A 71,738-nucleotide genomic window follows, 5' to 3' on the forward strand; every position below is an offset into this window, starting at 1 on the left:
ATTTGTGTGTGAGACAAGTAATTGTGCTCCAAATGCTTAAATAAATCATTGATGGGTGAAATTACACATGCTCACTTAAAGTGTAATGTGATTAAGAGATTATGAGATTGAAGCTAATATCTTGTCTCCCAGCTCCTGGCCCCAAATCTTGACATCAGGAATTCATCAACTACAACTGTCCTGAAATTTACAGATACAATAGGTTTCCACTGACAGCAAATAAAAGACTACCTCTAAAAATAAAAATAGGTGTGTGTGTGTGAGAGAGAGAGTGTGTGGGAGTGTGTGGGAGTGTGCACGCGCGCGCATGTATATTGTGTTGGTCGTGGTTTTGTGATGAAAAGACTTAAAAGGAGAAAGACTGAGATGATGGGGAAGGGTGTTTGCTGGTTTCATCTTTTATTTTCAAAAAGTAAATGGAGAAGGGGGAGGAGGGGGGAGCGTGGCGGGCGCTACGTCTGCGAGCTGATTACTCCTCCTCTGAAAGCCGCTCCATTTCCCGCACGGTGGGTAAGTCCTTTATCGGGGGAAGCCCCGGCCTCGCCCGCAGCCATCCCTTGCCTCGAGGCGCGCGCTGGGCCGGGGCGCGGGAGCCGTTCCGCGACTCCGTAATGACCCGGGTTCGTCGCAGCTGCGCCCTGACCCTTTGTGATGGCGCCGATAGCGCTCGGATGAAATTATGTCCTTCTCCGGGTGTGAAATTACCATGTTTATTAATTGAGCCAGACATTAGCTTTACCTTTTCTTTCTAAGCCGTGAAAATTTGTGATTCAGGGCAAATGATGCTCCGACAGACGCCGCGCTCCGCGTCCCACCCCTCCCTGCCCGCGCCCCCTCCCTCTTGGCGCTCCCCTTCCCCCACGTCCGGACCAGTTCAGGAAAAGCTTTCTAGGTTTGCGTGCCCCAGAGCCCAGAGAGAAAAAGCCAGCAGGCCTCTGAGCGTGTGAGCGCGTGTGCGTGTCAGTGCGCATGCAGGGGTGTTTTCCTCTTCGGGAAGTGTTTTCAAACAATAATGACCACCCCCGACTCGGAATTACAGCATTTTCCCCCAGAATTCTTGATCGGTAAAACCCAAATCGCTTCCAAGACAAAGGAGCATCAATCAGCGACAAAGACAGATTTAACGTATTAAATCTTTATTAAAGTGAAGTCATTCTTATTGAAATGATGTATTGGGTGTGCAGAAAGATTGGATTTTTTTTTTTTCCCCCACGAGCGTAAGATGGAGATGATGGGGCAGAGCAGCGAGCGCTGTGACTCCCTCCTGTCTGTCCCAGGATAGGATTGGGTTACTGGGACTCTCTGCCCAGGATCCTGGGCCAGGGAACATCGCCTTGGAGTAGAGGAGAGAGACCCAAATCAACTCCTCCTGTTGGTCCTCTCTTTGATTTCCTGAGAAACGAAGCGTGTCGCTGGCCACCTGGGAAATGTCCCTGCCTTGGGTCTCTGAATTAGGGAAACTGAGGAATTGCAGGCGGAGATTCAGAGGCCTAGTAAGGAGAAAGAACGCCCTGTTTTCGGACCCAGACTCAGTTCTCTCTATAGCCTAAAGAAGGTCCTTGTGCCTCAGGTCTAAAGAGGAAGGAGAGTGTGTTTGCTCCCAACGGGCTCCCGGCCCATCTCCACAACCCTTCCTTCCTCGGGGCAGAATTGGAGGCAGGAGCTGGCTGCCTTCCCGCCTGGGGTGGACTCTCAATTAAATTGGCCCTTTCGGACCTCGGGTCCTGTCAAGGGCAGGGAAGCCAGGAGGAGGAAGGAGTTCAGAACAGTGTCCTCTGCCCCAGGGATAGGCTACCCAGAGTTTTCTGCATTGCATCTGAAATGGCTCCAATTCTTATCTCCCCAGGAAAAAGGGCAGAGGAGGGATCTAAAACCATAGGAGGCTTTTCAGAAAGGCAACTTCAACTTCAACAAGACGTATTTGTGTCTCCACCTTCAGACACACCAACATCCACACCGACTGAAAATGAACTGTTGGAATCAATTTCCTTGGAATACTCAACTTTTTTTTTCTATCATATTTCAGCAATGAGCTGAACGTTTGAGCCAGTTGATTCAATTTAGTATTTGCATAACCACGAGAAGAAGGTGGCTTTGCAGACTCGATGAATAGGTCTCTTGTTTGTTGTGTGTGTGTGTGTGTGTGTGTGTGTGTGTGTGTAGTGGAGTTAGGGTTTTAAATACCTACAGGGGGTAGGGTATCTCTGGGGCTGTGTTGCTGCTGCTCCGTGTGTCAGAAATAGAGAAGTCACTGCTGGACTGAAGACAGACTATTGTTCCCTTACTCCCCCAGGTTGCCTCTCCCTTTCTCCTAGCTACCCTAGAATCCTCCACATTTGAATATCCACAAATAGGACCTTTCTTTCATTCATTCCAGGTAGTTCTGCTCTTAAAAGATAAATTTCTCTGGCAAGCTGTGTGAAATCATGCAACAGCAAGGAGAGAGAGCAATGCTGTTCTATACTTTACACGTGGAGAAAAAAGAAAAAACAAGAAGGATTTTTTAAAAATAAAGCTCATTTTCATAGAATTCCAACCAGCAGACTAATTAAATATTTCACAGCTCTAAAGTTAAAGCACTAACCTTGGAATTTTTTCCCATCAAATAATACAAATTGGCCTTCTGTAACACCATCCCCCACCCCAACCCACCCCCTCCCACACCCACCCACACACATACACACACCCAGCCACAAACTCCTACCAACTGGTTTTCTGAATGGCATTACAAAGGATTTTGTTAAAGAAAAGTCAGACTAATTGCTGCCAGAAGACCCGTCTCTTAGAGAAGTCTGGTTTTCATAAGCCAGATTCAGTAAAGGTTGTGGTTAAATCTAAGCCTAGTAGAAGGTTCTTAAGGTTTTCTCAGCAAAGGAGGGAAATACAAAGAAACACTAAGTTTAACCAAAATGCTCAGTGGCGGGGGGGGGGGGGGGGGGGGGGGTGGGGGGGGGGGTGGAGACAAGAAGATGGTGAAGTGAGTGGGAAATTTAAGAGAGTCCTCTGAACTCCTGTTTCCTTCTAGATTTCTCTCCTTAGAAAGGTTTTCTCAAACTTACTAACACCTATTGTCATGGTTTTCCTGTGTAGCTCCAGCATCTCATAATTACTCACCAATGATTTGATTTGTCTTGATGTGGCATTAATGTCTGAAGGCTGGAACTAATTCTAAAAGGGACACAGCCAAGAACTTTCCAGACCCAGGATTTCCTGAGTTACCTCTCTGCTTAGTGAGCTCAGACCTCCTGATGGAGTTGGTAGCTAAAGGCTCCTACGGAAACTGACAGGTGGATTCTCCCTCTTCTAAGCTGTGCCACTGAGATGCACAGGCTTTCTTGGGGCTTGTGTGTCAGTACCACTCCATGTATCTCCTTAGCCCTCTCCCTGGCTTTCCTGAACCAAACTAGCTGCTATTCAGCCTTGTAATAGAGAATTGAAACACAGTGATGCACATGGGGTTTACTAAGATCTTGATCTCTTTGGCTGTTTGAAGAACAAAAAGTCCTCTAAAAATGAGCTCCTCATTAATGATCTGGTTTCATTTTGAATTTTCCTGATCAGAACTTTCCTCTCTTCTCCTATTCCTAGACCTTTCACAGGTACAGTCCCAAAGCTGGTTAGAAATCCTATAGAACTCATCATTTCCTACATAATAGGCTTCTCCCAAGCTCACCTTGTTCTAGTCCATCCAAGAAGCTGGAATGACCTGATCAGATCCCATGATAAAAAGAGATGAGAAACTCACTCAGTATCCCAACCTCTGAACTTCATGGAAATCCTCTCAATCATTTTGACTTCAAAGAAACATCTTCAGCTCTAGGACTCATTGTTCCCAAGTCCCCAGTATTCCAAGGAAAGGGTTTCCCTCTTTGGTATTATTATTATTATTATTATTATTATTATTATTATTATTATATTAGGGATACAACCAGGGCCACACACATGCCAGGCAAGCACTCTACCATGAGCTCTACCCCCCAGCCCATGGAACCACTATCTTGGGTCCTTGCAATAACTAGCTATGGAGAGTGAGAAATAGAATAAGCAGCAATTATGTTTCTTGAGCCTGGTCTCCCCTACTGGCCACTAGAAGGTTCTCAAAGCCTATATCATCCCTGTCTTAGTATTTCGAGTCTTTCCCTTTTCAAGATTATTGTCTCCTAAATCTACATCACACACACACACACACACACACACACACACACACACACGCACGCACATACCAAACATGATAATGCAATTTCAGGGAAGAGAAAAGTAAGGCCAGGGGTCTTTGTGTTATTGAGTCTTTCTATTGTTTTACAATAACAAATGTATGATAAATAAATAAAAATTTAAAAATCACTCCCCATCTATGTCTCCTGAGAATCTTCATGGTTGGGGTTTTGATGGATTTCACTCATTCCTTACTCTCATAACTCATTCCTTACTGTCTTATCATCCTAACAAAGTGATTTCTTGTTGCCAAAAACTTGAAGCAACTTAGCTAAGAACTGATCTCCTTCTCCAGGAGCCAGGATGAGTCAGGACAACCTTTTCCCCAAAGTCCTCTCATTCCCCTTCCCACAGCCTAAACATGTTAGAGGACCCAGGGCAGCACGTTTCCACTCACAGACTCAAACTGTGACCTTGAAGGTTTGACTTAAAATGAACATCTGGACATGGACGTGAATAGTGAATTCGACTCATCCTCCAAGAAACCTCCGTGATTTCATCAGACTCTGGAAATAAACCAAGGCCATTGGGAATAGCATTGAAGATCCATGCAGGTAGATAGAACTCATTACTTCCAAACCCTTTCCAGTCTTCTTTTTCCATGGAGTTTCATGTCATAAGGGTCTGCCCTATTCTAAGATGGCAGAACCAAGGGACAATGTCCATTGACGTTGCCTTCCTGTCCTTAGCATCATGAAATAAACGGCTTCATGAAGAAAACTACCTAAATCACTGAAATCAGTCTCAATATAGGGTGACTTGAGATTTGAAGCAAACTGTTCCTTACCCTGATGTTCTCATTTTATAAACAAGTGGCAAAGCTGTGTTCTCATAATAGAGCTCCTCTGTTGGTGTGTGTATTTGCATAATAATTGCTACACAAAATCAAACCTCAAGCTTCCTCTTTCACATTTGGCTTCCTAATGTTTTTTTTTTTTTTTCCTCTAGCATCAAAAATACTTTTTATAGCTGCTTCTAAAGTCTCTTCTAGAGTTCATCTTTTCCTTCTGTGGTTCCGCTTTTCTTTTTCTTCTAATTAATGAAAGGCATTTTTACCTGAAGCTAAGAGTCCAGTCAAAATATTTCATCAGGACTGTGGGAGATTTCCACTTTTACCAAGAGGGTATGACCTGAAGGCAGAGATCTTCAGATTCAACTTTTATTTACACCTGTCCCTGGCAACAAAAGAGAGACTGGGTACGTACTTGTGAATCTGGGAACCATGGCTGCCTGAGGCTGAGGCCACCAATACTATCCTCCAGGCTGGGCCTTTCGCTGAGCTTGTTTGTGCCTGTCCTTTTATTCCGCTGGGCCGCCCAAACACTCCGGCAGAAGCAGTCGATTTTTGAAATTTCAACAGAAAAAAAAAAAAAAAAAAAAAAAAAACCCTGAGATGAAACATGTTTTGCTTTGAGGGTGACCTTTGACCTTTCTTTCCAATACACCTGACACCAGGGGCTCAGAAGACCTGTTTGGGTCTGGGCTGCTGATGTTGCGTTTTTTTGTTGTCGGTTCCCTCCCTCCCGCCTCTCTCTTTCTCCTCCCCTCTTCAACTCCATGAAAAGTTGTTGCAATAATCGCAGCTCCCTGCTCGGTCAGGGCCCAGGGAGGCGGGCGGAACACGCAGGGTGTTTTGTTAAATGCTCCCGTCGTTCGCAGGGGCTGGGACTTGATAAAAGGAGACAGTTTTCTGAAAAGATTTGATTGAAATGGCGTGTGCCAGGGCTGATGGGAGCCAGCGAGGGACAAAGCGCAGAGAATCCATGGACACTCGAGCAATTATGCCTCCACGCTGAAGGTGGATTAGCGCGCTGGAAAGAAGCATATGTTTGGCCCGGGGCGACACTTCCCCCCGGCTGAGCTTAGAGAATGGGAGCGCGGAGAGCGGCTGGACCCGGAATATCAACTATCTGCGAAGCCCCCCTCCCCAGCCCAGCCCAGCCAGCCTCCCTGCCCCCGCCCCGGAAAAGTCCGAGTGCATTTTTACAAAGAGCAAGGGATGGGGCTGGGGGGTGGGGGGAGAGATGGGAAGGGAGGGATCGGGAGCTCAGAGGTTCAAATGGGCCTGGGATGGCGCCACCCAAGACTTTGTCCTCCAGGGTCATCCCGATGGGACACCCATGCTTTGATGTGCAGACCCAGAGGGGGCTAAATCAAAGCTCCCCCATAGACTTTTCCATTGCTAAGGTACTTTGTTAGCTGGAGTAGGTTTTGGAAGGCAAACCGAATTGTTGCAACGAAACAAGGTCTAAATGACTTGGTAAAGACTCTAAATGGCCAATGGTCAGCGCTAGAATGGACAGAAGGCGCTGCGCGGACTAGTGGATCCCCCAGCCGCGCCTTGGATAGAGATGAAGGAAGGCCTTGGGAGATGTGTCAGACAGATATTGGATGAAATTAGTCGAGGGGGGAAATCTCCAAGAGGCGGGTAGGAGAGAAAGGGTGCACAGGCCCGGGAGTCGGATCCCCAAACCGCTGTTTAGAAATCGGGTCCAGGGATGCTGAAACTTTGCGCTGTCCTGGGAGTGGTGAAGCCAGAAAATTTCTCAGGTTCTGCCTCCAGTCATTAATTAAAGCGCCATTCCCATTTTAAAGGGGGGGGGGGACCCTGACCTGAAGCCTCAGGGCTCTCTCACTGCACCCGCAAGCAGTGGAAGATGGGTGGGGGGCGCAAGCAAGTCCCAAACCTCTCTCTCAGGCTTTTACTGCAGTTTAATTGGGTCTAACCTGGAAGCCGGTGACCACAGCCCACACTTCCCTCTGGCTGTCCTCAGTGCCGAGCCCAGTCCCTCCCCCGGTCCCCCAAGGCCTAACCCCAGGCAGGACTCCGGTCTGGTTCCACCCCTACCACCAGACATTCAAAATCAAGTTGAGGATTGCTCCTCATAAGTCGGGGCGCTCGCGGTGGAATGAGGGGTGGGGGCGAATTTAGCGAGGGTAGTACCCCTGCTGGCAGGCGGGTCGGGGATGGGCCGGGAGGTAGCAGGTCACCCGATGCGCACTGCACCTCCTCCTCCCAGGCGGTGGTCCCGGCGCCTGGAGTCGAGCTCTGGCGCTGGGGACTGGTTCCATGCTGTGGACAAAGGCACAGCTCAGACATGGGGGCTCCTAAAAAGACAAGGGACATCCTGAGATAGGATATGGTAGCTGACAAAGCCAAGGGAAAATTGATCCTTGCATTAACTTAGTGCCTGAGGGAGGGGGGTATCATTTTAAACTATACTAGCTAAATTTAGTTTGAAAAAAAAAAAATATATATATATATATATATATATATATAGAGAGAGAGAGAGAGAGAGAGAGAGTCATATGTGTGTGTGGGAGTGTGTATATATATCCCATATTCCCGGGATAGGTTAGATTTTAAAAGGGCGATGAGCAAGAGAAAAGTGGAAGAAATTTGTTCCCAGACGAAAATAGGAGCTACATTTTTTGACTTGTAAAACTTGAGAGTTATGATATCCTATAACTTCAGGCCAGAATGGATTCCCTCAGAGGCTGCATCATTATCACTTGGAGGGCTTGCCTTCAGGATTGTTACTAGAATTCAAAGGATTTGGGAGGTTATTTACTTATTTCTGTGCTGGGGGGTTGAACCACATGCTAGGCCAGCTGTCTACTCCCTGAGTTACTTCTCCAGCCCCAGGACACGATCTTTACTTCCATAAGAAATTTACTGAGTTGGGCCACTTAAAAAAAAAAAACAAAAAAAAAAATCCTGCCCTGCTGTTGAAAAGATTCCCCTCATCTAATTGGATGTCCTATGGAAATCCAAAGTCAATCTAGAAAGCTTCCCCCAAGATGGTCATACTCACTTTTAGTCAGAAAGAACTGAAAATCTCCTCTGTGGAAACATCATCTCCCTGGGTTTCCTTCCCTATAAATTCTCCAACAATACACTGAGCATTACAGTTTTGTTTGGAAATAAACCTCTCTGTGAAAGCTAAGTTGATTCTGCTGTCCTCTTCTGGCATCAAAGATGAAATAGAAACACAGTCTTATGTATTTGGATGCCCAAATTCAGCCTAGAATCAATCTCTTCCCCACCCCCAATTACAATCATTAGCGGCAGACTTTTTTTTTTTTTTTTTTTAAGCTCAGGAACTTCTCACATATATCAATTATATAGCTTTCCATTCTAACATCCTCCTGTTTCTCATCTCTGCTCATACAGGCCAAGATAAGTTTGGGCTACTGCTTTTGTAGTTGGAAATCAAGGTCTCATTTGCATGATAGAGTTGCTCAGGGTTTACAAATTATTTATCTCAGACTAATTCCTTCACACCTTCAGAAAAACAGTTGACTAATCCCGGATCATTAATGGGATCTTTGGTTCTAACTCTTGGTGAACTTAGCAAAGAATGTTTTTAGAGACAAGCTTCTAGAAGGAACCCCTGATGGGAGTCACACTTATGCAGTTTCTTGCTTGAGCTGGGTCACAGGGAGAACAGAGTCATTAAGAATAGTAATAATAATAGGAAGCTGAGATGGCATACTTGTACATCTTAGTTACTAAACCAAATTTAATATAGAAAAGAATTGTTCATTGAAATTCATGAGGACAAATATCCTTAAGCCTCCTAAGAGGGGAAGCAGAGGTGTGAGAACCAGTATTACCTATTGTTTTCTGTGCTTTCATTTTTCTGGAAAGGGGTGGTTGGCTGGTGTTGGGAGTTGAATTGGGCTTGTCTTTGAATTGTGTGGGTTGTGTTTCTCTCTCTCTCTCTCTCACTCTCTCTCTTTCTCTCTCACCTCCTCCCTCCCTCTCTCCCCTTTCCCCCCACCCCTTATCACTTTAGATTTCCTTTTCCACCACTAAGCAATAGGGAAACGTAGATACATAGATGTGTTTCTTCAAATCTCTACTTTAAATAATGAAGTACATTTAAAGAGCAAATTTCAGTACTCTTGTCTCAGGACTGCTGCCATCTCTGCACCTGTAACTCAGAGGATGAAACACTGGTTATTTATGTTGTACTTTCTGCCTCTCTGATCTCCAGCAAGTTGACCCGATTTTTATAGCCCTTTTACCCAAGCGATGACGAGATTCTTCCCCCACTTCACATCCCCTCCGCCCCATAACTGAGTGGCTTAGGAGATCTGTAACTGGGATGAAGCAGCTGTTGGCTTCATGCCGTCCTCTAACTTGATTATTCTTTGGACACGTTAGGCAAGCATTAGTGATTGATAATGACGCTAATTAACCCCTTTCCTTTCCAAACAGTAAACTGCTGCCAGCAGGATGCTACAAACAATAAATATAAAACACTGCATACATCAATATCTGTTTAAAGCACAACTTCATTTGGGCACATTTAACTGTACTGCTTTCAGTTAACAATTCGGTATTTATTCAAGCACTTCTCCAAGAGCCCAAGGGTGAGAAACAGAGGAAAAGAGGGTTAAGAAAAGGGTCCTGTGGCTTTAAGACCACAAAATGTTGTCATACCTGTCAGTTGCAACAAAGTTAAGCTCTAATGAAAACCATGCGGGTTTTTTTTTTTTTTTTTAATTTCAGGTCTATACTTTTTAAAAACTTAATGAATCCAGCTTTGTTCTTAACATACTTAAACTTAGCACAAATCTGATGACCACAAATAATTTTTTTTTCTTTGTGGGGGAAATCAACTCTCCTGCCTGACAGAATTATTGAAAATTTACTTCTGGTTGAAAAAAGAGTGGGGAGATATTGTTTTGTACAATGGTAAAATTTGGACTTGAAGAAGGACTTGGGGAAATCGGGGCAAATTGGATCTGATTGTGCAGTCTAACATAACCTGTGTTATAAAGAAATGTACATTAAACTTAGAATTTTGATAAATGAATATTCCTAGCAAGTGAATAAAATGTATTCAATTAACTAAAACCCTGTGCACTTCTGAACTGAAGTGGAATCGACTGTAATTGATTTATTTGAAACCAGAGGTTAAGGACTGAATTAGCTAAGTACAACTGGGTATTTCAAGCCACTGACTTCTCAAATGTCAAATCCCTTCTATTTTAAATATTATTTCAGCTGCAGGGCATAGCAGTTCTGATGGTAGTTCCATCAAGAACACAAATTATATTAATATTCGATTTTGGGGAGGAATGGGTCAGATTGTGGTTTTTAAAGGGTGTTGGAGAATAGAAGGGGCAAGGATGATAATCAAGCTGAAAAGAACATTGTGTTTCCAGAAAAATGGAGTGTGGTGATTAGCATAGCCTAGTGAGTATCTTGATAATTCAACTATGTATCCTAATTTGATTTAATCCAAAGAGAATCACTGTTGTTAATATATAAACACCTGGCTGGTAATCACCAAGTGCTTTAGGAAGTATACAGTGGTCACCAGAGAAAGTCAAAATCCACATTAGCTTTGGTTAATCCAGTAAAAATTATTTTTGGTAACAACCTCCCTAATCCCACCATATATATATACTTTAATTTATATACATGTATATATTCCATGTATATGGAATATATATTCTTTAAATTTTTATTAAAAAAATAAAAGAGGGACAAATTTATGATCCTAAAATCATCCAACTACAGAATAAAAGTAACTAATTCCCTGCATTTGAAAATCATTGTTTATTATGACCTTGTAATGTTCTAACCCACTATTTCCTTTCTATCTTTCTCAGGATGCAAGGATTATATTGAGTTCAGGCTTTCCAACATAACAAGCATCTGTAAATCCAGATATGAATGAATGGTATTTAATAAGATTGTTTTCGTTTTAAAATGAGTATTTATGTGTCGTTGGAGAAAGAGCAGCAATGTATGGCTGTTTATGAATGCTATTGTGCCTGAGGTTAGGATCCCCCACACAATCTGAGATGCAGCCAAGAAAAACAGCCCTGATAGACAATGCTTCACTTCACCTGCTACGATGCTGAGTGCATTTCATTTCTGTCAAGAGTATGTACAGTTAGGGTTCATTCGCCTCATTATTTTGTTACATCTACGTCACAGTTAACCAGTCTCTCTAGGAAATAATAAATAACCGCTTTAAAAAACAATTGCTGCCTTGCGTTCTGAGAATACACTTTCCATTTGAATTTTTTTTTAAAACCCACCATTGTTATGAATTCTCTGGCTTTGGAAAATAGAATTTAGACTCCACCAACTCGTTTGTTTGTCGAGATTGATTTTACCCTGCCTTCCATAAGGAGATTAGAAAGCAAAAGACTGCAAAATGGACACTCTCTAATGCTTTGCTTCCTTGGTCCTTCAGAATGTCAAACCACATGAACAGATGTTAAGTCCCCCTCCCCCGGTATATTTACCTACACACTTTTTCTATGACCTTCCTATAAACCTTCCACTTAACCAACCCCTTTCTCTTGTTAAAAAACCTCCTCACTTCCAAAGCAAAGAATTTCCAAAGCTCTGACTTCGCCATCTTTATGTACAGAAGTCCTCCCTCCTCTCAGAGCTCAGCACATAGTCCTGTTATTGTGGAAGACAGATAGGAGAGGTCTGACAGGCAGGCTCCACAGCCCTCCCCCACCCTCTACACCCCACCTCAGAGACCATTTTGTATTTCTCAAAGGTCCTAGGAGGAGCCCTGTGGTGATAGAAAGGGGGTGGGCTGGCATTAAGGGGTAAGCAGAAAAGATTCCAGGAATCAACATAATTTCTCACTCCCCTCTGCTACCTCCAGAGCTACTTAAGAACAGTCCAGGAGTAAATTCATCTCCAGGTAAAATATTAAAATAAATGGAGACAAGTTGCCCTCTCTATTCTGTGTCCCACCTCTATTTCTACCACGGCTCCTTCTCTCCCCCAAGAAAAGTAGAGCCAGGTTTAAGTTTCTGACATGTCTTAGCCACAGAGAAGCCGGAGCAAACAAATGCAGGTTGAAGTGGGTATTTCCTTATTGCTAATGAACTAATAATTTAAATTTCAGCTATCTTCAGAGACAGATTCCAAAGTAGTTATAGGTGGTGGTGGTGGTGGTGGTGGGGTCTTCTGTTCTTCCGTTCTCCATTATCCTTGCCATCCTTAATGATTGGTTCTGAAGGTTTTATATTTTGGTTTCCAAAACGCAAATGAAAACCTAAAGGATCAACATAAATAAATAAAACTTTATTTTTAATAATAAAATTAATGTTTCTGGTAAGGAAAAGATAGTATGTCATTCCTTTAGCGGTACAAACAATCTTTTATCCAAAAGAATACATTGGGTTTTATTGTATCATTTGTCTGAATACAGACTCAGTGGAATATCTAAATGATACCCTGCTCTGAACTCCAAGTTGAAAGTAAGTTTTTATTATACTTGAGGGAAACAATGGGTTCAGCTGCTTATTGCAAGGAGCAATTGCCAAGGGAGAGTTAAACTCAATTACTGTAACCATACTGAATAAAAAATACTGCCAAGAACAAAAATACGCCTGGGTAAAGACAGCCACTGAATAAAAAAAAATCGACATAAAGCGTATCAAATATTTATTTATCTGGGCAACAAAGGACTATGATACATTGACAGGCATGGAAAGTACTGCCAGCACAACTCAATACAATACAACTAGAACTGCTTCCAATATGGCCAGTGAAAATACAGAATACCAGGTGGTCCCAAATGTTTGGAGTTCTCTGAACAAAAAGAGTGAGAGAAAGAGGAAAAATCCCTAACCCTTGGTGTAAAGACAATACTCATTTATTGCTCAAATGATGCTTTTAAGGGAGGACAGTAGAATAAAATAAACTTTTTTTTTTTCCTCCCCACAAGACATAGAAGGGTTATCAAACCACTCAAGTTTAAAATTTTTGTTTCCAGGGTCCAATATCACTTTTTTTCTTTCAGTTCAATGAAAAGCTAAATGTAATACTAATTATGTATAAAATTTTATTTTACTTTTTTTTATTTGTTCAGCTGTTTCATTGTCATCTTTAACATGCTACAACAGGGCTAAACTCATGAATTCCGGGAGGGGGGTGGGAATCCCCCAAACCTTGAATTTCTAAATAAGTACCATGAACCACATGAGGAACTAATAGGGAAGATTCAAAACCCACTAAACAAGAGGTAAACGAGATCACCAGATAAATAAAAAAAAAAAAAAAAGAGCGAAAAAACAGACTCACCATATTTACAAATCCCATTAAATTACACATAAATAAATATATACAGAGACATGAACACTGATTCCCTTATATAACTGTGAATCGTGTTGCTGGAGAAAGTTCAAGTTGGTCGCTTTACCTTGAAGAGGGAAAACTTCTACAACTGAAGACATGACATGGAACTTCGTGTATTTGTGTTCAAGTTTATTCACAATACTGATAAAAATGTCACTATCCTCTTTGCCTTTTTTTTTTTTTTAAAGTATGGCTACAATCTGAACTGAAGAGTGTAAGGGAAGGTGGTGATTCAGTCCCATGAAGCTCAATATAATTTTTTTAAACTTTTTTATGTTCTTTTTTTTAGAAAAAAAAAAGTTTTTTTAAAATGTTTTTTTTTTTTTTAAGTTGTTGCTGATTTACTGTTGTTGTTTAAAAAAAAAAAAAAAAAAGTCCACAACTCGACAGAACTTTTCCTGGCTGGCTCCACGGCCCGTTCTGTTCTCTTAGGCTCCACTTGAGGGCGGGGGCGTGGTCCGAGGGGGAAGTCGAGGCACCGGGCCCAGTCGACAGCGGCTGCCCACTGGCAGTCGAGCGAGCAGTCCCGAGGACCCGGGGCACCGGAGGGCGGCGGCAGCGGCAGCGGCAGCAGCAGCAGTAGCAGCAGCAGTGAGGGTCGCCGGTCCGGAGCTGTCACCTGCCGGTGGGGGAGGGGCCGAGTGGGTGGGCGTGCGCGGGCTGGTGAGGCAGGCGGCGGGCGGGGCCGGGGCGGGAGGAGAGCCTCACTTTCTGTGCTTCTCCTCTTTGTCACTGCTTTTGGCGCTGTTGTCCGTGTGGCTGTTGGGGTTGTTGCTGAGGTACATTTTGTCCATGGCCTTGAGGGCCTCGGTGAGATAGTTCTGCAGCGCGGTGACCGCGGCGCACACCGCCGGGCTGCCGAAGCCATGGGAGATGAGGTTGAAGTGAGTCAAGCAGCTCTGGATGCCGGGCTCCAGGATGGGGTTGGGCCGCGAGTTCCCCAGGGGAGATCGGTCCTGAGCCAGCAGGTCGGTGAACTCTTTGCAGATCTGTCTGCAGCACAAGCAGAGCAGGGAGAGAGGATGAGGCTCCCCTCGGGCAGCACCAGCAGCACACAGCAGACCTTTCTCCCTGCAGTGGCCCCGCCCCCATCCACAGCACCTGGCAGGGCCCAGAGTTCTCGTGGCCACAGGCTGGGATACCAGTCACTCCCAGTGCCCACTAAACCACCTCTCCTTCCTTAAATGCACGGCCCCAGGGCTGTGAAAACGTCTGCATCCCCCTCTGTTACCCACTACCAACTCTCAGATCCAACAAACTTCTATCCCCACCTTTCCCATACCAAACATCCTAAACGTGGGAAGCCACGTCACACACAGAATAAGAGAAGTTCGACCAGAAATCAGAAATACTTCTGGGCTTCCTACCCATAGGATACAGGCATCAGCCTTCCTTTTCCAAAAATTTTACAGACCCTCTTCCTTGTTTCTCTAGAGAGAACTCAGCAGCATTCAGTGGAATAAAGTTTCCACTATTTGCCTTCAAATCAAAGCAGGTTGAATTTGGACAGAGAAGCAAAACTTTGCTCAGGATTATTTTGCTTTCAAAAATAAGTTGGCACACACACACACACACAAAAAACTGTTACTAGGTGATGATTCAAGGTAGTTTGGAGGAAAAAGAAACAGTTTCCCATTCCCCCTATTCCCATATATGCCTTAAATTAAAATTCTTTAGGGAAATTGTAAATGTGGGTGTGCTTAGGAAGCCATGGGAAGAGGAAAAGTTGAAATTTCAGAAATGGTCTTGAAAAGTCACAAATGTAGACAGAGGAGACCAGGACAAAGAAGTTCTGCTCCTGAACCTGAAAGCAGGGACTAGCAGGGGCCTTTCTGAGGTAGGGCAACCTGGCCTGGGGGGGAGTAGGGGTGGGAAGGAGGAAGAACAAGCAGCATTGGCTGGCTGGCTTCACTGAGGCCAGCTGATGTCCCCAGGCCAGAAATCCTGTCCCACCCAAGGCTCAGCTTCTCCCCTCTGGTTCCATGCCCTCCTCTGACATCCACTTTTGATAATTAAGGGCTTCCAAACAAGCCTTTTAATTTCCAGAAAACATATCAAAACAGTCATTTTCTTTTCACACACCACCTGGAGAAGTCTTTTCAGCCCAGGCACCAATGGGAATATAACTTAGGCCATTTTGAAACCTATTTGACATCTTGCCTGTAGGCTAAAACTTGTGTGTGTGTGTGTGTGTGTGTGTGTGTGTGTGTGTGTGTGAGAGAGAGAGAGAGAGAGAGAGATAGAGAGACTGACTTCTGAGGAGGGAAGAGAAAGAGAGATAAGAAATGGAATTCAGGATTAGTGTGAAAGCAAGTCAGCTTTGACTTCTCTATTTTGCAGGCCACCGCTTAATCTTTGCCCTTGAAGAACATATTGATGGGAGAGAAAAACTGATATAGGCAAGTCCACAGCCCCTTTGAGGATTTGATTCTGAGCCTTCTCAAACAGTCACAAATCCACATTCAGCTTCAAATTTCTCCTGTATCTCACCCCCATACTCATTCATTTAAATTTTTTTAAAATAAGAAGAGAGAAGAGAGGGAAAATATGGCCCCACACTAACAATCCCACCTGTGTTTCTCTTTTGCATATAGATGAGGGTTTTTAAGGCTGTATTGTAACTTCAGTATTTACAACAACAAAGCCCTGAATGTAAAAGGGAAAGAGGAGAAAATGGAGTGCAAAAGCAATTTTTCTTTCTCTCAACAATGAGACACAGAGACCCTGCAGAGGTAAATGCCTTACTTTGTAGCCAGGAGCATGTTTTTTCTTGTCACTTGCTCATTGGGATCGGAATGTTGTCGGTTGAGAAATTCAGCTACTGCTTTGGCAGGAAATTCGGTTTCGCACACGTACCCAAAGTCCCTGGCTAGGTGGACGGCTTCTCCTGGCAAGGGGTAAAAAGAAGGAGGTGAGGGCAAGGGAATGAAAAAAATTGGGATCAAAACTTTCTTAACCCCCAAATTGAAGGAAACACAAACTATTTGTTTTCTCACTTCAGTCATTTTCTTCCTTCTCTATAGAATCTGGTAGGTGCACTGATCAACAAACATAACATCTGTCCTAAAAAGCCAAGATGATTTGAAAAAGTGAATCCCTCCACCATCTCCAGTTCCAGTCTGTCTTGATGAACACTTCCCCAACTTCTCTTTTAAAATGGTTCTTATATTCCAACCTCACACCTATCAACACTTTCATAAACGATATTCATAATTACTCCTTGAGCTTTTCTGCAAGGGAACAACTGGGGGTTTACATTTTAACTTGATCACATATAATTATCTGTTCATCCAAACCGATTAACCAGGAGGATTTGAGGGTCACTCCACTGAGTCTGTCTGTGTTGTTGATTTTCGAATCTTTGGTTTTAATTTCCTGAACCAGTTGGTTTTTACTGCAGGGCTTCCTGCCATTAGCTCCAGCTCCGGAAGAACGCATGCGCCAATTAGAGCATCAAAGCCCTCTCCGCAGAGCTTGTTTCCATAAAATGGAGCGGATCACAAACAATAACAGTTCTCCAGAAACAGCCTCCCTGCTACAGCACTCAACCCCCAGACCCAGACCAGCTCTCAGGCTGCACCCTGAGCCACCACCCCCATTTCCATGGCATGTAATTCTTTGGGAGTATGAATCGTGGCTTCTCCATGTACTGCTATTATTTTCATAGAATACTACTGTAGTTGAGTTTCTGGCTCTGAACAATTGTGGGTTTTTTAAACAGTTATATTATTATCATTTTGGCACCACTAACAGATGGAAGTCATAGCAGTCCTCCTCAAATACATAGTTTTAAACATTTAAAAAGTAATTTACAAAGCTATAGCTTGGATTCAATTGCAAACTGTCTTCTCAAATACAAGATGTAAATAAGATAAAATGCCTCCTTTAAATGTGAATGCTACTTGTAAAAAAAAAATCTACCTGATAATTTAAGCAGCTTTCTTTTTTCCTATGAGCATTTATCACAAGACAGGAAGACAAAAGAGAGCTTTACATTCATTCCAACACCCAAACTTAAGCCAATTTAGTATTACCAAAAAAAAAAAAAAAAAAGTGGGAATCTAGAGGGGACAGGAATGAGAAGGGACCCTAGTGACAGTTTATCTAGAGCTGGGAGTTAGGACAGCATTGGCTTGTTTTGAGGAGTCTGGAAGGTGTGTGTGTGTGTATGTGTGTGTGTGTGTGTGTTAAAATCTTTCTTGCCATGAGAAACTTTCTTGCAATCTTGTATTTCTTTTTTTCTTTCTATATCCAAACAATCCAAAGTCTAAAATTGCTTTCTTCCCCTCCAGGAGAGAAGCACAATTAAACAAGAGATAAGGGAGCATATGTTTGGAAAACAAAAACCTACAAGGGCATATAACCCTGAGCTTTCAGGATGGTCTTAAATCAGGCTGCAGGTCAAAGATTCCCAAATTAATTCAGGAAGTAATGGTCACGCATTTCTCAAACGCAGATGTCAGAATAACTTAAGTGATTTACTGCTGAGTTCTTTAAAGGAGACAGGAACTTGGAGAATGTGCAGTTCTTAAATTTGTGCATTGTTTAGGTCAGAAATGGGTTGGGAAGGTGAAATTTTGTGGTAGAGGGGGAAAAGGAAGAAGGATAGGAATATATGCAAATAGTTTTTTGGCATGCAAGAATTTCATTCACTTCCGGCTACATTCTTTAGAAAGATGAAACTGCCCAATTGACACAAAATATACCCAAACATCTGGCCACTAAATATTATCCATTTCCGAGAGGCAGACCCTTCTAGTTAGCAACTGGATTCGCTTACCCTCCACTAGTGATGTCAGCAGGGTAACGTTGGCAGCTTTACGTCTCCCTGCTGGCAGATTTAATCCTATCTTGTCCAGTTTTTCTCTTAAAGATCTTCCTCCATTTTTAGACTTCGCCCTGTTTCATAAATATATGTGAGATAGGGATTTAGAAAACATTGGGTTGTTCTGCATCATATTAAAGTCATTTTGAAAGCTTCCTAAAATTGCTCTCAAAAATTCAGAAGTATGGCCCAGAGACATTTAAAGGAAGGGAACCTAGGAAGAGTGGTACAGAAAGATTATAGGAGATAAATGCTGGTTAAACTGTAAAGCAACTCCTGCTTTTGGCTGTTATTGCAACTCTTGTGGCAGGTTGGAAGGTTCTGATTTCCCAACTTTCTAGAGAACCACAAACAAACACAGCTCTGATCTCTAAAGTTGGAGGCACTCTTGAGTGCAACTGATTACTGTATATTTTCCCTGTTGTTACAATCACACAGATCCCAATGGGGTCTTTAAATTGTCTTTGCAAGATCTGCAGTTAGGTTGTTCAGAGTAACCAAAGTTTTCATCACTCTCACGTTTCATGCTCTGGCTTTAGCCCCAATGGGAAATTCATTTCACCAACTGTTTACATGCCATGTCACCAGCCTTACTGGAAATGTCAAAGGCTGATATCAGCCTTAAAATATTTCCCCGATTTCAGAGACAATGGAGGCGGTTCTAAATAGATGTCTAAATAGACTCCCATAATCAGAAAGTGGTTAAGATAAATTGTTTAAATAAAACAGCAAATTAATTAATTTCAGATTTTATTCCCTACTCAAGTGCTCTTTAATTGTGTGGATTAGATTATACTCCCCTAGGTAAACAGTCTCCAATATTGAAGATGGGGGAAGGGGAGGAAAAAGCAGAGGGCAGAGAAAAGATTGTGTCAGTGAAAGATTACAAAGGGAAAGCAAAGTGACTGGGAAAGAGGAAGAGATGAGATTCGCTGCTATTAGAACCTCCCCAAACACCCTTAGAGAGGATCTGGGTGGGATATACCCACCAGGGTAGAACTGTTGAGTCCACAGATAGATAAATAAATGAATAAGGTCAAAACAATGAACTTTTGGTCTTATTTAAGGAGGAGAAGGGAGAGGAGAGTAATAAACATACTAAGCAGGAAAGTTCAACATAGGACCCCACAACTCACAAATCTAAGAGGAAGCGAGCAGCAAGAAGAAACCTGCTCCAGGGAAGGTGCTTTATCTCGCCGACTCTTTACAAAAGCTTATCTGCGAAGTGAATCTATTCCCAGGGGCGAGACGAGACTCTCAGGCCACGTAGGACACATGCATTCTTTGGTAGCGACTACACATCATGCATGCGAAACGGGCCTGCTCGCTGCCTGGCACACATCGCAGTAAGTCAGAACCATCAGACGCCTCTGGCACCCGGGATCCCTGTCTGATGGGAGGTAACAGCGACCAGGGGGCGTGGCGTGCGCCCTCGAAACCCTTCCCTTCCTACAGCTAAAAGTCATTCGGTTGAAACCCTTGTCAAGGGACAGCCTAGGTACCGTCCAAGTCTCTCCACAGTGGTAGGGCAAAGCGAAGAGCCTGAGAGGAAGTTTCCCTGGGCTTGCAAGGTGTGCGCGAAAAGGGAATAGGTGGCTGCACGGCGCCCCGCGGCTGCGGCGGCCGGGACTGAGCCCATAGCGGAGCGAGCTGCGCGTGCGCGCACCGGAGCACGCAGGACCCCCGAGAGCGCGCGGCGGTGTCCGGGGCGCGCGCCAGAAGCCCCGAGAGCGCGGGATGGTGGCGGAGAGCGCAGGCGCTCGCTGCTTCGCTCCGCCCCCTCAGCTCCCACCCCCTTGGCTTTACGTTCTTCTCCCCGCCCCTTTCTTTTCCCGCGAAGGGAGGGCCCCGGTGCAAAGCACGTTTGCGCCACCGCCGTCACCCTGGCGCAGGCGCATGGCTTCCCGGGCCGCGGGGTGGGACGGGCGGGGCCGCGCGGGGCCTCACCTCCGGAGCACTCCGCCCAGCAGCGATGCGTTTAGACATTCGGGCGGTGAGAGGCGCCGCTGCACTTCCGCCACAGTGACCTTGTACTTCGAGGTGGAGCTGAGGAGTGAGAGTCGACCCGGAACTGAACAGAAAACTTCGTTGGGGTTCACCACGCCACCGAAGAGGTTGTCCTTGTTAATAGGGATGGCGGAGACGGCGTTGCTGTTGGACTTGGACAGGGACACGGGGCCTGCGGAGACAGATGGGGAGGCCGCGTGTGGGCGTCGAGGGTCCCCCGCTAAAATCTTGCCCGATCCGGGTTCTTGCCCCGGGCAGGGGCGGGTTCCCAGACTTGTGCCGCTCACCCCGCTTTCTTCCCGTCCAGCTCTGAAATTCGGAAGCTCTTTTTCCCGTTTTCTCAAACTCCCTTCCTAGTCCCTGTCCTAATCCCTCCTCGATTTCTAGGTCCTAATCCCTCCTCGATTTCTAGCCTCGGTTTCTAGGCGCCAACCAGGCCTCTGTGTCTGGCCTGACCCTTTTCCCTTCCCCTAAAGGGTGCTGACTAGAGATGGGTGGTGAAATTGCGACCCCTTGGGCTCTGAGCATCCGAGCAGAGTGGGCCCAGACAAGGTGCCCAAGAGCGGGAATGGGGGGTAGGGGGCGAAGTTACATTTGCCAACCCTGGCTGAGTTATGTGTACTTTAGAGTTTTTGCACAGCAAGGGATTTAGTGTCGGGAAGAAAATGTTTCAAGATACCTATTATTAAAACCAGGCGACAGTTTAGATGGCTAAAGCAGCCAGTAAATGAGCATTTCAGATAAGGCACCAAGCTAGAAGAGGTGCATTCTCCTCCCGTCCTTCTGATAAATGGTTCCTTTCTTATACTCCATTTCGAAAAAAGGTTTTGGAGATCCATTTCAAGCCCGGTTTTGAACTGGGGGTGGGGTGGGGGTGAAAAACAGGCCCACTGTAAAATAGTAGCAATGGGTCCTTTTGTTGAGCAAATACTTAATGGCCCTCTTGGCTTAAGCCTTAAGCGCCTTCATTGGGAGGAGGGTAGGATGTAGAGTGTGCTGCCTAGTTAAAACCATAAGCTCTTCATTGTTGCACCTACCTTTTTTAGAAAAAAATAAAAGACCAACAGAAAGTATACTTAATGGTTACGTTTCAACATCAATATAGTTTAGATGCATTCACAACCATTTTAAGTTTAGTGCATTTGTATTTTAAATTTCCACATGGAGACATATAATAGTATGCACGTGTTGTCATCACAGTGCTCCTCATGCGTTCCTTAATGGGTATATTTTAGCCCTATGGGGAGGTGGGGGGCTCTAGGTTTTGGATAGATCACTTGTGACATTAATAGCTCTGGGGAGGCTAATAGAGACAATAGGAGTTAAACGAACTCTTGAGAGATTACTAATAAAAGAGCCAATTATCATGTCGACTTGGAAAGAGCATCTCTTAAGATTTATCCCTTGCACATCTAATTTGACGTGACAAAGACTTCACAGATGCAAAAATGAAACTTTAAACTAGCTAACAATATACTGATTGGGGTTAGAAATGAGAACAGTTTTATATAGCATCGTCCTCTGGTGGTGCCTAGAATCCTGAAATGTAACATTGCCACCATAACCAAAAAAAAAAAAAAAAAAACTGCTACCAAAAGTGAATAGCATTTAATGGTGGAAACTTTATTTCTACTCACTAAACACAATTCAAATTACAAATTCATCCAAATCACTTGACACTAACAATCTTTGCTCTGAGCAAATACACTAACAGTCCTGACATCTTCAAAATGATAATTTTAAGCAAAAGCTAAATTTTTTGTTAGCCTAATTCACAAAAAGTTTTAAAACCCTTAAACAGCAAACAAGAAACTAAATTGAAGAACATGAGATCCGCCCCCCTGCTAAGCAGTGCATTTATCATCTGTCCTTATATTTACATGAAATTGTACTATTTTAGCATGGTACACTTACTTCTTAACACTCATGGCCTTAACTCCACAGAATGAATTAACTAAACTATTAAATGGTTTCAAAATTGAAATGCTGCTTCCAAATCAGTTCAACTATTGCACATTTCATGTGTTTGTCCAAATATCATTAAACTAAATTAAATGGTCAAATCATGAATCAGAAAAAAGCTAGCCTGTTGCCATTACCAAGATACTGAAAGCCGATTATTTAAACACAGCTCTTCTATGGCTATTTGCTAATTCTGAGCCTTTAGGAAATCCTATTTGAAAAAAATAAATACAGTTCTGCAAGTTCTCTTAAATAGCACTCTGCCTGTAAGGACATGCTTGGAATGCAGAAGGAAATGGCTTACCTTTCTTAATTACAGTTTGATCTGGGATGTTAATACCCGGGTCTTCTACATGCTGCAACAAAAGGATACACATGGATGTAAGTGTATAATCAAAACAAAAGGAAATGAATATTCCCTGCAAGATGGGGGGAGGGGAAGGTGTAGAATAGAAATTCCCCCTCCCATATAATGACATTTATATATAAACATCTCATCTTGGCTTATTGGAATTTGGGGCTTTGCAACTCAAGAGGTTTCACTGCATGCCCCCAGCCAATTTCTCCTCCCCCAGCAAATAATCCATGTTGGAGGGGGGTGGGGTTGGGAGGAAAACTTTCTTTAGAAATTAAATCAAGTTTTGGAGTGTCTAATCTTTCTCACAGTTCAACCTTTAGAAATGCACCTAGCTTTAGTTTGGCGCCTCAGCGGCTTGGACTTCAGTGATTCCCGTGTTCAGGTAGCAAAAGCGAGAGAAACACAATAGAACAGGAGAGTGTTGGAAACCGTTTAGGTAATGTAATAAAGAGCAAACACAGTACACCTTCACTTATGGAAAACTAGAAATAAAAAAAAAAATTAAGGCTACTGTCTAAACTGAATGTGACAGCAATATGAAAATTATCAAAAAATGAAAAAATCTTTGGAGTTGCTTTCCTGATGTCCAGCAGCAGACTTGTCAGTGCAGGGGTTTTTCCTCTTCTTTCTTTCTTTTTTTTCTTCTACAGATGGATGGGTATATGTGTGTGTGCTCCAGTCAAAACGTGATTAGAAAGTAAAATGAAATCATGTTTTCTAATGCAGAAACTGACAGGCAATATAATGTCTGGCTGTGTTTACAAATTAGCACCAGGGCTGCTGAGATAGAAGATTTCGCAATCGTTACCAAACACAGGCATTACCATTTAAAAAACTATTACTTCCTTCTCTAGTCTTTGTCCAACAATAATACTGATTCGAACATTTTCCATTCTGTCTTGGATTTATGCTCCTGTTAATTGTGCCTGATCGCAATGATTCCGGGTGGATGGTACTAAGTTGCTTTATTACAGGTTTTATTATACTCAATGCTCTCATTTGTAACTTGCCTAAAGTGCTTCTGGATTTAAGTATAATTAAATTGAGAAATGTTCAGAAATGACTACTGCTGCAGTTCTTGTGTTTTAACTATATGGGGAAATATGATCCCTTTATGCATGCACCCTAAACCCATAAAGTAAATGTAGTGTGGCATAATACTTTTATTTGTGTTATTTCTAGACCTTGTCCATACAGGGAAGACTGTTAAGTTTAAAACCCCACTGAGATATTAATGATTAAATAATTTTCACCATCGATTGGATTTTCTTAAATATTTAGCAGTCATTCCTATTAAAGGTTAACTGTTGCAGCAGTGGGAAAATTGAAAACAACCCTTTTCCTGACCCAAATTCCTTTGAAAGAATTTTTTTTCTTAAAAGGTGGGGGAGGGAAAGGGAAGAGCAGCAATTGGGTTTCCTTGGTTTTATATGATCTTTTGGTTAATTTCTCCCACTGACCAATTTCATCACAAAGAGTGATCATACAGGTATTAAGAAATTCTACCAACCACCTGAAATTTTTGCAAAGTAGAGCAATCCTAATTCACAGTAGCTCCAAAAGCTTATAACATTATTTTGTGCTTTCAATAATGCCAAAGAACAGGCAAGGAAAAGGATTCATAAACTGAGAAAAAGAACTAAAAGGATTACAACTTCCAATACTTTTAAAAATTGCTTTCATAAGTCATTGTCCCTTTTATTTTACTTCCCCCAAAATGCGCATTAAATATTTGCTTCTAAAAACATGTAAATCTGAACACACACAATTCTCATTAACCATTACACTGAATCAAGTGCCCACTTTCTTGTTTTCCATGCAAGGCTGCTAAACATAACCAACAAATTTGTGATTGACTGGGCCAAATGAGAGTTGTAATAAATTTTCTATTTTCCTATACAACTTAAATAATGTTTTAAATCTTCCAAGCAAGCAGGTAAGTTCACGTGACCATTTTCCTTACAATCTAATGCAGTAATCATTAAACTGTCAACGGACATACTGCTGCTGTATTTGATGCAGTAATTTGAAATAGCATTTTAGCAAAAATCACATCCAGATACATTTCCTCTCCAAAGAAAAGCAGCTTTAACAGAACCCTTTACAGCTTTAATAAAATTATTGACCTGCTCTAATTCCATTTCGGGAAGGATGTGAGGAAACCATAAATATATGGAGTTGAAGCAGAGATGCTGGTTTAAATTTAATTTCAAAAAGTATTTTCAAATTATCAATAGGCTGGTTTACATGGTAAATAGTAAATGTGATAATGCCATGCTTATTTAGGAATCATTTTAAACTACATTTATTGATAACTGAATTAGAACTTAAATAACGTATTACCCAATAGTCTCAAAACATTTAATTTAATATGGGGTGTAGCAGGTTCTGATAGGCATTGGGAACCTACCTAATGATTTATGAGGTCACCACTTAGCACCCCTAGGAAGAGAAGCTGCATTTTAATGTCTCTCTATTTGGATTTGCTACTTACTTTTCTTTAATCAGAATAGGGAACACGTAACTTTTGGGTTTCGCTAGTGCTTATAAAATCCGGCTAAAATGATCTTCATAGTATGTCTTCCACATTTTTCTTTTACATTGTGAGGGCCTTTGATAGGTTCTTTTGGTTAAATTTAACAGCTTTCCCAGGACAGTGAGAAATCCCCATGCCACACTCAGCGGTGGAAATTAGATCTTCTCACCATTGAAACAGTTTACTGTGGCCGAGAGGGGAAGATAGTGTCAATGGTGACGTTGTCTGATTTATTTCTGTGTTGGTGGACATGGTAATGGAGGCATTGTTTGAGGCAGCTCCAGGAACCATTGTTCTGGGGACAGTCGCAATTGCTTTTTAATTTTTTAAATTCGCTGTTTACGTCGCTTCTCAAAGCACCCCCTCCTCCCAAAAAAATATTTTATAAAGGAAATGTCATCGAGGAAAACCCGGGCCGGTGGCCCTGTGTTCCCGGAATCTTCTCTTGAGGGTAGGTGCGAAGGGAAGCGTCCCCTCCCGCGCGGCCTCTTACCGGGACGTCCTCGATGGCGTGAGGTAAGGAGTGGATCGGGAGGTCTCCGAGTCCCGAGCCAAGCCCGTGCGGGCCGTGCAGGAGGTCCTCGTGCCGCCGGTAGTCCCTGCGAGGATCCAGGCCCGACAGCTGGTGGGGCAGCCCCCGGTGCGTGTGCAGGAGCCCAGACTCCTGGCTCTGCCTCTGGCCGGGCCAGCCCGGGTGCTGCGGCTGCGGCTGGGCGTGCAGGGGGTTCAGGCTGTAGGGGTCGTTGACGTGGGAGTAAGGATCTTGCGACTGGGGGTAGATAGGCTGGTAGGGCGGGGGGAAGTAAGGGGGCTGGAAGTCGGCATTGGGGGTGTGGGACAGCGGCGGGGCGCTCGTGTAGGGAGATTGACCTACAGTGCCCAGCTGGGGCAACCGCGCCGTCCCGTTGCTGGTGCCGTCGTGACGGTCCTAGAAGAAAGAGAGTAGGAAAGAAGAAGAAATCAGGCGTCGAGTTACAATGGTCTCCACTAAATGCACAAGTCTAGGTAGGAAATCTCCCGTTCCCCTCGGCAAGCCACCGGGAAAAATATCAGCTCTACTCTGTTCATTTCGGAAAATACCCGAGAAGTGAAACAGGCCCTTCGGGGGGGAAAAAATACCGCAAAGGAATTAGACCATGTACCTACAGGGCACAAGAGACTGTCCTCAGGCGTTTCTTTCAAAAGGGGGGAAAGATAGAAAAGGGTCTCTTGTAATACAGCCCCTTCAATTGCAACGTGAAACCTCCCTTAAGCAAAATTAAAATTCCTACTAAATATTAAACAGCAGAAGCGGCCTTTTCTTGTTCCCCGGATTTGAACCTGCCTGCCACTGAGTTATTGTTTACTCTCTTCCATTTATTTGGAGGGGAAAAAAAATCATAAACCTTCAAAGACTATTACCATTTCATGACTATTTAAATAGAAACATGTTTCGCACAGGGGCTGTAACGAAAGCACACGTTTAAATTACCAGCTTAAAGAAGCTTTTAAGTGCAGGATCAGGGATCTGTCTTTTCCGCTTTCTCAGTTAGGAGCTTTTTCTCGACAAGGTCGATTTATGGTAGAAATGGAGAGAGGGGGGCGTCAAGTCAAGGTTTAAAATAGGAAGATTCAGCCTTATTTGGTTTAAAAGTGAGAGGTGCACCCCGGGGCGGAGGCCCCCGCCCCTTGCACCCCAGCCCCAAAGGGCAAAAGAAACGCCTGACTTTACGTTCCTCTATTGCAATTCGCTTGCAAAACAGGCAGAGTTGGTTCTAGGGAATGCGAACCCTCGGAGGTTCAGCTGCAGACCCTGGAGGTAGGGGGCACACCGGGCTGCGATTTTCCTGCAGACAGATTAAGCACCAAATGTTGAGAACATCTCAGGAACAAATGAAGACGCAAGGAAATAAAGATGAACAGGGCGAGAAACACGCCTTGGGAAGCAGCTGCGGGGTAGGTCCGAGTGCGCGGAGAGGTCGAGCGGGGGCGGGGGTTGGTAGCAATGCATTCGATTTAGGGATGGAAAGGGGCGAGAGAAAGGAGAGAGGGAAATGCAAATGGAAGAAGGTATCATGAAAGAAACCTGGGCAGGAAACCCGAGGTCTCGGGCAGCTTCGCGGCACCAGGTTTCTAGAATAGAATTCCTAAGGAGACGGGGATGGGGGTGGGGGTGGGACTCACCATAGCTGAAAAACTGTGAACTAACATCTGCGAAGAGTCTGGGGTAACGAGTCAGGGTGGAAAAAAAAAAAAAAAAAGCAAGCCCGGAGCACCCGGCTGCCCAGCCGCCCGAGCGCGCCCCACACAAAAGGCGCCGAGAGCCCCGCGCCACCCAAAGACTCCAGTCACGGCGCGGACGCTCCCCCGAGCGCCGGAGCCCCGCTCGGATCCATGAGAACTTGAACCACCGATTCGCGCGGCTCCTTCAGCTGGTCGAACCCACGGTCTCTATCCTGCCGTGATCAGTTACGATACAAAGTTCTTTTAAAAAAAAATGAAGAACCCCAAAAAAGGAAAAAGTGTGTATGAGTGTGAGTGTGTGTGTGTGTCCCTTAATCCGTGTCTCCCCTCTTTTCTTAGCGGCGGCTTCACTTGAGCTTCTAACAACCGCGCTGGGCAGCGTTCCTGCAGCCTCCTAATAGCAGAGATTCATGACTATTAATATTACACGAATACTTAATACGGGAAGAATGCCTGGAAATCGAGCGTGAAGCGGGGAGGCAACTCGCGCCGGAGCCGGCTCTCAATGCAGTCCATTGACGGGAGCCTCAGTGTAGCAAATCGGAGGTGGGGAGAGAGAGCGCGAGAGACAAAAAGCGGGAGAGAGAGGGAGCGGGCGAGCGCGCGGGGGGCCGCGGCGCGGCGTCTGGCGAATCACAGGGAAGGGGCAACATTTTAAAAGGTTGCAGGGCATGCAAAAGTGAAAGAGAAAGAGGGAGAGAGGGAGCCCGAGGTGCGGAGCGCAGAGAGGGAGAATGTGTCTGCGTGCGTGTGTGAGAAAGAAAGTGTGGGCGACCGAGAGGAGCGCGGAGTGGGCAGAGGGGAGGGAGGAAAGGAGGGAGAGCCCGAGAGGAGGAAGGGAGGGAAAGAGGGAGGGAGGAGGAGGAGGGGGCTGAGCCGGAGCTCGCGGAGGGGGAGGCCGTGGGGGAGGGGGAGGGGGAGGGGGAGAGGAAGCCAGCGAGGACAATCAGACCTAAAAGGCTGGGGCAGACCTCGGGTTGTAGCGGGGGTCGCGGGTAGCGGGCAGGAGCTGCCGGGGACCGCGTCCGGGCGTTCATCGGGCTCTCCGCTCCGGAGGCGCAGCCCGGCCCTCTCCGGCCACGGGCTCCTCTGCTCCGCAGCGGAGTCTGGGACTCCGGACTCGACTGCCCGCTGCCGCGCGGCTCCTCCACGGCCCAAAGCCCGGACTGAGACCCGCCCGTCCGCTTCATGGGCCCTCTCCTCGGCCTCCTCTCGAGCTTCCCTTCGGACACCGGGACCCGACTGTGCGCTCGCGGCCGCTGTCGCTCTTCGCTCTACTCTCCCCGGGCCTCGGCTCGGGGAGGGGGAGCCGGGACTCGGCCCGGGGCGCGCACAGACACGAGGCGGCCCAGCCCGGGCGCCGCTGGCACGGGCTCCGGGCTCCCGGCACAAACCCGTCCGACTGGCTGGGCCACTCCCGCCCGACCCCCCCCCTCCCCAGATGACACGGCTAGCTCTCCCCGCGCTGCCTGTCTGCCCGCCGGGTTGTCAGAACAAGCGGCACCTTGCCTCCTGCGTGTCCCTGCAGAGCCCCGGCATAATCAGACAGCCCCTAGCCGGCTCGGAAACCCGAAATCCCCGCTCCAGCGCTAGCCCACAGTCACCAAAGTTGTTGAAACAGCCTTGAGTTTAGCTGTTTTTCTCTCCCTCTCCTTTCTCATCCTTTTTGGCCTCATTCACACGCACCCCCACGTAGTCCCTCTGGGGGTGCAAGTTCATCTCCCGCCTTCCTGGTCCTGGTCCCTTCGGCGCGCGGAGCTGCCAGGGAGCCCGCACCTAGAACAGGGTTTCCGGCCTCCACGAAAGTAAAATGCCCCAGCCTCGGGCCAGAACTGAGATCAGTACAAAATGACTGTCCTAGCAGAAGATGGGGTTCCGTTTCATCCCGACCCGTCCGCCAAACGCCCCCACCCCACCCGAAAACAAAGCAACTTGTCTGACGTGGGGTCCCCGCGTCCCTCCCCATAAGCGACAGAAGTCCCAAGAGAAGCGCTGGTACCCGTGGGATGTCACCCCATGCCCCATCCACCCAGATTGGGGGGGGGGGGCAAAAAGGGGAAGCCTGAAAGATGTAAAATAGCATTCTGAAAGAAAAGGGAGGAGGGAGTGGGTAACACATCGTTCGCATATACTCAGTTTCTGATTTCAAGTGAAGGCAAGACTCCCGCCTCTATGCGGGTACACAGACATCTCTGCCTGACATTCCCAGCTCCAAATGCCAAAAGGCAAACGAAAAAAGAGAAAGAAATAGCAAAAGTTGTGGCTGCCAGGTGTTTATTCGGATGATCTCGAGCCTCGTTCGCCCACTCTCTCCCCTGGACTCATCCGTTCATTTAATGGGGTTTGTAAAGGGAGGGTGAGATTGATTCCCAGAGCCTCCCTCAGATGGATCATTCGCTCTCCGGCCTTCCTGGCTGCCCCCAAGAAGCTCTGGAGCCTTAGGTTTTAAGATGCTTTCCAAAGGGCGCGCTCTGTGGGCCCGGCGGGCTCCTGGCACCAGGGGCGGCCCACAGACGCCCCAGGATTCCCACGGTCGCTCAGCTGAACGCCAGCGGCTGCTGGGGCGGTTGCTCTCGGACCCAGAGGCCACAGCGCTCAAAGCAGCTGCATTGCCACCACCGCCACCACCACGGGGTGTATTCACCCAATAGCTCAACGGGAGAAGCTGCTCAGAACTTTTTGAAACACAGGAGAATCAGAAGTGAGCCCAACAGCTCCCAAGCTGAAACCACTAACAGGGAGGTGCAACTCATCTCAGAACGAAGTGTGAGGTCCCTTCTCCAAGTCCAAAAAGAGAACCTCAGAAAGAAAGGAAAAGAAAGAAAGAAGAAACTGGATGCACAAATAAAGAATTAATATTAAATATCAGAGAGGAATTTGAAGAGAGAAAGGGTTTTCTTTTTCCTTTCTCTTCCTGGTGATTTGGGTCCCCGGAATCTCGCTGAAACTACACGCGGAACGCACAGCACGTGCCCAGTTGCCAGGGATTGTTTAAAAAAAAACCATGCTCGTCCCACTCAGGCACAGCTCAAAGTGGTCAGAGAAGGGGAAAAGTGGGGCAGCTTTGAATAAAGAAATGAAAGAAAGGAGCGTCTACGCTCTCCTTCCCCAGCTTCTCCGCGGTCTTAGGGGAGAATCAGAGGGGCCGGCGCTGCACTGGTGAAAGTTTGTCCCACCCGCATGTCGCAGCTGGCTGCAAGGAAAGGAAGAGGAGAGGCAGGATCGAGCCCCGAGCCGATGGCCGCCGGGATGAGTGGGCCAGCACCGCGCTTACCTCGCAGTCCTCGTACTTGATATTATCCGTCAGTTTCCAAAGCATTTTCATGGATCGCTGTGAATGGATTTGCCCCTCTCCGCCTCGCACCCAAGTGGAGCTACTCTCTGGGTAAGCGCAAAGTGCCGGCTGCCGGCTGCCGGCGGTGAGCACAGGAGGAGGAGGAGGAGGGCGAGGAGGAGGAGGAGGAGGAGGAGGAGGAGGAGGAGGAGGAGGGTAAGGAGGAGGAGGGCGCGGAGGAGGAGGAGGAGGGCCAGAAGGAGAAGGGCGAGGAGGAGGAGGAGGAAAGGAGGAGGAGGAGGAGGAGAGAAGGGAAAGAGCTCCCGTGTGCGCTCGGAGATCTCCCTCTAATGGTAGAAACTTTTCCCTTTTCCAGCTCTTTACCAACAGCCTAATCGCCTCATTAGCATATCAACAATAGTCCAATTGCTCGCCAGTACCACAATCTGCCGCCGGCCGCTCCGACCCAAGTATAAAGGCCTTTGCAAGCTGCGAACTTGCTCTTAGAGTGCACGCCTGCATGCTAGCGAGAAAATCTTGCCACCTCGCTCCCCTGCCCCAAAGGCCCCTTCCCCAGACCAATACCATCCCATTTCCTTCTCTCTCTCTCTCTCCCTCTCTCTCTGCTTGCTTTCTCCCAGCAAAAAACACCTTTCACAAAGCTCCGCACTACCCAGGGTCAGAGTGACCCGGCCTGAAGACCGGCTTGAAGAAGACCCCCCACCCCCACCCCCACCCAGGCCAACACCACAATCCCCGCTGCCCTTTCAGCACCATCCAATTTTATTAGAAATCATTATCCCTTTCGCAATTAAAATAACCACCAAATCAAGACCAGCGAAGTCACTCCAGGATTTTTGCCCAGGGAGAGATCGCCTGGACTCATGGCAGTTACCCCCTCGGGCCGCAGCACCTTGGGAGTTTTATTGGCTTTATGCTTTCCCCCAGGTTGGAGATGATGCCAAACGGCTACAGTCGCTGGGCTGGGATTTGCGATCTCTTAATTGCCGCGTGTAAAATAAAAGTTGTACCCTGAAGAGGTTACTCGACAGCTCCGGGGGTTAAGTGACATTCCTCCGATTGTATGAAGCTGAGGCCAACTGAAAATTCATCTTGGTGTTCGGGCTAAGGTTTCTTGGGTTCGAAGTGTACAAGAATACAGAATTTCTATGGAGACACTCAACCGCTTCTGGAATTGAGCTGAAATACAGACCCAAGTCCGCCTGCAAATCTAGGTATCTTGTCACTTGTGCATCAAAATAAATCATTGGGAACCAACTCTTTTCTGTGCTAATCGGCTCCAGTTTTCCCAAGTTTCCCCTTTTTAATTAAAGAAGGAAGATTTGATGATACTAATATGGGGCTCACTGGCAGCACAGTGCCCATACGGCTGACAAGGAACCTGGAAGCCGGAAGACCACCCCCTGTCCAAGTTGGCCAGGTCAGTGTCTCCAGCTCCATACAGGGGCTTGCTCGCTCCATCAGGGTTTCCCACCAACACACTTCTGTTTTATTCAACTATTTTTTAAAGTGAGAAAGGAAAAGAGAAAGACCTAGTGTGGTAATTCCAAATACAGAGTATTTCCTCTGGCTGAGCTTTCTTACTTATCCTCCAAAAAAAGTTTGTCTTTCTCCAGTTTAAATACTGCAAATCCTTCAACAACAGTTGGTCTCCCCTCAAAGACCTCAGACTCATCTTAGCCTGTTTTTCAAAAATATCCAGGCCTCCCGGGTTCCACAGTGCATCCTGAATGTGGGTGGAAGCTGTTGGAAATCTAAGTACTTTCTAACAGGTGGAAGGAAGGCAGGAGGAGGGAGGTACCCACAGAGGGGCAATTCTCCCACCAGAAGACTTAAGCAAAGCCAAAGACCCCCACTCCCCTGCTACCCAAAATAAATAAATAAATAAAAATAAATAAAAGAAAGAAAAGAAAAAGTAAAAAGAAAAAAAAAAAAAAAGAAACTAAGAAGAATGCTAGAGAAGGCAAGAGAATTCAGTGCTGGGGGGATGACCTCCAGAAGCTCTGGACCCTGCCTTGAACCGGCCTTCAACCCAAGAATTGGAAGCAGTTTCTTAGTCAAATGAGCTGGAGGCTTGGACTCCACTCTGACTGGAAAGTGGTCAACTTCTAGGGCTAGACTCTGTGGCCTGTCCTCCAGCACAGTAGTTGACATCAGGAGCTGAACCTTCAGGAGCCAGAGTACTGACCCCTCGATAGCCACAGCCATAGTGCACTGTGACCAATAGGTCAAATCCTAGTCCTGAGAGCAATATTTTTATGCCCCATATACTCTCCACATTACGCTATGGGAACTCAAAGTTTCGCTTTCTTTTGCTTCTGTTTGCGGGTTGAAAAAGGCATTTAAGGCCTTTTATCCTCTCCAACTCCACCTCCACCCTCCTCCCCTGTCATCACTGCCCAGTGCCCCCGCAGATCTCTGGCTCCAAACTGGCCAGCCTGCTAAACTGTTGTTGTATTCCCGCGGAGGGTGCTATTGACGTGCAGATTGAGGCCTGCCAGCTCTGGGCCGCCTCCCTGCAGTGTGGGTGCCAATGAAAGGCCTGGGAGAGTGGCCCGGTAGCCCCTGGAGCCAGCCTAGCTGCATTTGTGAGAGCTTCATTACCACCAGTCACTTCATTGCATGTCAATGTTCCAGCAGTGCTGAGACCCAGGGTCCTGGGACAGCAGCACCAGACCTGGGTTTATGGCTCAGGGATTCAGGCCTGATCTGGGGAATCAGAGAGGGCAACAGAAAAGCTAGTATCTCTAAGAAGCCAAGAGAAACAAAGAGACAGGAGACCGGAATGACCTTAGTTTTTCTGGTTATCACTACCTAGGGTGCCAAAAGGCTGCGGCTGGTGCATTGGCCCCTGTGGGCCCCCCAAAACAAAAAAGATTCAGGCCCATGGACACTTGCCAAACTGTAAGTGTCCAGGAGCAGGCCCTGAGCTCCTTCTTTTTCCCCCTTTCAGCAGCAATCTCACAGTTTCAAATATTAGATTCACTAGAGACCCAGTCCCAGGCCAACCCTGGGCTGCAGGTGTCCTCTCACTGTCTGAGAATTGTGCAGCCAGATTTGCCCAAATTTAAAGAGAAAACCCAAAAGACTTTTAATAAAGAACTCCCCCAGTCTTCAGCCCCAGAGAAGAGCATTAGGAAGGGCCTTTTGAGCTCACAGGGTTGGGGAAAAATGGGTGTGGATTCCCAGGATTTGTGTTTGGTGTGGGATTTGCATCCTTAAACCACAAATTTCGTCTGATTTGGGGGAAGAATTGCATTGAGTGAGGTTTTACTTGGGAAGGGATATAAAAATAACCTACAAAAGTATACCAAGTAAAAGATAAAATACAAGACGCCTTCCTTTCTCCAACTCCAGGGAATGTAGTGAAGATGGAGACTTCTCTGAAACTTACTTTTAATGTCCTAAATAAAAAAACAAAAACAAAACTTGCCCCAGGAGGAGCAGGGCCTTGATTTCTTCCTTTAGGAAGGTCGAGGCTTTTGGTTCAAATTGCCCCGCAGGCTTGTGGCACACCGAATCTCACCCTAACCAGGCCTCCCTTGGCCGGGGCGAAAATAGGGCCCCGCGGTTCCGATTATGAAATCCGCGACTGGGGAGAGGCGCTACCTCGCCAACCCGACCAGGGCCGCCCTTGCTCCACGTAGGGAAAATGCCTGGAAGTTAAAAGGAGAGCGCTGGCCGAGTGCGGTGGCCGGGCCCGGGGTCTGGGGCTCTGGAAGTGCAGGATGTGGATCCCAGCCAGCCTTGTGGCGCCTGCGGCCTAGCAGGGTCAAGTCTGGCTGGCGCAGTTCTCCGAAAATTCGCGACCCGCTGTCTCATCACCCGTCATTTATCCACCAGCCCTAGCCCGGGCGGCAGGAACCCACTTCGGGAAGCAGACTGAGTGAGTAGCTAAACTTTGGACAAACTCTTTTAAGTATTTCTTAAGGGGAGAATGCTCCCCGCTGCGACCCAGCCGGGCGGAACCCTTTCCATTCTGCTCACCCAATAGGTCCTCCAAATCTGGGGACACCAAGAGAAACAGGTGCACCAGAATCCCGCAGCCCGGGGGTCTGGGGCGAGGCCGAAGGCACTGCGAGCCGGGAACCTTCCCCCACTGCGCACCGCAACCCCAGCCCAGTCCTCCCCCTCCCCGTCTGAATTAGTCATCCACCCGAGTTTCTATTGGGGATGGGGGTGGGAAGGTGGGAGAAAAGGCTGTAACCCAAACCACAAGTGACCCCGGGGGCCACCTGTGGAGCGTGCGGCGGACTTTTCCCGGCGCCGGGCCCCGAGGGCGGCGCGCTTTGCCCCCAGCGCCGCGGCCGCCGCCTGCGCTCGTCTTTCCTGTCCTCTCTCTCTCCCGGGAGCACTCCTGGGCGCTGCCAGGCGTGCCTCACCTACGACTCCCCTGCCCTGGGCCACGGCGCTTCCTCTCCGCCTCCCCCTCTCCCGGCCCCCATCCCCCGCTCCACCCCCGCCCACCTCAGCCCCAGCCAAGGCAAACCCTCGTACCTGCCAGTCCCCCATTTTGGCAAGTATGGACATCGTGGCGCGGCGCTCCTGGCGATGGGTCCCCGCCGGGCATGGGCTGGAGGGCTCGGCCGGGCCCGCTCCCTGGAATCGCTTAGGCAAATCCTCCTTTTTACCTGCTCACCAACATCTCACCTGGTCATAAAGAGCTGGGTTGCTACCTGCCGACGCATGCGCGCTGGCCCAGGAATTTACTCCGCCAGCCCCAGTCCCAGCACCTCGCGGAGCTGACCTGGGAAGTGATGGATTTATAGCCGCAGCAATCTTGCCATCAGCTCCAGCTTTTCCCAACAGCCCCAACCCGCTTTCCCGGTCAGTCCCTCGCCAGGGAACCGAAGCGGACTGACTGCTGAGGTTTGCTGGGCGCAACGCGAGTGTGAGAACGTGTTTTCGCTCCCGAGTAGAGGGGGCATCTGCGTGCTCATCCCATGGCTCCCCTGCCCGGATAACTTTTTGGGGGGTTAAGGGATTCTCCACCCTGGGTGAGAGATGGCGGGGGGGGGGGGGAATGGGCGAGAACCGGAGAAGGAGCCAGACCCGAGAGACTCGGTGGTGCACCTGGACGCTCGCGGGGGGACCCAGTCCCTCTCCCCGCCTCTTCGCCAGCCAAGGAGGTTCGGGGCACTGCCTGCCTTAACGGATCGGAGCCGGTCACCCTCAGGGCCGCTGAGGCGTTGGATTCTAGATCAAGTGTTGTTTAATAGGTGAACGCGTTCGTGACTGTTTCATCCTTGTCTTCCAGATTTAGTCTCTGCCCGCCTCAGAGAAAAGCCCCTGCAAACACACACACACACACACACACACACACACACACACTCATACATTTAACACTTCCATATAAGGCCCACCCCCTTCCCATTTTCACTATTCCCCCGCCCTTCTCTCAAGCTTCTGAGGCTGCCCAACTCTTTATCTTTTCCACCAAAAACTTTGAAAGAGGAAAATGAGAACGTTGGTGGCTCTGGGATGCACAACTGAGGTTTTTGGTTGGGGTTTACTTTCCCATGACAGATAAAAATCACTCAAGTGATTTCACGGCTGCTTCTAATTAGAGGGGAGCATTAAAAGAAGCCACAGGATTTGGGGCTCCCAAGGAGCACACCTCTGTCGGGTCGGGTCAGGAACCACACCTGGCCAGGAGGGACGCCAGGGTGAGAAGATTCGCCCGGGGCCACAGCTCCCCGAGCAGCTGTGCCAGCCCCATTCCCGCAGCGTGAGATCGGGCTGTCCTCGGCTTGGGCCTAGGGCCCAGTTACTCTCCCAGGCTACCATCTCGGGGACTTGGAGACAAACAAAGAACCGGTTTCAAATCGTCTTCTCAGACATGTCAGGCAAATATGTGTAAAAGGTCAGTTCCTCACCGCAGAGCGCAGAAGACAGGTCCTCGGCTCTCATACCTCCCCTTTCCAACCTTTCAAACTCGGAGGACCTGCCCAGAGGGTCTGGTACCCTCCTGGATTTCCCGGGGAGGGGGGTGTCCATGGAGGCCCCCGTCACTTCACCGTTTTACTCGTCCTCAATCTGCAGTATTTCCAATTCAGTGCGGATTGATTCCCTAGTTGATCGGAAACTTTCTTGGATCTGTCTTAGAACCTTGGTCAAGAAGTTTGGGGTCTGTAGGTGTTTTTGTTTGTTGTTTGGCAAGAATTTAAAATAATGATTAAATGGTGTTTTAACTCATAAGCGTTTACTCTGCAGCTTCCATGATTGTTTCACCACTCCTAAAAAAAAAAAAGAGTGGTGAAACCTATTTTTTGACTCTTAAGACTCAAGGGGAAGGGATGCCTGTAGCTCTCTACAATTCCCGCGGGGGGCGCTGCGCTCTAGTGAGCCTTGATCGAGACGGCCCCGCCTCTCGCGATAGTGAAAGGAACAAAGCTGATATTCGGCTGGGTGGGCCAGGCCCAGACCAGGAAAGGGGAACGGGCGTGTGCCCAGGCCTGGGTGGGGCGCCAGGAGTGCCGTCTCCACCCTGGATACTTTTTTGAAAGACGTTGACACGTGCGGGAAAGGGGGAAGCTAAGCTGTGGGCGGGGTTAAGCCAGTGGGCAGAGTTGCGTGATGGGTTGGGCGCCTAGGCCTTGAGGAGGGAAGCCCTAGGTTCCTGCGGCGGGTGGGAGAGGTGGAGGGAGGAGGGGTTGAGCCGAATTGAGCTTTAGAGGCAAGCCACTTAGGGTCTGCTTTCAGTTGTCATTTACGTTTACGAGCTGTGTGATCTTAGGCACGTTACTGAATTGTCTGAACCTCGGTGTCCTTATTCGTTAAGTGTGTAATTGGGGGGAATTCAACAGGAGAAGGCGAGCAAATTGTTTAGGACAATGCCTGTTGGATAATGTGAGCTCCAGAGGCTGCTGAGCCTTGTCTAGGATGGTCTACACCCAAGTGATACTCCTTCCATGAAGATTTGTATCGCCCAAGATGGGATCAAGTGAAGATGGTATCCCTTCCTCATACACATCTCCCTTGGGATATTAGTCAGTTTGCACATTCTGGGATTCCTTTCTCAAGCCCTGGGTCTGCCAGCTTTGCAACCTACCCTTGCTCCCAGAACACCGGCTTTGATCCTCAGAACTTTTCCCACCTGTAACTCCTTCCTACAGCCCCTTCCCAGGGCAAGATATGAAAGGCAGGAAGCTGGGACCTCCCCACTTCATTCTACCCCTAGACCCCTGCCCAGTATCTGGGCAGGCCTAAGGCCACTCACTGCCTTTTGGCAACCCTTCTTAGCATCCAAGCAGCCTCTAGAAGTGTGGCATTGGACCTCCATTGAACGAGAAACTTGTGCCTTTTTAAATTATTTTATTTTTTTGCTGGATTAGGAGGAGAGTAGTGGAAGTTCTCCCTCCACCCCCCCCCCCCTGTGCTGCTACCAACCAGCAGGTTCTGCGACAGGGCCTGGAAGTCTCCATCTGATCACAAATGTATTTCTGCGTGCCCCTTTGGTGTGGTAGGTCTGAGTTGTGGGAAGAGATGGGACAACTTGGTGACAGATTGCTCAGCACTCCTAATTTCAAGTAACAGAGCTCCCCCTCTCTGAGGCCTGTGCCCTGAGAGCAGCCTGTAGAAACCCTTTCTCTGGCTTAACCCTCCTCCCAGTGACCTCGAGGGGGCCCCCAAAAACAAAGCAGGATAAATCTCTTCTTCCTTAAATTTAATCTCTGCTTCAACCTCATTTTTATCCCACCCTGGAAGCTCCAGACTCTTTCTCACCCATTCATTCAAGGGTGGGTGTACTCAATAGCTCCTGCCAGAAGCTACTAAAAGGCACTTGGAAATCTGGACCCAAGTCACTTGTGTGATGGCCTCGGGATGCTTTCCCTTTTGGGGAGCCAGGAATTACTGGGCATGTTGTGATGGTTCTTTCGGGGCCTTTCCCCCTGCAGTGGCTGTCTTTCCTGCCCTTGGACCAGTTCAACTCAACTTTCCTTCTTTCTTATGCCCCTCAGGGTACTAAACTGACCCTAGGGCCGGAGCCAGGAAGGAAGGAAGAATGCAAGATTCCTCAAATGAAAAGGGGAGGAAAATTGAGCGTTTTGCCACTCTGGATCTGAGGCCTTCCCTGGAGCGATGAGGGCCCCAAAGTCCTCTGGACTCTCCAGTGGGATGATGGCAAAGGACCAGGATTACCAGTAACCGCTGGAGAAAGTGACTAAACCTCTTAGTGAAGGTACCAAGGGAGAAGGGGGCGAAGGGAGGACCAGCTACCAGGATACGCTTTCGGGGACGATCCACCATGGCGCACCGGGCTGCTCAGTTTCACCTGAGAACCAATGGGTACAGAAGGTCCGAGATGCGCAGCAAAGGAGCGGGCCCAGAGGCCAAGAAGTCCCGCGGGCTGCAGAAGCGTGTCACCGCTCGGTGCGCCCGGTCCACGCGCGGCCTCCCGGCGCTCTCGGCCCTGGGCGACAGGTGCAGCAGCTGTCTCCGCCGCCCGCTGTGCCAGGCCAGCCGCCGCGCGCTGGTGCGGAACCACTATCGGAACGAGTTTGCGCTTCTGTTTACAAAGCAATCCTGCCATCAAAAGAGGAACAGAATCACCACTTATCACACCCTGTCATAAAGTAATCTGCCCGGAGGGAACCCCTAACTGAACTGCGCAGAGTGTGGAGTCGAGGGGAGAGGGAACACAGGAATGGGGGACTCCCCCCAACGCTCCTTGAGAGTAAATCGCCAGGTCCAGTCGTGTCCCAACAGGCTGGAAGAGACAAAGGAGTGTCCCCTGGACTCTTGAAACGGGTGTGAGCAGAGTGCCCACTCTGGGCTTGGGACCCTTGGTTTTTTGGAATTGGCCCACCTGCAGCCCCCTTGGGTGGATGTTCGCTTTCCTGGTCTTCGAAGATGTTCTAAAGACCCTTCCAAAAACATCAGCTGAAAGTGGGAGGGGGAAAAAAACCCAACTGACTTCTTTGAGAATGGGAGGTGCCTTTTGATGTGTCTTCAAGAGAAGGTAATTCCTGACCGGTGGAAGAGGATTTTGCTCCCTCCAATCCACCTGTCCTCCTCCTCACCCCTGTGCTTGTTCCTGGAGTGGTGGAGGGTAAGGTAGTCCAAGTAGTGCTCATGAAATGTGGAAATGGATGAGAGGCAGAATTCCTGGGAAATTATAAGCTATTCCTGTCCAGCCTCGGAGCCTTGGGTTGCCCCCCCTCTTCCTGGTCCTGCCTCATCTAGAGGGAGGTGAGAAACCCTGCAGAAAACCAAAGCCATACAAACTGGAGTGCCCTGGTGTGTTCTCCTGGTTTTCCTTTTCCAGAATCAAGAGAAAGGGCCTCTCCCTTCAGATGTCTCTGTGACATTGGCACTTTGCTGGCCTTGGTACCAGCAATTCATAGCTTAATATAAACAGATTTTGTGTTTGTGTTTCAGTGACATTGGACAGTCACCCTACCTCCTACCCCCAGGTCTTGTGGCTCACCTCTGGGCACTCCAGTCACCAACATGAATGCAGCACATCAGCATTTGCTGAGTTTGTACTCAAGTGCATGTGATCCAGCTTTGACTTGGGACTCTTGATCCTTATAACTTCAGCCTTGAAAAGTGTGTCATCATAAGCCTTGAGAGATCACTTGGCTCCTAAAGGGATATTCTAAGCCCAGGGAGAGTGAAAGAGCAGGGAGCAAGACATGGCAGGCATATTCTCAATGTCATTATCATTTACACTTATTGAAGGCCTGAGAAAGGTTGTTTCATCCTTTATAATTCCTCATGAAAGTACAGTGTCAATGTTATGCTTGTGTCATTGTGCAAAATAATCTGTAAGGTGTGGAACAGTACTTTCCAAAAACTGGGGACTTAGATTGGAAGGGGGCAGAATTTCCACAAGCATAATGGAAGAGGACCTCAGATCCTTCTTCTCCCCAGCTCCCCCCCACCCCCAAAAAAAGTCATCTGGGGGCAATTAATAACCTAAACATTTGCTTTCAATCTTTGCTGTATATTAGCATCATCTGAAGAGTTTAAAAATACGAATCCCTGAGCATCTTTTGGAACCAATTAGGCCAAAATTTTGGGGGTTAGATCCAAGCAAAAATATTTAAAAACATCCTGCATGATGCCAGTGGGTGGCTCAATTTGAGAGACAATGGATAAGGTCAGTACTTCTCAAAGTAAGGTCCTGGGATCAGCAAGATCAGCATCACCTGGCAACTTGTTAGATTGCAGATTCTCAGGTGGCCACATTATAACACCATTGAAATTTCTGGGAGTGGAGCCCTAGCAATTAATATTTTAACCTGCCTTCCCAGCCGTGCTGGTGCACTATCAAATTTGGGAACCATTGAGGGAAATGTGTGCCTCTATCTGAGCCAGACTTTTAAAACTCAGTTTCTTTTCATCTTTGACCTTATAAAAAACTGAGGACCCCAGATTTATATTATAAATATGGCAAATCTCTCAAACAAAATTGCTCTGCATTGGGACTAGCCAATTTAACAAGTCCAACATCAATGGTAAACTCAGCCATTCCCGACATTTCTTGGTAGCCTAGGTGTTTTTCCTGAGATGAAGGTTTAAAAACACAACAAAGAGTGTCCACGTCTAAGAAACAGGAGACTTTGGGTGACAATAAAGTTTATTGGGGATCAGTTGTCACTTTTATTCCCTACCGGGCTTCTTTTTCTTCCAGAATCTCCCCTCTTCTGCCTCTTCTCTCTCCATTTCCAACTTCTCCAGCACTTGGCTTCTCCATCTCACTGGCTCAGCCCACGAGCTTGGCACCTGTTTCCTGAATGTGAAACCCCCAAACACAGTGAATTCTCCAGTAACCGACCTCTTCCTGCTAAATGAGGGGAAGAGGAATTTCGGCTCTCTGCTCCATTCTCTCTCCAAACTTGCAGGGGTACGTCTGGTGACCACGCGTGCAAACAGTCGCAGAGCCCTCGCAGACTTTCCCCTACAGGAGCAAGTTTTCTATATTTGTACTTAAGGCCCCTGGGGTGGGTTGGTTGGAGCAGCTGGATGTCTGCAGCCTCAGCTTTACGCACCAACCGCAAGGTGAGCGGACCAAATCCTCTGGCTTCGCGAGCAGCTCGCGGTAGGGGCCATTGCCCCACCGGCCAAGAAATCCTCAGGAGGATGCGGCTGGCACTGTCATGCTTCGGAAGGGTCACCATTCGGGGTACAAATATCTTTGCCTGGAATGACAATATCTACGCAAACAGGTGGACGTCGCTTCCCAGCCGCACAGAGGGGACGAAAGGGGGCTGTTGGGAACCCGAGCTCAGGCCCCCCAGTGTCTCAGCTGCCCCTTTGCTTTACCCATCCCGCCAGCGGTGGCCAGAGGGTATCTCTAAGGCCAGCCCTAGGGCTCCCTGCGGCAGGAGTAGGGGGCAGCCCCTCGGATCGACTGTCCCCGCTGCGCGCTCTGGCGCCAAATCCCTGCTGGCCAGGAGGCGGGGAGCTGATTTGGCTCATTCCCATTCAGAATTTAGAGACTGGTGGAGACAGAGAGTCTCCTAAATTGAAGCAAGTCTCCTGAAAGTCTGGGAAGGAAGCCTCAAACTTTCTGCCCTGCAAAGCCCGGGCTGTCGCCAGGGCTGCGTCCTGGTTGCTTCTGGGCAGGCCTGAAACGTTCGCCCAGTTGTCCTCTGCAGGCGGGATTCAGGATCCTAGGCTGCCGTCAAGGCTTCGTTTACTTTCAGTTTGTCTGCACTGACTAAGGGCGGAACAGGCCGAAAATGCGTGGTCTGGGGTTTTCTTAATCTAGAGGTTGGGGGTGGGGCCTTCTCCTTCTAAAGCACATCCTGAGGATGTGCTCCAGGGGACCCGCAGACTCCAGATTCCATGGCTTTCTCAGGAGACCACAGACTTCAAAAGAGCAAACTTTGGTTGCCATTCAAACCTTTCAGACTTTTACGTTTTAATCTCTGGTTCCTTCTTAACAGTAGAGCCTTATTTTTGCACGTGTTGCTTGAAAAGCTAGATCTGCCGTAAAAGTGCTATGCCTGTAGGTATTTTTGAGGCTGTACAAGATTATTCACCAAAGATCACAAAATGACAAGCCAGCTACTTTTGGATTTCCAATCTCAGATTCAAAACTCAAAGACATATTATCTTCCCTCCCCAAAATCTGCGTATCATGGTATCATGTTCTTTAGGTCCTTGCATTTCTTTTTTTCTTTTTCTTTTCTCTCCTCTCCCTCCCCCTCCTCTATCTCCTGCTTCTTTGCAAAATAAAACAATATCTAACATGGCTCTGGAACCCTGGGGAGAGGCATTGTTCAAGTGGCACTCTTGTTTATTTCAATATGGCAAATTGCATTCAAAATTTAACTTGACAATTTAACAAGGCCAGATCAAGTATATGAAGTTTTGAAAGAAACTGACAGAGCCCATATCACTTCACTCTTTCCCAGCTCAAAATGTGCTCTTTCTGCAGTTCACAATGTAAATTGTATAACCTTTCTAATTAGATAATTTCAGCCATGATGTTATGCATATAAGAATTATGTAGTTTTCCTTTGAAGTGGGGTTCTCAGAATGATAAAAAGGAAGTTTTCTCTCTGGTAGTGATTGAAAACAAACACCCAAACCTGACAATTTATACACACAGTCCCCTTTCTGACTCAACTTGTCCCTTTGAGAATTACTATTTAAAATACCAAAGTTATAGGATACTGAGTTAACTGTGGTCCTCAGCCTAAATATTTGATTTCTAATTCTGAAAAACTGGTTTTCATTTGTTTCAGGAACTTTTAAAGGAAAAGTTGTCTAAGATACATAGTTGAACAAGGACTCGGGCAACATCATTTGACTTTTTTTACTCTCTATTTAAAAATTTTAAAACTATGGTTGGGATGAAACTCTCAAGTGTACGGAATAAATAATAAATGCCATAAATTGTAAAAATAGGTGTTTTCTCTTTTAATTATTAGAGCACTCAAGCAACTATTATATAAAATTCGGGTTAAGTCCCACATGTAAAAAATACATATCTCATTTACATATTTTTATTGTATTCAAATATTTATACCAAAAAGGTTATTTACATGATGTTTAAGGTCTCCCCCCCCCCTCCCCGGCACCTTTTACTTTTACTACTAGAAAGAGAAGCAAACAAATCAAAATCTCTTCAAACAATGAAACTTCTCTGGCCTTGGCGAGTTCTGGTGTGTTCCAACTCCAACACTAGATAGAAAAAATCTGACTTGTGATGTTTGAAATTAAACAGTACCTGGCTTAGCCTTCCAAAGAAGGAATTCAGTATGTTTTCCATGGTTTTATCCTGTGGAAGAAATTACCAGAATAACAGAATGTTGGGATCTTAGCGCACTCATCACATCCCTCCTTACAGGTGTATGCATACTGAGCTGAGTTCAGGTGCATATACTGAGCCCAGTACAAGTGTATTGCCTGAATCCAGAGCCCCTCGGCTTGTTGGGGGTTGTGTTAATTGGCTTTCCATCACTGTGACAAAGTAATGAGATAATCAACATATAAGAAGGAGTCATTTTGACTTACAGTTGCAGAGGTTTTAGTCTATGGTTACTTGTCTGGTTCCTTTGAGCCCCTGGTGAGGCAGCGCATCATGTTGGGGAGAATGTGGGGAAGAAAACCATTCACCTCCTGGTGCCTGGGAAGCAAAATTCAGAGGAGGGGACCAGAGCCCCAATATTCCTTTCAAGGGGCTGCTCCCAATGATCTCACTTTGCCCCACCTTCTAAAGCTTCCACCACTTCCCAAAAGCACCACAGGCTGGGTCCAACCCTTCAGCACATAAGCCTGTGGGGACATTTCAGATCTAAACCATAACAGCGGCCAAGGGGTGACGACCAGCTGACCAGGCTGGTAGCCCTCCCTTTACCACACCTACCACTGAACTAGTCAACGATGCTGCATCCTGGATTAAAGACTTGATAAAAAAAAATAAATAAAGACTTTTACTCAAGAATGTTAGTGAACATCATCACCCAATCTGTTTTAAAGAGGTTGGAATTAAATACGGACAGTATGCATGTGTTGTTGATTGCAGACAGGAAAAGTGCAATGTTGATAGAAATCATCTCCATAGCCTCAACTCCAGACAAAGCTAGAGAAATGGCTCTTCAGTCTTGTGCTCACATTTACTTGGTGACTGTTACCCATGAATGAGCTCAACTTCCCCCGAAAGCTACAAGAAAATCAGAAAACTTGGGTGCAACAGTTTACACCTATATCCCAGCTCCTCAGGAGGCTGAGGCAGGAGGATTGCAAGTTCAAGGCCAGCTTCGACAACTAGCGAGATCCTTAGCAACTTAGCAAAAATCTGTCTCAAAAAAGGCTGTCTCTACATAAAATTTTGTTTTGAAAAAGGGTCTGGGGATGAGGGTAAGTGCCCCCTGGGTTCAATTCCAGGTACCAAAAAAAAAAAAAAAAAAAAAAATTAATCCCCAGTAAAACACACACACATACATACATACATACATACACACACACACACACACACACACACACACACCAGCTCCTAGCTTGAACATACCTACACTTATCTGTGTCTTTATTGGGTCTTGAACAGTTTGGAAACATGACTAATATTATGTGACACTAAAGTTCTAGTACAAGGATTTCACTTTCTGTATTCTGCATGACATTTTCATCTTTTACTGCATTTGTAAAGTTTCTTAGAGTAAATTTTCCCTTTTCAAATTAACAGGTGATGGGAAGGCAGAAACAATTCTGTGGGAATTACTATTTAATTGGGGTGTTTTAAGAAGTGATAAAGAAACTTGATAAAAACAGGAACAACATTAAATGAGCTATAAAGTTTTGTTTTGTATTGTTTTGTTTTAAGTAGAAGTATCTACCCAAAGAAAACATTTTGTTCATCAGTAATCATTACAATAGGGATGAGGAGGTGGCTCAGTGGTAGAGAGTTTGTCTAGGTGTGTAATACCTCAGGTTGTACACACACACACACACACACACACACACACACATACCCCATTACAATAAAATGGATGTGATAAAAACTAACTAAAAGAAATCTCCACTAAATTTGACTACACTTATTCCTATGACACCACATCTCATTGATTTCTATAAGGAAGAGGTGACTCAAACATTTAGGAGGAGGTACACTTTTTATTTGTAAGGAGACATTTTCACAATCTCTTTGCAAAAGTACATTTGGAAGCAAAATGGAATCATGGCGGCTAACATTTTCTCTGAAATTCCCAATTCCATGATGAAGCATATGGATCATAAGTGATCTCCATCTTATCAAATAAGTAAACTGAGAACAAACAACAAACAAACCCCAAATGTCCCTTTCCCAAACATTCCACAAGTCTCTACATCTATGTAACTGGTACGAATTAGAACTGTAGTTTTTTTTTTTCCTAAACATTTGCTGCCCCCATGTGTCCCTTTAGGAAACTGAGTGTCGAAAATAATTCATGCTCATTTAGCACGTATTCAGATTTAGATAGCAATAAACGCAATCGGAGAAACACTCAAACGATTATAGAAACGACTGTAGAAACAGCCCAGGAAAAGGAGCAGAGAGAGAGAGGGGTGAGAGTGCCTGACTTTTGTCACAGACAAAGGTCTGTGGGCTCATCCCTAGTAATTACATAACCTCTCAAAGTCCAGAGCTCTTCGAGCTTGAAATGGGTGGGATCTGGTGGAATGGGAAAGTAAGCCAGATTTTCTCTAAGGTCCCATCTTGCTCTAATATCTAGCCATTCTCATGGAGGACAGCAGAAAGGATGTAGGAAAATCCAGTTGTCCCATTTTTTAGCTAAGTTGTCAACTTGGAACCATGCCAAAAGCTCATGAATGAATTTTTTTGTTTCATCATTGGAATCCATGACCTTGGTTCTTTGTCATCTTGACAAACTTGCTTCTCAACATCTGAGTAGCTCTGAGCCTGAGAAAACAAGAAGGAATTCATTCTCTTTAATGTCCATTGATTACATGGTCCACTACTTGTGATTTTAAAAGGAGAATCATCTTCTGTGTTTATAGTGTGTATCAGTAACAGGTACCACCTGCCCTACTTCCTTGGTGACAGAACCCAGAGATTGTTCAGTTATCAGGCAACCACATGCCTAAGGAGACTCTGCGTCTCTTCCTTGCCCAAAGGGATTATTGGGTGAATTCATATTTTTTGTTTGTTTTCAGCACTGAGGATCGAATCCAGCAGCACTTTGCCACTTGGCTCCATTCCAACCATCTTTGGTTTTTGTTTTTAATTTTGAGGTAGGGTCTAACAAAATTGCTTAAGGCTGGCCTCAAACTTGTGATCCTCCCGTCTTAGCCTCCTGAGTCCCTGGGATTACAGGTGTGTGCTACCATGCCCAGTTAATATGGACAATTTTATTTATTTAATTTCCATCACCTCCCATGGGATTAAACTTGATCACCATTGCCTTGAATATGTAAAGCATTAACATCTTACTATCCTCAGCCAGATTCTCTCTTCTCAACATGTAGCTTTAGTGACCAATGTCTGAAAACTCCTGCAGTTGAATTTTTTTCTATTTTGTTTATTTTCTTCTTCTTATTATTTTTTTACTTATTTTGCAGTGCTGGGGATCGAACTGGGGTCTTGCACATGCTAGGCAAATACTTTACAGCTGAGCCTCATCCCTAGCTCCTAAAGGAGTGCTTTTGAGGTCTTTTTTCTTACTTTTACCTTTATCTTGTTGTTTTCACCATTAAAATACTCATTGCTACTTGATGTCCTATAAAGCCCTTCAACCCTTCCCACTTGTGTTTTATTCTTTGCACACCTGAAAGGTTGATGTAATAGATATGTATCTGATGTGCACTATTCCCAGTCATATTTTTGAACCCTACTTTGGATATCATACGTTAGTGCTGAGTGTTCACATACCAGCACACCATGACTGAAAAAAATCAACAAGGTAAATGGCTGTATCCTTAGTTGCTTGGGGCAGCCTGACTCCAGACTTTGGCATTCTTGGGTTTCCCAAGCATACAGGCACACTGGTAAAACATGGGTCTTACTATGTGAATTACATGCACATGTACCCAGAGTTAAACATGGCCCGCTTCTGAGAAAGCTCTGACTATTATCCTGATCACCATCTATTATGACATGGAACTGAAACGTTGAAAGCCCCAAAGGCAGGAAATGCACCATTTCAGGCTCACCTGGATGGATTTTCAGTTTCTCCATTACCAGATGGCCTAATATTTAACTGAATAGAAAACAGATTTAGAGGGCAGAAAAGAGTCGTGTGTCCTTATCTCAATGATGGGCCTGGGATGCAACCTCTCTCTGGGTACCAAGAAGCCGTGACATTGGGGGGCATTTTTACCAACAATAGCTGGAAGTATCTGATGGCAAGGAAGCACACAGATGCGCATCCTTAGAGCCATTGCAGAGGGACACGCATGTTTGTTTTTAGAGCCACAGTTCAAATTGGCAAAAAAGAAAAGCACCAGGAACTATCTGCAGTCCCTTCTCCTTTCCCATGGTTGTGTCTTTCTGCAACAATTCCCAAATGTCCGTCCCTATTCCCATGTTTTGCCCATTCTTTCTTTCTTTATGTGTGTGTTGGGGGGGAGTACCAGGGATTGAACTCTGGGGCACTCGACTACTGAGCCACATCCCTAGCCCTATTTCGTATTTTTAAAAATTCATATATGACAATGTAATGCATGACAATTCTTTTTTTAAAAAATTGTATTAGTTATTGATGGACCTTTATTTATTTGTTTATATGGTGCTGAGAATCGAACCCAGTGCCTCACACATGCTAGGCAAAGGCTCTACCACTGAGCCACAACCCCAGCCCATACAATTCTTATTACGCATATAGAGCATAATTTTTCATATCTCTGGTTGTATACAAAGTATCTTCACACCAATTCGTGTCTTCATACCTGTACTTTGGATAATAATGATCATCACATTCCACCATCATTTAACCTCTTTTTGTGGTTTATTAGAGACAGAGCCTCACTGAGTTGCTTGGCACCTCGATAAATTGCTGAGGCTGGCTTTGAACTTGAGATCCTCCTGCCTCATCCTCCTCAGCCTCTGGGATCACAGGCTTGCGCCACTGTGCCCGGCCCATTCTTTCTGGATCAGTTTAAATATAATTTAGCTTCCGACAGACTGCAGCAGTGTGGGTGGAGAAACACACAGTGTTTGGGGATGTTGAGGGTTCTCTGAGGTCTAGAAATGGAAGAACCAGATTCTAATATCAGCTAGCCATGAGGTGGCTGCCTGTCCTGAGACAGGTTCCTTCTTGTCCCCGAGTCACATCTCTTGACCTGGAATACAAGAGTGTCCACTGCAATGGTTGCTGAGGCCCTTTCCAGGTCGAAGAGAACTTTAAGTCAGATGCTGCACATCTGTCAGCTGACTCCCTGTGATAACCCAGCCTGGCGACAAGAATTCTAACAGTGATCCATGTAACTAAGAAAACTGTTCAGGATGGAAGACGTCACCAAGTGCGTTCACTTCACCACCTTCTGATGGAACTCAGGCAAACATTTCAGTACATTTACAAGCAATCCGATTGTAGATTCCTCCCTAGTGGGCAAAACATTTCCACTGATTTCTATCTCACTCCAGATCCTACCTTATAAAATCCAAATAACCTCTGCTTGCCATAGAGATGATGTGACACCTCATGGCAATATTGGCTTCCTGAAAGAGAGCCACGTGAACCCGTGCCAATCATGATTCAGAAAGATCATAGAAATTCCACCATTTCCTTCAGGGAAACTGAGTCCTACAATGAATTTTTGTATAATAGTCTTTATAGCCAAGTTTCCTTTTTTTAAAAATCCAGGATTAGCATTACCATGTTATTCATTCTCTAAGCCTATAATCATGCTACATTTGCATACTTAAATACACAAAATTCAGATACAAAATACATTTATTTTAGCCACAGACACCTGGGCCTGGAAAATCAGGAGAAGCTGGCCAGGTTCTTTCTTTGTCATTCGCTCAGAGTGATGATAGACAACTGCCAAATTTTAATCTGTCCTATTTTCCAATGTCTCTAAAGAGTCGGTTGTTTTTCTATATAGCTTATTGCAGTACTTAAGAATCCTCAATGTCTGATTTTGAAAGTTTCATTTAATCTTTCATGCCCGGGTTTATATCTAATTTCTCTTGTTCGGTCTGTCTGTGGGAGAGGCAGACAGCTGGTGGAAACTGCTCTTTGCTCAGTGACTTCTTATTCTCAGTCATTGTCTCCTGGTGAGGGAACATGAGGTAGTTCTTTCAATTAGTCTTTCAATCATTCAGAAAATACTCCTATTTTCATAACAGTGCTATGAACTGTTGCAGCTTCTGCATCCAGAACTGTGAAAACTAAAGACAAAAAAATCTGCCCTGTTGGACTTCATATTCTAGGGGAGAGAAAGCAGACAATAAAGAAAATAAATAAGGAACATATATAAGATGTGCCAAGAGGCAGTGGTACACACACCTGTCATCCCAGCTACTTGGGAAGCTGAGGCAGGAGGACGGCATGTCCAAGGTCAGCCGGGGCAACTCAGCAAGACCAAACCTGTCTCAAAATAAAAAATAAATAAGTAAAAAGGACTGGAGAGAACCCCTGGGTTTAATCCCTAGTACCACAAAAGAAAGGAATAGATAGTCTGTTAGGTAACAGCATGGACCAAAAGGAAACAGAAATGAAGAGAGGAAGAGTTGGGAAGCATTGAGACTGTGGGTGGTTTGCAATTTAGAAAGGGATACCCTAGTGATCAGGGAAGTTTTCCAGACACACCAAGGCAAAAGTAGTGACAGCTGAGACTAAGAGAAATTGTGACAGGTGAGGGGCTGAGGGGATTCAGGTGTTCCCAGTGAAGAGCTTTGTGAGCTGTTATAAAGACTTTAGCTTGCTAGGTGCGGTAGCATACTCCTGTAATCCCAGTGGCACAGGAGGCTGAGGCAGGAGGATCACAAGTTCACAACCAGCCTCAGCAACTGAATGAGAAGTCTCAAAATAAAATATAAAAAAATAAAAAAGGGCCGGGGATGGGTTTTGGCCACATAGACGTCAGTGGGTGCAGAAGACAGAGAACCAGCAGAGAGACTAGAGTCAGAGCCCAACGTTCTTAGCCAAACTCCCCACATAATTCCTAGGTACCCAGGGCTGTCGCGGGCCCCTTGGACCCTTGGTGCTTGCTCTGGTGGGTAAGACAGGTACCATCATTCCCACACAGGATGCTCAAGTCTTTAAGTGACCATGTTAGCGAAGCCTCTCCCAACAGCTTGGGGTCCCCCCACCCAGAACGAGTGGCTTCAACCACAGGGGTTTATTTCTCACAGCTCTGAAGGCTGGAAGTTCAAGATCAAGATGCCGGCAAGGGGGCTGGTGTCCGTGAGGCCTCTCTTCCTGACTTGTGGACAGCTATTTTCTTGCCGAGCCCTGACCTGGGCTTTTCTCTGCGTGTACCAAGGGGTAAGGGGAGAGAGAGAGAGAGAAACGGAGAGACAGACAGAGACAGAGAGAAAGCTACACCCCAATCCTTTTTCCTCTTGTTGTAAGAACACTGACCCAAGGCTGGGGCTGTAGCTCAGGGGCTGAGAACTTGCCTAGCAAGACAAGGTCTTGGGTTCCATCCCCAGCACTGAGAACAACCCCCCCCACTAGCCCCATCAGATGAGAACCCCAGCTCTTATGACGCCATTTAACTCGGCTTCCCCGTAGGTCCTGTCTTTGAGTACATTTCATCTTGGGGAGTTAGTGTCTCAGCCTATGGCTTTGGAGAAAAGACAATGATTCGGTCCATTGCAAAGCCCCGAGCATTCATTGGTTAGTGCTCAACACTTAATTCATCCCTCAATTATTTCATTATTGTTTATGCAGTGTTTTTTAGAGCATAGCATGTACTAAAACTCGAAACCTTCTCACTCAGAAATTTAAAAATATGTATTTAACTCGTGGAACAAGATCGAATTGGTATCTAAGAAAAAAGTTGGCCAATACTGCCATCTACTGGAATCTCGTTCTAAGTTCACTTGTCGGACATCCTGGGTCTGTTCTGGAGCTGAGCTGCGGCTGTGATCATTTTTCACTTTGAAGTGAGTGTAAAATTAGATGATCTTGTTTTCAATTTAATCCCTCAATAAGTATTCTGAAAACACCCAGATTACCCAAAGCTTCTAAAGTGACAGATTGGGTTTTACTACTTCTGGGATTAATTTTAAAGTTGACAAATGTAAGTTGTAGGCAGGGAGTTAATAGACGGGGCGGGCGGGGGTGGGGGGGGCACAGACATGAGGACTCAGCCTCTGGAAGCAACTTAGAGCCTCATTGGAGTTCTCCCCCCACCCCCCGGCCCCCCCTCCCCGGCATAAAATGCTTGTTTGGCTGGCTCACATAACCATGAACAAAAGGGCTCATATGAAATCTTCGGAACTTAATCTAGCACATGTTCACCTGCTGATTATGAGGGCCAAGTTCTGACACGGGAGAGTTGATTTAGGGGGCCACAGGATGATGGAGAGGGCCCTCCACCTGAGAGAAATGCAGGCGACTTCCTAATGGGGTACCTCAATAATGCTGTTGTTAAGAGAAAAAAAAAAAAAAATAGGCACTTCTTACTCTGTGGGGCAGAGTGCACGTGATGCAGCTTCTATGTGAAATCCAACTAAATAAGCCTGTGCATACTCTTGGGCTGGGCGTGGAGCTCAGGGGCATAGCAGGTCTGAGGCCCTGCATGCAATCCCCAGCACCACCAGGGGGAAAACCAAACATGTGGGAGGGGGATTATTTTTGGCAGCAAATAACAGAAACCTTATTGCAGTAATTAAAGCTGTTTCTTTTACTCATTGAAAAAAAAAAAAAAATCCTCATATACCCTGGCCTTGGTTTGTAAAGGGATTCCATGATCCTATGGATCCAGCTTCTTTTTGTTTGTTTGTTGGAAAACTTTTCCATTTTTACTTTGTTTTGGAAAGTTATCTCTATTGAGTATAAAAATTTTAGGTTAACTGTATTTTTTTTTTTCTCAATGCATGGACAATATTCTGTTCTCTAGATTTCATTGTTGCTACTGAAATATTACTTGTCAGTGTTGCTTATTTGAAAATAATCTGCTCTTTGTGGTTGCTTTTTTTTTTTTTTTCCTTGAGGATTGAACCCATCTTGGCTTGTCCTGTCCTCTGCCATCGAGTGGCCATTTCATGGTCCAATGGCTCCAGTCTTCAAGTCCACACTAGAGCTAGCAAAAGATTTTTCCAGCTAGACTTTAAGAAGTGTAACATACACTCAGGTTTCTATTTTAGTATCTAGAACTTGGTTACATAGCCCCCACTATGAAAGAAAGGCTGTAAGACAGTTTTTTTGTTTTGTTTTTTAGTTGGACAGCTAAGTAGGCTGCTCCCCAAAATTTGGAGTGCTGTTACAGAAAAAGTGGGGTAGTGGATGTTGGGACAAGCAACTTGTAATCATGGTATGATAACCTCTGTGGCAGGTGAATAAAAAAACGTATATGAGGTATTTGGAAAAAGTTGAAATATCTAGAAGCAATAAGTACCTAGTCATGGTACATGTCTTTGGAAAGAAAAGACAGATAACTGGGGGAAAGGGGAGGAACAGAGCATTTTTGCAACTTAAACTTTTGTGGTTCTAAGTCTTATATTATGGCCATGTGTTTTCTATAGAAAAAGTTATAGTGCAAAAGCTAACATTGGACTTTGCAATTTCATACCTGGATCTGCTCTCTAGCTGAAATTTTCTCCCAACTCCCTGCTTTATTGAGGTAAAATTGGCATAAAAATTGCATATATTTAAAGTATAAAATGCAATGTTCTGATAGACATTGTGAAGTGGTGATCATGACCAAGCTGATTATCATGTCTATCATCTCACACAGTGTGTAGTGGTAATATTGATGATCTACTCTCTTTAGCAAGGTTTCTAGAGGGAATAAAGTAGCCAAGAGAAGTGAAATACCTCTAATAGAAGAAAAGACAGAGGGAAATATGAATTCTAGGATTGTGTTTTGTTTTTGTCTTTGCAGTATTGGGGCTGGGACCCAGGGCCTCCTGCCCCCTGGGCAATGCTTGACCACTGGGAAGACAAGTCGGAAGTTCCCTCATTCACCCTTGACTTTATTATGTGGCTGGAGCACGTGCTTCCTTAAACCTCCCTAAAACACTGTGTGCTAAGGCGTTGTACCCAGGGTGGTACTGCAGGGAAGTGGTGGAGCCTTAAAAGTAGGGGCTGAGGGGAGGTTTTCTGGTCACTGAGAGTGTGCTCTTGAGGAGGAAATGGTACCCTAGCCCCTTCCTCTTTCTCTCTTTCACTTCCCAGCCATGGAATGTATGCCTTGCCTTCACCACACTCTGCCACCCACCAATGTGCTGCCTTGCCATAGGCCCAAAAGCACATGGGCTAACTGATCATGAACGGAAACCTTCAACATCGGGAGTTAAAGTAAAACTTTTTTCTTTATAACTTGATTGTCTCAGGTATTTGTTATAGTAACAGAAAGCTGACTAATACAGATGAGATTTGATTAAATAAAATATTTGTTCTTTAGAGTCACTTTCCTTTATTGTATGCCTGCAATCTGCCCAGTTATGCTAATAAATGTACAAATAAAAAATGCACATTTGAACATTGGCATTAAATATCCTAGACCAGATGCTCAAATCTGGTGAACATATTTGAATGCTTAACTTTTTTTTTTTTTTTTCCTCCAAGAGGAAGACTGGAGGTTGAGATGTGTGCCAGGTGTATCAGCTCAGGGCCATGTGGGAGGTGGCACTTGTGAGTTTTGCAGCCTCCAGGGCTGCACCTGACCAGGCTGGTTACTCCCACCCATTGCTGATGCCTGAAATTCCTTCAACATGAAAAAAATCTTCTCATTCTGCAATTTAGAAATAAACATTATAATCTCCAGGGAGGCCCGTGCCAGCCAGGCCATAATGACAAGCCACAGAGTGCCCAAGGGGTAGGGTGGTGCCATTTAGCACTCACTGCTCCCACTGCAAAGGAAAGAGTGTGGCACCTGGGAGGTGGCTTCTAGAATGTTCTCCCAGAGGAGTGGGACCCTCCAGACTGTTAGGACACCACTGGCAACTTAAGGCCCTGAGCTTAAAGGACACTTTCTTGGCCAGGCACAATGGTACTATAATCTCAGATAGTTGGGAGGCTGAGATAGGAGGATCACAAATTCAAGGCCATTCTGGGCAACCTAGAGACTCTGTCTCAAAATTAAAATAAACTTTAAAAGAAGCCGATAAGCTGGGGAGGTAACTGGGGGATAGAGTGCCCCCTGGATTTGATCCCCAGTACCAACAACAACAACAAAAAGACACTTTTTACGGAAAACTTCTGTGACTTCCAGCCAAGAAGCAAGAGGCTTAGCTGAGGAGAGAATTCTCACAGAACTGCATTGCAGTCCCAGAGATAACAGCCACTGTCATTCAGCATTAAGGTGCAGAGTTTTTAAATGACGTAGGGTCAGTAACAAAGGCACTATTCACAGTGGGCAGAGGCCCTGAGACCTGCCATTGGGCCTCTTTAATTTTTTTCTCTTACACTACTTTAGTTTAGAAAATATTCACCCCCAATATAGGGAATGTTGAGACACTTAGAATTGGTATAACTATGTATTAATATTTTTCTTCAACTGAATGTATACCATAATTTAGTGTTTTATCAGTTTCAAAACAGATCTTGCAGAGGCTCTAGCCATTCCTCACAAAACTCAACACACCTACCTCAAGGCCCAGCGAATCCACTTCTAGCTTATATGAACTACTCAGCTAATATGAAAGCATATGTCTTCAAAAAGGGGAAATGTTGTAAGGTTTATTCATAATAGCCAACAACTGAAAACCGTCAATAAGAAAATGGATACATCGACTGTGGTGCGTTCATACAGTAAGCAAAAGCAATAAAAAGTCACACTATTGATATATTCAACAAACAACCAACTAGAAACAAACTATGCTGAATGAAAGAAGCGTTACTCAGAAGAGTACTGGGTTTGTTTGTTTATTTATTTTCAGGTCAGTTAGCCCTCCACGTCTGTAGGTTCTCCATCTTAGGAACAAAAATAAACAGGAAAAAAATTTTTCATCTGCACTGAACATGCACAGATGTTTTTCCTAGTCATTATTCCCTAAACAATACAGCATATCAACCACTGATGAAGCATGGATATCATCTTAGGTATTATAAGTGATCTAGAGGTGATTTTAATTACATAGACTATATGCAAACACTGCTTCCTTTCATAGGAGGGACTTCAGCATCTGGGAATCTAGTATAGGGGAGGTCAGGAATCAATTCCCCCAAGGATACTGAGGGATGACTTGGGTGTGTGTGTGTGTGTGTGTGTGTGTGTGTGTACGTGCACACGCGCGTGCATGTGTGTATAATTCTAGAACAAGAAAAGCTAGTCCATGGTGTGACCAGTGGAATCCAGAGTAATGGTTGTCTATGAATATGGAAGGGTGGGAGCAGGAATCGGTTGTAAAAGGGGGCCTTCTAGAACTTTCTGGGGGTTATCTTTACTGCATTTTGACAGAGGTTTGCTTAGCACAGATCTAGAGCATTCCTTGCAGGTCCTCAAATGGCACACTTAGGAACTTTTCAGTAAACAAATACTGAATTCTAATAAAATATATCTACGTGACACTATATGGAGAGAGGAATACTGCTGCCCATGATAGACTTTGAAGGGCATCCAAAATAAAATAAGAAAAATGGATTGATGAGTGGATAAAGGTAGGTAGGTAACAGAGGAAGCAAAGTAAAATGTTGATTGTTGAATCTGCTTAGTGAGCGCATCAGAGCTCACTGTAGAGTTCCTTCAACTCCCAGGCTTAAGAGCTTTTTTTTTTTTTTTTTTATTAAGAGAGAGGGAGAGGGAGAGACAGAATTTTTTAACATTTATTTTTTTAGTTCTTGGCGGACACAACATCTTTGTTTGTATGTGGTGCTGAGGATGGAATCCGGGCCGCACACATGCCAGGCAATCGCGCTACCGCTTGAGCCACATCCCCAGCCCTTAAAAGCTTTTTTAACAAAAGTTGTAACAACTGATATTGAATTAGAGCTCTGATAAAGAGCTTGGGTTACCATCTTACATATATTGGAAGGAAGTATTCCCATGAAGTTGGGCAGTGTTTGTGGGGGAATTGCGAAGAGAAGATGTGTCAGCAAGTAAGAACAATTTTATTGTGCTTCTTGGTTTCTACAAACTGGGACATAATAAAGCCTCAATAAATGTTCTCTGAATGAACAAAAGGAATGAATAAATAAGACAGGCCTAACCCAGTGACTCCAAAAACTACATGGAAAGATGATCCTAACATGAACATTACAGAACACCCTGTGAAGACACATACTTAGACCAAAGCATAAATAAATGTCTAAAGCAATCAGATCTTAATATCACTGCAACCAGAAAGGTATTAGTGATTGAACCCAGGGGTGCTTTACCATTGAGTTACATCCCTAGCCCTTTTTATTTTTATTTTTTTTTTATTTTTGAGACACGATCTCACTTAGTTGCTGAGGGTCTTACTAAATTGCTGAGGCTGGCCTCAAACTTGCAATCCACTTGCCTCAGTCTCCCAAGCAGCTTGGATCACAGGTGTGCACCGCTGTGCCCACTCAGAAAGGGAATTTGAAGTGATACATAAGATTAGTATTTTGCCCTAACTACTTGGATCATTCTTTAATAGCAAGGCACGCTCCAGAGCAAATGATACTTCTGTTTTGAGAAAGCATCGTATAAAGACAGACTTCCGGACGCATCTCTTGAACATGGTTATAATGATTCTGCTAAGAACTGGTACATTCTGTTTCAAGGAGCCCTCAAAATACACAGAGCTCAGGGAAGGAAGGCTGAACCTGCGCCCTGCTACGAGAGCCAGCAGTCTGGAATTTGCTTGGGACTCAGGTGGTCCTGAGGTCTTAAAAATGGAGGGGCCTACATCTAAAGTTCACTCTTCTTTCCATGAAGTCAGGGCGTAGGAAATCTGCCTAATCCAGGGGTCCTCTAAACCCTGACTGCACATCAACACCTCAGGAGAGATGTACATGGTATTAAGAGCGGAGTCCTTGACCCCACCAATTGAATGGGAATCTCTGGATTAGGACCGTGGCTAAGCACTGATGTGCAACCAGGTTAGAGAGAGACGCAGAACTGTGGGAAGCTGGAAGAGCCAGAGCCCTTGAAGCATGGCCTGACCCAAACTAGAGCAGGGCCCCTGGTCAAGGCATGGGCAGAGGCTGGGAGTCATCATAACCCGGGGAAGCCTGGGCCAGATCCAGTCACGGGACTGACATCTCGCTTGAAAAACAGAATACAACAATGACGAGCTCTACTGTCACTATTATTTTCCTTTCACCTTACCAAGGCCTGCCTGGGGCCACCCTTCCAGTGCACTGTCCCACGAAGTGTGAGGATGACCTCTAACCTCCAGTCTTGCTCATAGGCGTATAAAAGGCTTTAAAAGGGCTGGAGATATAGCTCTGTTGGTAGAGTGCTTGCCTTGCATGCACAAGGCCCTGGGTTCAATCCCCAGCACCAAAAAGAACAACAACAACAACAACAAAAGGCTTTAAAACACTTATTAAACCCTTTTTGTTGAAGTTGTGCTACTTCCTGGGCCTGTCCTCTGCAGGTGTCCACTCTTTGTCCATGCCACAGGAGTCAGTAGGAGAGCGGGCCTAGGGCCCAGGCCACCTTGGCATCCCCACTAGAGTCTTTGAATTAACTCTGAGGAAGCACTAGAAGGAACACTGTGTGGTGTTCTCCAAGGGTAGAGTGAGTAGGGGTTATTTTTTCCCCCAAAATGCATCTCTCTTTTTTTTTTTTTAAATTTTATTTTTTTATTGGTTATTCAAAACATTACAAAGATTTCAGAACAAAATGCATCTCTTCACAAAAACTTGAAGCTCTATTTTCATTTATAGGTTTCTATCTAAGTAACCTAAAGACTTTGCCAAGCAGTATAAGCTCTTTAGTTTAAACATTTGGGCACTTAGAGCACTTAGAGGGTTTTTTTTTTTCCTTCCATTCTTTTATTTTTTTTTTTTCAAAAAAATTTTTTTTGGTTTCTTTAATAATAGAGCAGCATTCGACATGGGGGACAATGGTGACATTCTTTCCTAGGATGAGTGGTGTATGTATCCCTGGAGAATGGGCAGGGGTGACTCAGAAAATCCAAGCAAGACTCTTTCCCCACAAGTCTCCAGTTTATTTTAACCAATTTTTATATTTTCTGGCATTAATCACGTGTCAGGCACATTTATGGCATCATCAGGAAACAAGATAGATTCTGTTCTTCCTTCTCTATTTTCATACTCGATCATGGTCGTGAATTTTCCCCCTAACTTTAAAAATATATATAAGAACAAATAACCAGAAAAGTTGAAAAAAATGATACACAAACACTCAAATACCATTCACTTGAGTTTAGGAACTGTATTACTTATCATTGTTGCTGAAATAATACAGGTAGAGAGAATAGGTGTCAGCTGCTATGCCAGAAAGGAAACTTTAGGGGCAAATTCCTACATCAATACACATGTTAAGTGTCCTTTCTTTTGTTTCAGTTAAAACTTTTTGGAGGAACTTGTGAAGAACTACCAAGATCTCCAAGATGACTGAGCCCAATTGTTTTATTTTAGGTTCCTAAAGAAATCTTGATTCCTGACAATATAGAACAGAGCATGCCTGGAAGCATTCATGTCTGTCATCTTTGTGACCCTGAACTGAGCATGCCTAGAAGTTTTGGGTCGGCCATTCTTAAAGTGTTTCTGTCCATCGTTTTAATTTTTCACCATATGCTGCATGATCTTGAGCTAAGCATGCCAAAGAATGTATCCTCCATCTTTTCTTCTAGAACTCTGACCCTGAACCTAGCATGCTCAGGGTTATGGTTTGGATGTGAGGTGTCCCCCAAAAGCTCATGTGTGAGACAATGCAAGAAGGTTTAGAGGAGAAATCACTGGGTTATGAGAACCTTAGTTCAAATCAGTGAATTAATCCCCTCACAGGATTAACTAAGTGGCAACTGAAGGCAGGGTTTTATCTATCGAATGAAGTCTCTCTCTGTTTTCTGATCATCATGTGAAGCACTTCCCTCCACCACACTGTTCCGCCATGTTGTTCTGCCGCCCCTCGAGCCCTGAGGTATGGAGCCTGTTGTCTATGGATTGAGACTTCCGAAACTGTGAGCCCTCAAATAAACTTTTTCTTCTCTAAAATTGTTCTTATCAGTTCTTTTAGTCACAGCAGCAGAAAAAGTTGACTAAAACACTCAGTGATGTAAAACCTAAACTGAGCATAATCAGGAAGGAGCCTGTCCTAATGTACGTAGAAGATCCCAGAATGAAATCCCCATGCTTCCTCTGTTCTGAGAGAACATTGCTTTGCAGATAACTCAGGGGCTCTTCTTACTCTCCATGGGAAATAGGTCTTTCTCTATTTTTTTTTTTTTTTAATCTTCTGGTGGTGTTTTTTCAGCCTCATCTTCACCAGAAAGCTTGTCCATTGTGTTTGGTTACAGAGGGATATAAATGGAGACAGGGAGATGACAGATAAATGATAGCATACATTTTCCCCTAAGTCATTTGAAAGTAAATTGTGGACGCTCTGATAGACCATCCCAAGAGACTTAAGAATATATCTCCTCAGCTGGGCATGGTGGCACATGCCTGTAGTAACAGCAACTGAGAGGCTGAGGCAGGAGGATCAGACCAGCCTCTGCAACTTAGAAAGACCCTGTCTCAAAATAAAAAATAAGAAGATTGGAGATATAATTAAGTGGTAGAGCACCCTGGTTTCATTCCCCAATACCAAAAAAAAAAAAATTTTTTTAAATACATCTTCTCAAAATAACGTATCAACTCTCTGAGTTGCTTAGGGCCTCACTAAGTTGCTAAGTCTGACTTTGAACTCCCAATCCTCCTGGCCCAACCTCCAGACCCACTGGGATTACAGGCATGGGCTACCATGCCTGGCTCCAGACTAGATTTTGAGAAGTGGTGATACTTTTTTTTTTTTTTTTTTTTTCTTTTTTAAGTTGGAGTGGATCATTGATGGGGACCATGTTCTAGGCATAAAACTGTCCAAGCTCTTTTGGTCACAGTGACAAAAAAAAAAAAAAAAAAGAAAAAGAAAAAAAAAAACTAAACTAAAACAAGCATGTTGCTCATAAGCAGTAGAAATATATTCTGAGCCCACGATTCTGGAGGCTGGAAAGCCCAAGGTCAATGCTCCAGCAGATCTGGTCTGTGGTGAGTCCACTTTCTGGTTCATAGACGGCACCTCGTCGCTGCGTCCTCACATGGAGAAGGGGACTAACAAGCTGTCTGAGTTCTCTTAAAAGAGCACTGATCCCATAATGAGAACATTGCCTTTGTGGCCTTGGTGTCATAGGCCCCACCTCCCGATATGATCACCTTCGGGGATTAGAATCTCAGCGTGTGAGTCTGGGGGAAGTCAGCATTCGGACCACTGCATCCAAATGCCTCAGGCCAGGGGCCACGTTTAGCTCCTCTGTGGGCTGATCACACTCAGCTCTGGAGCAGGACCATCCGTTTCTCGTCAAGCTAGGTTCGTTGAGTAAGGTAAAACCTTTCTGTGTCTATGTTGCTTGTCTGTCTGTCCCTGAACTTACCCTCTAAAATTCTCACATTGAATCAAGAATAATTTTGCACACCAGGCAACGGGATAAGTGGTAGGCTTTTGATCCATCGGAGTAGGTAAAATACTGGCCTGGAACATTGTCACAATCTAAAGAAACCTCCTTCCTTACCCCATTTCTCCCCCATCACTACATCATTTTCCCTAGGGATTAATAATATACCGATTCTGTTTTTATATAGTTTTTTTTTTTCTTTTTTTCTTTTTAATTTTTGGTACCAAGAATTGAACTCAGGGGCACTTAACCATTGAGCAACATCCCCAACCTTTTTTTGTATTTTATTTAGACACAGGGTCTCACTGAGTTTCTTAGGGCCTCGATAAGTTGCTGAGGCTGGCTTTGAACCTGTGATCCTCCTGCCTCAGCCTCCTGAGCCACTGGGATTACAGGTGTGCAACACCTGTTCATTTGAGGGCATAAATTTGTTAAAAATTATAATTCTGTCCCCATTAAGTAAATTATTTTCTATTGCAATTTCATGGTAATTACCATCTATCTGATCAGATATTACCCAGGTTTTCATCTGTTTAGTGCTCAATAATATAATTTCAAAATTAATTCTATAGTTAGTCCAATATTTTTAGAATGTGTCCTTTTGCATAAAATTTATTTCAGGGCCTGGAGATGCATTTCAGTGATGAAGAGTGTGCCAGATGATGAGGCCCTGGGTGGGAACCCCAGCATTATATAAAAAAAGAAAAAACAAAAGGAAGAATGCAAGAAAGAAAAGTCAATACAGAAAAAATCTTGAAATGAATTTAAAGCCATCTCCTAGTTAATGTAACCCATTTTAGCCACATTTATGTTGCCTAATGTTCAATGTATATATCCACTACATTAGAAACTCAAGGAACAAAGAAATTGTTACATTCACTGCCACAATGAGCAAAATGGAACATTAAAAATAATATGTATTCATAAACAAGAGCAAAGATGGTATGACAGTATAAAATCAAGGACATTACAGCTGGACTGTGCAGGAAGAGCCTGACTGATTTCTTGCAACTAAGCATTTTCATTCGAAACTCATACATATTCAGCAAAAGCCATGGCAGGCTCATGAGTTCAGTGAGCTGCCAGGGGAATCCAAACATTATTCCTCAGCATCTGTTTGTGGGAATTATGTAAAATATGTAATGCAATCCTATTTTTGTTTTCCAACCAGTAAATTTTCATGGAAACCAATGTGTCTACCTGAGACCCAGGTGCAGGCATTCTAACGTGGGACTGAAATTCACCTCTTGACACAGGCAGCGTGTCGGAGGCCAAACCCATGCATTTCGTTGCAACTCAGCCAATTTTCCACGACATGTGTTCTGACTCTCCAAGGGTATAAAGCCCCCTGTCATGGTAAATGCACTCGATTGAGTGGACGGGGAGGGAAAAAGATGTCTTAGATTGTGGAGCAACACCACAGGAGCCACGGCTGTCTGGAAATCTTGCTACACAAAGTGTGCTCTGTGGATCAGCCGTCCGGGCACCACCTGAGAGCTTGGGAGCGATGCAGAATCCTGGGCCCATCCCAGACCTACTGACTTCAACCAGATGCCCAAATGATTTGTTTGACAGTAAAATTTATAAAGTCCTCTTTTAAAGCAAATTCCTAAATGCACATAGTTATTTGAGATTGATACGCAAACGTTTTCTGAAGACTTCACATACATCATGGTGTCAATAGTTATTAATAATATGTTGTATACTTGAAATATGCGGAGAGTAGATCTTAAGTGTCATGTCACCAAACAACAACATAGAGCTAATTATGTTAGTGATGGACATGCTAGTGAGCTTGATTCTGATAATCATTTAACAATGTACACAAATATCAAAGATAGCACTTCGTACTCCTTGAATATACACAATTTTTATTTATCAATTATGTTTTAATTAACAACAAAAAAAAGTTTTCTGAGGTTGGGAGTAGTGGTTCATGCCTATAATTCAAGTGACTCAGGAGGGCAAGGCAGAAAGACTGAAATTTGAGGCCAGCCTCCTCACTTTAGCAAAACCCTGTCTCAAAATTTAAAAAAAGTGAAAGGACTAGGAATCTAGATCAGTAGGAGAGCACCCCGGGTTCAATCTCAGTAACAAATTAAAAAAAAAAATTTATCTTGAGGAAGTACTTTTCTCAGTAAACAGAAAACTTAGCAAAAATAAAGATTGAAACCAGATTCTTTATATGCAAAAGTAACCCCACCTGCTTTTTTCTTTCTTTCTTTCTTTCTTTCTTTCTTTCTTTCTTTCTTTCTTTCTTTCTTTCTTTCTTTCTTTCTTTTTCTTTTTCATTTTGTACATGTGCTATCTGAATACATTTTCTTTATCAAGACTCAAGCAATTCAGTCCCGCCCAGGTCCCAAGCAGGCAGTAGGAATGGGGTTCCCCTCCGTGAAATGGACTGGCTGAGAGAGAAAAGCTAAGAGAAATAAAACGGTGAAAGAACCTCAGAACACAGAAAGTAGTTTCAAAATCGGAGCAGAATGGGCAAGCTGATCATACTGAAGGAGCTTGTAGACAAAATGGAGCCTGCACCTGCTCTATTTATATCAGGAACATTCTATAGAAATGTTCTTTTTCAAAAAAAAGGTTAAAAGTGGGCTGTTCAGTTCCTAACAGGTTACGCCCATCTCTGGAGCAGAGTGGAGGGAAAGGTCACATGCACTGGGCAATCTATTGCCGTGGGAGAGCCATGGCAAATTCCCAGTGCCAGGCCTAACTCCCCTGGCTTCTATGCCAGGAGAAGATCCTCATGTATTTCATGATGGCTTCACACAATTCAGAAATCTGCCGAGCATTCTCTTCTCTTATCAGAGTCAACTTTGACCAATACTTTTATTTTCCTTTAGTTTCTATTCTATGAACTTCTGTACATATATGCTATAAACAGTTTCATTTGTTGTTGTTTTGTTTTGTGGAACTGGGAATTTTTTTTTTCACTAATAACATTTGGGTTTATTTTCTTTCCATATCATCTCAGGGAGCATCCATGTATGAATGTTCATACGAATATAGTCATATGATTATGTTTACAAATATATGCTATAAAACATTTATATTTTGCACATAGTTTTTCAACATTGGCTTTGCACATAATAGGCAAGCATTCTACCTAGCCCTGTTGGATACATTTTAAAAACACAAAGGGACCCTTATTTGTTAAAAATCACACATTTTTTCATTCATTCATACACATTTCTAAATCTTTCCTTGTCTATATGTGTTGAACAGTCTCAATCTTTTTAACAACAGCATCGTTTAGACAGATCATAATTTGCACAGTCAGTGCCCTGACTATTTATGAGTGTTAGGGTTATCTCTAATATTTTGTTCCTATTATAAGCAATGCCCCATGAGCATCCTTGAACATTTATGTTTTTGATTTTGCTTGAGGGTTTCTTTTTTCTTCCCGGGCTTTGCTCATGCTAGGCAAGCACTGAAAATTTCTTCAGATGTGGGTCCTAGAAATGGAATTTTAGAGTCAACAAAAAGAAGTAGAAACAGTCGAAAAAACGTGTGGCCATGTGCTGACTTTCAATAGTAATAAAATGAGGGCAAATTAAATAGGATCCTCCCTGCTTTTCAGGTGGGCAAAATTGAAAGAGACAAAAGCATTTTTGATAGGAGTGTAGATTGGCAGTTAGTAACATCCAATCAAAAGCTCTGATGCTCAGGATGGTGTTGGCTGGGCTGCTTCCAGGGCTGGTGGGAGCATCCTCAGAAGAGAGGCCTTGGTGCCTCCAAAACCCTGAGGAGTCCCACATCATCCTGCTTCTAAATAAACCTCTTTCATTCCACATGTAAGTCACTTCCCTTCAAGCATACAAGCCCCGGAGGGACAGTACAAACTCGCTCCAGGGAGGGTGACCAGTGGAGCCCACATGTCCACCCCCTCTCCTGGCAGTCTCCCCAATGCCAGGGCTAGCCCATGGTCTCACCTCCCTTGCCCAAGTGGCTAGATTATTCTGGCCATTCTGTTGCCCTTCCCAGTCCCTGAACTGCAATCGGGGCGGCTCTGGCCATCTTGCCAGGGATCTTGAATTTGAATCTTAGGGAACAGAGATTGAGGAACTGGACCTTCTCTTTCCCAGATGCCTGGTTTCCTTCATTCAAGGCCCAGCTCCTCCCCAGGACCTGGAGCCATGAACTCAGCAGCCTGTTCTCCAAGGCTCCCTGCCCCATCTGCCTGTATTTGCATGAGTAACATGAAAAGAAGTTCATTCAAATGGTCTTTTGCTGGGCTAGAGATCAGATTTTTAAAAATACCTGTACACTCCTGTGCTGAGATTCACGGCAAACATTGTGAGGAGCCACCTGGGGTGCCCAGACACATGGCCCCTCCCTCACAGGTGTGGGCACATCTGGGATCTGATGCAGTCAATGGGGAGGGGGAGGACAGTGCCTTTCAAAGTCAGTAAGAGGTCACTCTCCATCCTGAGGCAAGTGGAACAGTGCTCTCACACCCCTTGTCTCTGGGAAGGTACAGATTGGCTATTATGTGCTCTCTCTCCTTACCCACCTCTGGGGCATTTGCTCCAAGTGGCAGAAAGGACCTTCCTGAGTTAGAAGAGCAGCCAGGGATCACAGGGTCCTCCGTGCCGTGGGCGGTATTGATGAGGAAGAGAGTCTCCTTCAGGACCTCACATCTGGGGTCCAAGTAGAAGGGGGACATGAGAGCTGACATTGTCTCCTGTGCAGATGACCCTGCAAAGCCAGATCTGAGAGCAGTTTGAGGAAACTGTTTCACCCCTAACACATTTGGTGGGGCTGGTCCGCGTCGCTGGTGGTATACTGTTGTGCAGCAGACTCCCATGCCTCAGAAAAACACACCCTGAGCCCTGCTCAGCTCACCCTGAGTGATCTCCTGACTTGTTTACAATTTGGAATTCTAAACAGAGTCCAAATATCCTAAAGTTACATTGGGACTTGGAGAAGGAAAGAAAAAAAGGAAAAGGGTTATATTCCAGATCAAAATTTCTCTACTGTTGACACTGAGAAGCAACAGATAGTACCTGTGTGGGGCAGACCCCAAAGGCAGGGGTTATACTTGAGACATAGAAGTCAAGATCTGGCTATCAGCTCCTTTCCTGTAGCATTCTGGTCTAGAAAATACCAGATGGAAACAGACACTCAGGGGAATCTTGAAAACCAACAATTCCTCCACTGATCAGGTATAAATTGCATGTATGTGTGGAGGAGAGTGTGAGTGTCATTCAAGGCAAATTCGGGTTTGTAATCAATCATTTTCTTCCTGTCGGCCATGTCCTTCAGTGTTGCTCAGCAAAGGAGTGAGAAAAAAGTCAAACTGCCAAAAAACAAAATAAAATAAATATGAAGGAATAGTGGGAGGTGGATAAGAAGACCACGCTTGGCCCAGGGGTGGCTCTGAGGTTTTGTCTGTTCTAAATTTTTTTTTCATCTGTCAAAGTCACCTCTGGAACCACATGCAATGTGACTCGGGAATGGGGAAGTCACTTCAGCCCAGGAAATGTCACTGCCCCTCTAGAATTAGTTGTCTCTCAAGTGAAAAATAGACAGACGATATACAACTTTAAGGATGCAAGTTTATTAACTAGAATACTTTAGGTTGCAAAAACCAGAGGCTCCAAGTTTCTCTGGGGGTAGTATCCAATATGAGGATGCAGAACTATATAAGGAACATAAAAACAGCTGGACATTCTGGTCTCATGAAGGAATGGGACCCCACGGTCATTCTGAATATGGTAGAGCTCTAAGTAAATCAAAGTATTGGTGTCCCATCTCTGTTTCCCTCTTAGAGCCATGTAGGTTTGGCTAACTATGGTTGTGGTTTGGATCTGAAATGTCCTCCAAAAGCCTATGTCTTAAAGTTTTGGTCCCCAGTCTATGATGCTGTTGGGAGGTTGTAGAAACTTTTTTTTTTTTTAGGTTTTTAAATTTTTTTGGTTGTGGAACCTTTAAGAGGTGGGGCCTAGTGGGAGGAAGTTAGGTCATTGGGGGCGTGCCCTTTAAGAGGATGTTGGGACCTCAGCCCCTTCCTGTCTCTACCCTTCAATTCCTGGCCACTGGGCTGGGGACACAGCTCTGTGGGACGTACTTACCTGACCCATGTGAGGCCTTCCGTTCAATCCCCACTACTGAGAAGCGGGGGAAAAGCCAATGTCCATTCCTGGCCACCATGGTGTGAACAGCTCTTCTATGAAACCACCTCACCATAGTGTTCTGCCTCGTGGCAGCCCCAAAACAAAAGAGCCAAATGAGGGGCTGGGGTTGTGACTTAGTGGTAGAGTGCTCGCCTAGTGCATGGGAGGCACTGGGTTCGATCCTCAGCACCACATAAAATTAAAATAAAGGTATTGTGTCTGCCTACAATGAAAAAAATATATTTTAAAAAAAGAGCCAAATGACCATGGACTGAATCCTCTGGAACCACTTGACTCGTCTTAAGCTGATTATCACAGGGATCTTGTCACAGCGATGGAAAGGTGACTAACATGACCTTTTCCACTTGACTGATTTTGTTGTTCACCAGGATCATCTGGAGGAGTCTTGAAATGATTCCAGGATAGAAGTTCTTTCTTTGGCTCTGACGCCCCATTACATAAACTTTCATGTGGATGCATGACCAAGCCCTTTTCATGACAACCAACAAAATGAATTATTAAGGTTATTAACCTTGGTATCAATCAATTAAAATTAATCTACTAAGGATTCCAAGTCAATATGCTAGCAAGACGTCTCGGTTGCAGTTTTGCATATCTTTTGCTGTGCACGGTTTTCAAAAGACAGTTTGAACTCGAGCAATGGAAAAGGTTACCTTTTAACTAGTGATAAGCAGCAGTATCTTGAGTTTCTGTGGCTTACCATGAATTTTTATTTCAACTTCCATCAAAATTGTTTATTAAAGGACACAGTTTTGTTTTTATTGGTTTGTTCTAGCCTGCCAGGCAATATAATCTTAAACATGATTTGAGACACGTAAGCCTGTCATTTTTTTTTTAATTAGTTCAGGTAAAAGCCTAGCATTAACTTTATATAGTTTTATGAAGGTAATTTATTACTGAAACCAATGTGTCTTCAAATGGAGGGGTTTTTTTTCTTCTTTGTGGGAATTGTAAGTAATCGTTAGTGCCTGAGAATGTTCTCTTAAGATATATAACACTCAACAAAGCTGGTTCAAGTGAAAATGATTTTGTTAAAGTAAGGTTGGATTTGCAATTCTGAGTGTACCTTAGGACTTGGGTGTTGAGATGTATTAGAAGACTTGGTGAGAAGACTTTTTAGGCAGATGATAGCACAAATTAACAAGTGTTCACATTCCTGAGGGCCTGCATTCAATTCCCAGCACTGCAATAAGTAAATAAAGAGAGGCCCCAGAGCCTGTGCTTAGCATCTGCAAATCCCTGGTTTAATCCCCAGCATCAACACAATAACAACAGAAAGCAATGCCTTGTTACGGTTTGGAGATGAGGTGTCCCCCAAAAGCTCGTGTGTGTGAGACACTGCAAGAATGTTCAGGGGTGAAATAATTAGGTTAGGAGAGCCTGAACCTAATTGGTAGGTTAAATCACTGGTATAGATTAACTGGATGGTGACTGTAGGCCAGTGGCTGGAGGAAGTAGGTCACTGGGATGTGTCTTTGGGGTTTGTATTTTGTCTCTGGTGACCAGAACTCTCTCTGCTTCCTGATTGCCATGTCCTTAGCTCCTTTCCTCCCTGACACCTTCCTGCCATAAAGTTCTGCCTCATCCTTAGGCCAAGTCTGCCAACCATGGACTGAATCTCTGAAACCATGAGCCCATATAAATTTTTCCTCCTCTAAGTTGTTCTTGTCAGGTCTTTTGGTCACAGCAATGAAAAGTTAATTAAAAACCCTTCTGTCTAATAAATGGGGATCATTCTGTAGTAACTACCAGTAGCAGAGAGGTATTATGGTGGAGAAGGGGCCGTGAACCCACAAGCTTGCTGGCAATTTATTTTCTGCTATTTCCTGGAGCTGGATTTATCTTGTGCTGTCTGTAGCTTTTTTCTAACTTCGGGAGATTCAAAAATTTAAAGCCCAAATGTCTTGTCTATAGGAGTGGGCTTTTTTATGTTTAGCTGCCCTTATTTTTACAACTACTTCTGAGAACATTGATTTCACCATGATTGAATTCATTTTTGGTTGTTGTTGTTGTTTTTTTTGTTGTTGTTTTTAATTCTTCTGGCCATTTTCTTTACATTATAGGCAGCCAGTGTGAGGTTGTCAAGATGACTTGCAGTTCTTAACTCTTTCCTGAAGAGTGAACTGACTTTAGAATCCTGACTGGGACTTGGGTGCCCCCTGGGAATATGATCCTGAGGGGCCTGTGTTATCTACTCCCCCTTGAAGAGGGTGTTGAAGCCTTATGCTATTGTCCATCTTGGTAAGTGACCAAATATCTGGGCCAGAAAAGCCAGGAAACCTCCTCTCCCCTCTTTTCACTTTCCTTCTCTCTTCCCAGGAAAGATAATCCACAATTTGAACTAGCTTGCCTAAAATAAAACATTGGGTCACCTCCTGCGCGTCTCCCTTAGGCATAAGGAGTGGTTGGTTCTCTGTGTCTTTTTAGTTGGGGGTGAGTCTCTTTATCAACTGAGTTTATACTGGGTTGTTTTGTTAGCCTTACAATGCAAAGAAGACAATTTTACATATTCCTGGTGTGTAATTTTCCCAAAATTAAAGGGTAAATTGTATGCACTGATGCTTAAATAGAAATAACCCATGTTCCCACTATTGCTAAAACAAGTACAATCATACCTCAGTATCCTTGGAGATTTTTTTCAGGGTCCCCCTCTGATACCAAAATTTGTGGAGGCTCAAGTACCTTATATAAGAAGGTGCAATATCATATAATCTATACACATCCTCCTCTGTTTTTTAAATCCTCTCTAGATTACTCATAATGCCTATGGAAATTCTGTGTAAATAGTTATACTGTATTATTCGGAGATAATGACAAGAAAAAGTCTGTAGCCAGGCATGGTTGGTGGCACACACCTGTAATCTCAGCAGCTTGGGAGGCTGATGCAGGAGGATCGTGAGTTCAAAGTCAGCCTCGGCAACTTAGTGAGGCCCTGAGCAAACTTAGCAAGATCCTGTCTCAAAATAAAATATATAAAGAAAAGAAAAGATCTGTATATGTTCAGAACGGATGCAACTTTTTTTTCCCCCTAAAAACTTTCTATCCATGGTTGGTAAAATCAACATGGCAGAATCCACAGAGATGGAGGACCAACTGCGTACATCCATTTCTCAAACTGTGACACTTCATGTTTGATATGCTACTTATGCACGTGTAATTAATTTTCAACGTGGTCAAAAGTGAGTTTAATAAAGTTATTTTTTAAAAGTTTATTGGGAATTATCTTATGCTGTAATGTAAACAATATTTTATATGCTCACCATTTTATGCTTTAAGCCTCTGTCATTACAGAGCATTTTTCCTCTCAGAAAGTGAGGGGGGTTCAGCTGGAATGGGCTGAGGAGTGTTTTGTCACATTAAGTAAACTGTAGGACAAGAGTCTGAGACCCACTCAGCAGAGGACACCCATATTGGGCAAGTGTTTAAGGCCAGATGACCCCACCTCAAGCAACTGCTGTATAGATTAATGGCTTTTGAAGAGGTCCAAGACTCAGGGTCGTGACAGAAAAGCAACATGATAGCACAACGACCTGTCCAAAGCTGTATGGCAGATACCTAGAGCATTAAAAAAAAAAAAAAAAAAAAACCTTCTCTAATACAATAGCTCTACTTATCCAACAGACATTTCTTGAGCATTCTTGGACATTTTTATGATATTTATACTCAGAACTTATAAATAAAACAATATATGACAGCAAAGTTTCTTCTCTTCAGGTCACTGTATTCCACTCCAAATCTCTGTTACTACAGGTATAGCTGAGGTTTCCTCTACTCTCCAGAAGATCATAATCTATGCAGGAAGTAGCTTCACAACCATCAAACCCTAATAAGGGGGCATTAGCAAGAACGATCATTAAAAAATGAAATAGAGATGCAAGTCAAGAGCCGGAGCTCTGGAGCCAGAACACCTTCTTTTAAATCTTGTGTTTTACTCCTTCCAGTGTCCACTACTTACTAGCTGTGTGACCTTGGGCAAGTTACTTAACCACTCACTCTGTTCTCATTTTCTCATCTATAAAGTAAGGATTTTTAAAAGGCTAATATTTGCAAAGCACTTACGGTAGCATTTGTGCTTATGGTAAAATACTAAGTGTTTGCTAAGTAAAGTTAATGTTTAAGAGTATACGGGAGAAAAATTACCAAGAGATAGTAAGATTTCCATACACGGTTATGAGGAATTTGCAGTTGACAATACAAATTCATGATTCTGCTCTGGGCTTTGTTAACTCGCGTGCATCTGTTATAATTAGTCTGAAGACGTTTGAGCCCTGGAGACAGCATTCAGAACATCACTCACCCTGACCCACTACATCAATGGCCTCCCTAGCCGTCATCAACCACCTTTTCAAGAGTCACTGTGTGTTTGACTTACTGACATGGAGTCCAGTGTAACAGGGCCTTGGATCGGATCGAGGGATGCAGTCATGTGAATGAGGT

At 44.9% G+C, this 71,738-nt stretch overlaps 1 protein-coding gene across 3 annotated transcripts; it reads right to left on the reverse strand.

Moving 5' to 3' along the window:
• Nucleotides 1-14,049: 14,049 nt before the first annotated feature.
• Nucleotides 14,050-35,081, reverse strand: Tfap2a (transcription factor AP-2 alpha). 3 transcript variants are annotated; one of them, XM_076857895.1, is made up of 7 exons: nucleotides 35,049-35,081; nucleotides 25,527-25,961; nucleotides 22,444-22,495; nucleotides 20,118-20,349; nucleotides 18,126-18,244; nucleotides 16,091-16,232; nucleotides 14,050-14,338 (listed from the first exon to the last, which is right to left on the reverse strand). In XM_076857895.1, the coding sequence occupies exons 1-7, from the start codon at nucleotides 35,079-35,081 to the stop codon at nucleotides 14,050-14,052; spliced, it is 1,302 nt and encodes a 433-aa protein (XP_076714010.1). The 3 variants fall into 3 exon arrangements, with proteins under 3 accessions (XP_076714010.1, XP_076714009.1, XP_076714011.1); XM_076857894.1 differs by lacking the exon at nucleotides 35,049-35,081 and adding an exon at nucleotides 30,531-30,581; XM_076857896.1 differs by lacking the exon at nucleotides 35,049-35,081 and adding an exon at nucleotides 27,197-27,223.
• Nucleotides 35,082-71,738: the final 36,657 nt, after the last annotated feature.

The sequence above is a fragment of the Callospermophilus lateralis genome, chromosome 6, assembly GCF_048772815.1.
Source record: "Callospermophilus lateralis isolate mCalLat2 chromosome 6, mCalLat2.hap1, whole genome shotgun sequence".
NCBI classification, from domain to species: domain Eukaryota; kingdom Metazoa; phylum Chordata; class Mammalia; order Rodentia; family Sciuridae; genus Callospermophilus; species Callospermophilus lateralis.

Coding starts and splice junctions, on each gene's coding strand:
- Tfap2a (XM_076857894.1), bottom strand. CDS start 30,581: ATGAAAATGCTTTGGAAACTGACGGATAATATCAAGTACGAGGACTGC. Junction 25,962..30,530: donor TCAAGTACGAGGACTGCGAG/GTAAGCGCGGTG, acceptor TCTTTCTTCTAG/GACCGTCACGACGGCACCAG. Junction 14,339..16,090: donor AACATGCTCCTGGCTACAAA/GTAAGGCATTTA, acceptor CTTGTGCTGCAG/ACAGATCTGCAAAGAGTTCA.